The 72,089-nt window shown below is 40.0% G+C and overlaps 1 pseudogene; it reads left to right on the top strand.

Annotated features, from left to right (window-relative positions):
• The first annotated feature begins 46,929 nt into the window (after positions 1 to 46,929).
• On the top strand, positions 46,930 to 47,048 carry LOC145397716 (5S ribosomal RNA; annotated as a pseudogene).
• Positions 47,049 to 72,089: the final 25,041 nt, after the last annotated feature.

Below are 72,089 nucleotides of genomic sequence, written 5' to 3'. Positions count from 1 at the left end.
CACTCCAAGGTGTCCTGCCAAACTGGAATCATGAGCCACTCTAATGATATCCTGCCTACAAACACGAGGGATGACAACTTGATGTACAACCTCCCATTCACAGTCGGCTGATGCTGTTGGGGGTCTCCACTTTCTCATAAGTACTCCTGACTTTATATAATAACAAGTAGAAGCACCAGCTGAATCTTCCTCACTGCAAGCAGAGTTAGCTACACCTTTCAACTCAGGGTCAGCAACCTGCAACTCAACCAACTCTTGATGAGACAAATTATCAACACTACGGGGTACTGCCTCATCTGGTGAGTGGTCCAAATTAGCAAGAAAAGTGTCAGCTAGGATAACATCATCATCATCATTATCCTCTAAGTCACCAGTAACTGTAGACTTAGCCCTAGTGACAGCACATGCAGAGAACACATCAGGGATATCACAATCCTGGGTCGCAGTCACTGGTTCACTAGACAACTGAGGAGCTGGGCACACTTGACTTCCACCAATATCATTTCCAAGTAAGAAAGTTACACCTGACATTGGGAGTGTCTCAGCCAACCCAACCATAACGGAACCATTAACAAAACCAGACTCTAAATTCACTCTGCACTGAGGGACAGAGAAGTAATTATTCCCTACACCTTTTAAGATTACAGTTTCATCAGAGGAATTAACATTAGAGCCAAGAACACTGGTCAGCATAATGGATTGGCAAGCACCTGTATCACGATATATTTTAACTGATTTCCTGTCATTACTGTCCAGAGGACTGACAAAACCATCAGACAGGAAATTATCACATGAACTCTTGAGAGTGTCACCCACGTTACTGCTCAAAAGAGGAGCTTCATCATGAGAATTTAATTTACCCCTCAAAGCAGGTTCAGTTAATTCGGTTAAAGAATTCTGGGAACTCTCAAGGGTGGACACTAGACCAATTGACTGAATATTTAAAGACTCCTTTTTGTTCACATCACGCTGTCTCCTGAAACATTTCTCCGTAGTATGACCAAGCTTACTACAATAAGTACATTTACTTTTCTGAAATCTAGAGGTGAAGCTGGCATTTACTTCCTGAGAAACATCATCATTATTCTCTTTCCTGTTACCTGTACTCTGAGTAGAGGCAACGTACTTACTCTCAGCTTTCCTTTTTTCTTTAGAATATCTCATGTGAGTGAGAACATTTTCATCAGCTAAAACTGCAGCATCAGACAAATTATCTATTCTTTTCTCATCAAGATATAGGCTTACATCTTTATTAATACACCTTTTGAAGTCCTCCAGCAAAATCATCTGCTTAAATTTATCAAAATCAGAATTTACTTTCATAGAATTTAACCACTGCTCTAACAGATGTTCTTTGATTTTTGCATACTCAACATGAGAAATGCTTTGTTAAATCAGATTCATTAAAAGGAGAGACAAGTTTAATATTTTTAGCCACATCAAAATCATCAGAGCTAGATGATCCAGTTCCACTTTGTTTCATGTGATACTCATGGTCTGCCTGAATCCTAGCAATTTCAATTTGTGCCTGTGCCTCCTGAGAACGTGCCTGAGACTCAGCCTCCTTAGCACGAGCCTCCTGCAGGGCTAGCGTAACTTAGCTATTTCAATTTGCGTTTGCTCATCTGGAAGAGTTACATTAAACGAGCTTTTATTAATCATGTCAACAATTTGATCTTTAGACTGATGAGAGCGAACAGCAATTCCAAATTGTTGAGCAACAAGCTTAAGTTCATTCTTTGTTCTGTTTTCTACATCACACACTGTTTGCACATTTGACAAAAAATCTTTGGCTTCATCAAGAGTAGTAATAGTAGACATCATGAATAAATCACAGTCACAAAATATCAAGCAATATCCTTATGATAATATCCTGAATATCCTGATAAGAGGTCGCCAAATTTATGTTACGGAACAGAGAGAGATAATGAACACTTCAGGTGAGAATACTAAAATCACTACTGTCCCGCAAAGTTCCAGGTTCAAAACAAAAGAGTTAGGTAAAATTACAAGTTAAAGTTTAATGCTCATACTAACAACTAAACATTCAGGACTGATAAGGATAATGTAATGGCAAAACAGGTTACATATATGGTAAACTGCAATAGCCTCTATTAACATGAATTTAGCAAGAGCAAATTTATCTAAGTCAGCCTTGATAAATTAGAAATCCGGATAATGCTCAGTTAAAGCAAGATATATTATTACAGATACAAAATATTATTAATAATGGCTGACATTAAAAACTCTACACGAATGACAAAAAACCTTACCAGGCCTACGAATTAACGCCTTAGGCCATACAGTACAAGAAAAATGGTAACAACACTTATACTCAAATTATACAGCAGCTAGATGGCTGGAGACTTCCTGAGCACTCACAAACACAAGAATACACTATACAGGGGAGGACAGAGATGTGAACAAAATGAGGAGTAGATCTAAGTGGCAATTAATGCAGAGACTGAGCTCATTATATAGGGGCCGGCAGAACTTGATACAACTTGTAAGAAGGACGCGCAAATGAAGCCATAGGGGACAAAGAGTTGACAATCCTGCTCTGAACAACAGAAAGAACGACTTACTCTACTATAAGGGGGAGAAGGGGGGAGTGAGGTAGAACACGCGAGCCTGGTCACTATGGAAGCCACGAGGCGAATCGTGAACAAACATGCAGCATACTGTACGTTAGAATTATACAAAGGATGATGAAATCATAGGCTATGTAAATATACATATGTATATATATATATATATATATATATATATATATATATATATATATATATATATAAAATATATATATATATATATATATATATATATATATAATATATATATATATATATATATATATATATATATATATATATATATATATATTCTTTGGTTTGTGTAGTTTTCTCAACTAGGTGATTCATTTAATAAACCATTGTGCTTAGGTTTGGTTGATTATAAAAATGCTTTTGACTCAGTGGAGCACAGAGCAATTATAAATTCATTGCGAGAACAAGGAGTAAATGAGAACATTGTGAAACTGTTTGAAAAGAAATAAAGAGGGAACTGCAACAGTTAAAATGCATAAAGACTCGGGAAAAATTAAGATTGAGATGGGTGTGCATCAGGAAAATACAGTTTCACCAAAATTATTTATAGCATTCCTATGAAGCATTTTCGGGAAGCTAGACTAGGGAAACTAAGGGGTAAACAAAGATGGAGAAAACCTTAACAATTTATGATTTGCTGATGACACTGTCCTAATCTCAGAAACAGCAGACACTCTGCAAAAAATGTTAAATGGCCTGAACAGAGAAAGTCTCAAAGTTGGGCTACAGATGCACCAGAGTTAAATTAAAGCAATGTTTAATCCATGTTCACCATAGAGCGTCATCAGAATAAGCGAAGAAATTTTTAAAGAAGTCAAGGACTACAATTTACTGGGGCAAATACTAAAACTAACGAAAGACCAAGATAGCGAAATAAAAAGACTCATTACAATTGGATACAAAGCTTTCGGTAAACACAGAGACATCATGAACATTAGACTAGCAATATAGAGACGCGAAAACGATATGATGAATGTATGATTCTAGCTATGGCGTACGGTTTGGGACCTGGACACTGACAAAATCGACGGGAAATCAACTTATTCGTTCTCAAAGAGCAATGGAAAGGTCAATGTTGCGAATATTTTTAAGAAACAGGAAAAGATCAACTAGGGTGCGACAGTGGACTAAAGTCAAAGACATTATAGAAATTAACAAAACAACAGACATTGGTAGGGATAACCAATGAAGCAAGAGTCTGACTGATTAGCCTCCAAGAGACTGTAAGCTTAGCAGAAAGGGACAAGACAGGAGGTGGAGAGATGAGATAGGGAAGTTTGCAGGCAAAATGTGGCTGAGAATGGCTCAGTCAGGGAATTCGTGAAGTAGGCTGAGAGAGGTCTTTGTTCTGCAGTGGTATATATATATATATATATATATACTGTATATATATATATATATATATATATATATATATATATATATATATATATATATGCTAGGAAGAAGGAATCAAAGGCCACAAGCCCACAAACTGTTCCTTCGAAGAAAAAACAAAATACAAGAGAGAGTCAAATTCAAGATCCGATCATTTCGAGATGCCTGGACACACTGCGTTTGAAAGACTGGAGATCATAGCTAGCAGGAAATACAGACAGAGGGAGACAGTTCCAGAGCTGACCTGTTGCATAAATGAAGGACTGGGAGTAATGGTTAAATCTTGCATTAGAGACTTGGACAGAAAAGGGATGAGAGTTAGCTGCTAGACGGGCGTTATGCCCCCGTCATAGAGGTTGAGGGATGCAAGCAGGCAGTTCAGAGGAGCAGTGACCATTGAAGTAGCGATAGAAAAGAGAAAAAGATGCAACAGTGCGGCGATGAGACAGAGGTTGAAGGGAGCCAGTAAGAGGAGGAGAGTTAATGAGACGAAAAGCCTTTGACTCCACTCTATTGAGAAGAGCTGCATGTGGGGAGCATCCTCACGCATGAGAGTTGCACTCCACACAGGGGCTGATAAAACCCGTGTATAGAGTCAACAATTGTGCAGGGATAAAGAAAGAATGGAGTTGGCTTAGCACACTTGATCTCTTGGAAGCAGATTTTAAATGAGATGTAATATGATCTTTCCAAGATAAGTACCAAGTGAATGAAACCCCAAGCATGTTCAGGGATGATGCACGATTAAGATTGTCGGGTTGATAGGTGTAAGAACTGAGTCTTTAATGAATTAAAAACAAGGTTGTTTTTACCCCAGTCAGAGATACAAGCCAAGTCAGACATTAGCTGTGCCATAGCCTCATCCCTTGCTTACTGAAGTAACTGCTGAGATGGAGGTTGTGGGAACCGTATGGAAAGGTAAAAGGTGGAGTTATCAGCATACGGGTGGATAGGGTTAAATGCACAGCTTAGAAGGTCGTTGATGAATAAAAGGAAGAGAGTTGGTGATAGGACATAGCCCTGAGGAACATCACTGTTGATAGGTCTAGGAGGAGAACGATGGCTTTCTACAACAGCAGCTATAGAACGACCAGAGAGGAAGCTATAGATGAAGACACAGATAGAAGGATAGAAACTGTAAGAGGGCAGTTTGGAAATTAAAGATTTATGCCAGACTCGATCGAAAGCCTTTGAGATGTCAAGTACAATGGGAAAGCTTTCGCCAAACTCTCGAAAGGGGGATGAACAGGAGTCTGAAAGGTAGGCGAGAAGATCGCGAGTGGAGCGTCCCTGACGGAACCCACACTGACAAACAGAGAGAAGGTGGTGATAGGAAAGTTGCTTTAAGATTTTTCTTTTAAGAATTGACTCCAAAACTTTTCAAATACAGGATGTTAAAGCAATAAGACGATAGTTAGAGGGTTGGGAATGGTCACCCATCCTTGGGACTGGCTGAATAAGAGCAAACTTCTAGCAAAAAGGAAAGGTACAAGTTGATAGACAAAGGAAAAAGAGTTTACCTAGGCAGGGTGTAAGCAAAGAAGCACAGTTCTTGGGGACAACAGGAGGGACTCCATCAGGCCCATATGCCTTATTAGTATTGAGGCCTGTGATGGCAGAAAATATATCAGTTGAAGAAATTTTAATGTCAGCCATAAGAAAGTCAGAGGGGGGACGTGATGGAGGAACAGCACCGAAATCGTCTAAGGTGGAATTGGAGGAGAAAGTCTGAGCAAAGAGATTTGCTTTATCATAAAAAAAATAGCTACAGAACCATCAGAGTAGAAAAGAGGAGGGAAGCATGATGGGTAAAGTTATTTGAAAGGTTTTTGGCAGGGTGCCAGAAGGAGCAGGAAGAATTCGAGTTGGAGAGTTGAGAGCATTTAGTACGGATGAAAGTATTTTTAGCAGAGCGAAGAACAGACTTAGCATGATTCCGGGCAGAAACGTATAAAAGATGTGATTCAGGGGTGGGTTGGCTCTGGTACCTTTTACAGGCCCTCTCCTTGTTGCAGACAGCATTAGAACAAGCGTGATTAAACCAAGGCTTTCTTGCATTAGTCAAAGGATATGAGAAAGGAATGTATGCCTCCATGTCCGAGAGAATAACTTCCGTAATGTGTAAGGCACACTCAGATGGCTCCCGGCCATGGAATCAATAATAATTCCAGACAAAATCAAGGAAGTACTGCCTGGCCTTCCAATCTGCATCTCCAAAGTGCCACAGACAACGTTTCTTTGGAGGGTCCACAGGGTGCACCGGAGCGATAGGACAGGTTAAGGTAATAAGGTTGTGATTGGAGGAGCTCCTCAGAGAGTAAAGATTAACAGTGTAAGCAGAAGGACTAGTTGTAAGGAAGAGGACAAGTATGTTGGAGCTCTCTCCAAGGTGGTCAGGGATACTGTTAGGGTGCTGTACAAGCTGCTCTAGGTCATTAAGGATAGAAACGATCTAGGCTTGTTCACCAGGTGGATCAGTGAAAGTGTCATAAAAAACTTTGTAGTTCCTTTGTGGTTACTTGTAGTTGAGTTATATATATATTAGACTTGTGGGCGAGCGGTTATTATACTGGAGTAGCTTTGTAAGTAGGTAATCTTCTTTCCCATTTGGCATGTAGTGACAGGAGAGGTAAAGAATAGCATGGGACTATTTCTATTTGTCTTGGAAATATTAACAAGTCTCTCACACAGAGCGAAGTATAAAGTAAGAGTCCCACTAGCTATCTCCTGTCTCGCTCTCTCAGTCTCTCTCTCAAGTTGCTAAGCCCTTTCTCCTTCTGACCTGCCTGTTGTAAGGCTAGCTTCTTTCTGCCCTCTCTTTCCTAAATTCTGGTGAAACAGGAGACGTATCACGTGTGTTCTTTGTGGATGGAAAGTTTAAGAAGCCTGTGTGTGAGTATGTGTGTATGTGTGTGTATGGTCACTAGGGCTTTGTTCACTGGTGGATTGCTGACAACTAACTGCATCATCTTACTGGCCACTGTCATCAGCTTTCCTCAGTGTAATTTGCAAGCTCATTTCCCATTCCCAGGCTCGCATAGAGCTGTCTATCTATCTATTCATCTATCTATCTATTATGATTTGTAATTATAATATGGAGTCCTGATATCTGCTCGGTCACGCGAAAATGGCGTACCATCGACAGTTAATAGTCCTAACATATTAATACATATTATATACACATTATAATGAACTTATAAGCTAATAATTAAGTGAAATACATAATATTGTAAAAGTAACATAATTGTATGAATATTGTATACATATAATATTCATAGTAAATAGTGATTATTCAGTAATATTACATTTTAAAAAAGTTGTATACATATTTGAATAAATGCATTAAAGTAAACTAATTAACTGTAATACAGTATGTACTTGGGTTATTGTAGTGAAATGCATACATGCAAGAAAAAAAATAGTTTAAAATTAAGATTATGGTAAGAGTTATTAATATTTCATTTAAAGATAATGGTACTGGTCTGCCATACATGGGTCATTCTTCTTTGTATTTTTTTTTTTTTTTTAATACTATACACAAAATATATACACTTCATTCAGGGTGGTTAACTTTGATGTTAACTCTCCCCCCACTAAATAATGACTCCAAATTAGCAATTCTTGCATGCATTCTGTGCATTGTGAACAGCAGTACTGCAACTACAATGCAGACGATTATAAAGACAGTAGGTGCTGGGCTATACACATAATATGGGTTGAACATACTCAAACTCAAATCTTCCCAGGGCTTCATTGTTTCATTGATCAGCTGCATAGTTTCAAACTTAGGTGAAGTCAGCTTAATACTTGTGCTCATGTTTAAGTTCATATCAGGCAGTGGGTGGAAATGTTTGTGTGTATGATTGAGAATGGAGTAGTGATTGATGGTGGATAAAGTAGACATGGCTGGTGTAAATACCACACAGTAGTCTGGTGCTATGTATAATCCTGATGCTGATGTATGAGATGGTGGTATATCTGGACAGACTATGTAAACTGATGTGTTATGAGGGAAATAAAAAAAACTGTGAGTGTCCAATGCGTTGATGGTGTACAAGTTTATCTGGAGCAAAAGTGAAGTTGCAATGATGATGAATATTGTCATTTCTGATGATAGCCATTTCACAAGGGACTGTATCAGTAGGCTGAAACGTAAAAATGTACGCAGGACAAAGATGAACAGCATGTAAGGATGTGCGGCACTTTCGTTCAATCGTTGACTCACTTGCGAAAGTGACAGTGTCCCGTCTCTTGGAGACCATGATGAGTTCGGTGTCTGTGTTGATGTTGATGATGACCAAAGTGTTGTTATTTTTATAGGGGAAGGGGTGTATTTGGTATACTGTGAAAAGGTCTTCAGTGATGAATGGTACATGAACTACCACAGATGTTGGTGTTAGTGTTGCTTCTAAATACGGGTAATATTGCATAAATTCCCTACTGCGGAACAACGGCTTCAATTTATGTTTATGTATGCCTTGACTAACTATCTGACGTAGCTCATGAACTGGGAGTAAGTCAATTGTGATCTTGCCATCACCAGCATTCGAAATTCCTTGCATAAGTGCCCTGAAACGATCTCTAGTGTTCTCTAATTGTAGTAGAATCGTGTCAATATGTTCTGTGATGATGGAGAAGTGCTGGAAAAGGGTAACGTTTCCCTCCAATTCATTTATTTTATCTACACTCTCGAGAGCAATGTTTTCTGCTTGTTTCAGATTTTTCACAATTGTCTTCATTGCTGAGTTCTGTCCTGTGATGAATTTATCTTGGTATGTTAGTACCTGAGCTATCTTATTAAATTTGTTGTTTATTTCTTTAAGGTCATCCTCTGTAGCCAATCCAAAGATGTTCCCAAGAACTGCGCCGCCCAGGTCGAACAAACCGCGCTTTTGGCGAGTACGTGTGATGTTGTTCCTGTCGCTCAGTACCTCCGTTCCATAAGATGGGAGATCTTGGATCATGAAGAGCATAGTTGACTTCGCCTGTTCTAGTTTCCATTTCGCTAACTTTACCATTTCATTCACTTCCTTGGTGTTATGTGCTTGTGAAACATAATTTCCTATCATGAAGTCCAGAGTTCGCATCGGCGTCGCAAGTAGGTAAGTCATACAAGTAATCTAGACTTATTTCAGTACTCATGACGTCCTTAACGATTGTAGTCGTGGCCGTTGGAGCTATGAGGCATCCTTGTCGTACTATATGTTTGGGGTCTAAGTGCGCATATCCTCTTGCTATGTAGAGGATAATCCATAGTCCCTTCATCGTAACCTACCGAAAAAAAAATCGATTAATTTCCTATAATGCTGTGGTCGATGATAGTGATGATGTGCGTTACGGTTGATTGTTATTTCATTTATAGAAGGAGTTTAAATCGATATTTAATTCTCGTAAATGATGTACTGTAGATTTGATTGGAACAGTTGCACCTATGTTCGATTGTTTGGTATATGACCTTAATTTCTTTTTGTAATAATTGTTGTGTTCTTGCTTGGTTTCTTGAGGTACGTTTGCCTGTTCGGTTGTATCCGAGGCTGAATAATTATGTGATAATTCCCTTGAAACTCGTTTCAAATGGTCAATATGAACTTGTTTCTCCTCGCCACTTGAAAGTGACTTAATTAAAACTTTGTTTGCTTTTATGTTAATTACTCTGTATGGGCCCTCAAATTTTGGGGATAATTTATTGTCTCTCGTATGAATGACACCGTAAACAATGTCTCCTAAGCTGATAGGTGAATCTTTTGCCATCTTGTTAAATGCCTCCGTCATTTCTTCCTTGGACATCGTTAATTGTTTTTTGACTCTTTTGTGAATGTCCTGGAATTCACGTAAACGGAGTTTAGAGTAATCATCGTAATTGTATATAGGCATGCTGTCACCTTCTAGGAGCTCATATGGTAATTTTTTATCTGTGCCATATATAATGAAATGTGGTGTGTCACCGATGGATTTATTTATAGACCCATTAATTGAGGCTTCTACTCTGGGAATCCAATCATCCCAGCTTGCATAATTTTCACTGAGAATGTGTCGTAGCACATCTAATACCTTTTTATTTTGTCTCTCTACCAACCCATTCGATGCTGGGTGATAGGCCAAAACGTTAACCTTTTTGATGTTGTATTGTTTACATATTTCTTGTAAGATCTCAGAATTAAATTCTCCTCCATTATCACTTATTAATACCTTTGGGGTAGTAAAGCGACATATTACATTATCTGTTATTGCCTTTGCTACTGTCTCTGCTGTCTTATCTTTAATTGGAGCTAAAATGACATAACGGGAAAAATGATCCTTTGGTACGAATAAGTATAGGTTATTATTGTATGATAATGGCATCTTGAGTAAATCAACAGCGACAACATCCCATGGTTGATGTGGTAAGTAATTACCCATCGGTGCAGGTGTGATTGGGTATCCTTTGTGTTTCGCACATGATTCGCATCTGTCTATATGATTGTTTATATCTTTTCGTAATGAAGGCCAGTAATATAATAGCTGGGCTTGGTTGAATGTCTTATCCTTTCCAGGATGTCCTGCATGTGGGATGTCGTGTATCAATCGTAATACTTGGGGTATCATGTCATTAGGTACTACCAACTGGTTAGTATTTCTTTGGCGTTTTGGTTGTTTAGAGTTAATTTTGTATAATGTATTATTGACCATTGTGAATTGTTCAAGTGGGACATGCAGTTTGGGTAATTGTATGTCATCTCCACTTTCTAACTTGTATATTACTTTAGACCATATTGGGTCAAGTCTTTGTGCCTTTGCGATATCCTCGTGGTGTGGGATATTTCCTTTGAGATCTAACGCCGCGACCTGAATTGTGTTCGGGTTCCTAGATGATGCGTCAGCTACTGTGTTCATTTTACCTTGTATATAATGAATATGTACATTGTAGTTTTCAACTGTATATTTCCATCTTGCTCTCCTCCCAGAAAGGAGTTTTTCTTTAAACATACCCACCAGTGGTTTATGGTCGGTGGCTCAACCGGGAGAGAGGTGGCGTGCGGTCCTAACGGACCCAGGTTCAAATCCCGGCTGGGGCAGGGAACAGTTTAAGGATTTGAATTTCATTAAATCAGGCTTTACTGATCTACCAGAAGACCCGCCGACATGTCGTAAAAATACCCCCGCTAATACCAATACACCAGTCCTGTATGAGACAGCCCTAGCATGTATTCAATATGGACGGTGGGTGTTAGTGCCGAAGTGGTGACATGTAGAGGTGTATGGTATGTAGGAGGACTGCTGGGCCTTGATAGCAGGCTATGAAGCCTATGCCCAGAGTCGGACACATAAAAAAAAAAAAAACAAAAAAAACAAATCTCGAAACTTTTGTAATGCAAAAACCACTGCAAGTGCCTCTAAGTCTGTAGTGCAATAATTTTTCTCCGCACCTCTTGTTTGTCTGCTGGCAAATGCAATTGGTTGATTCTTTCCTCTTTTATCTTCCTGCATCAGTACAGCCCCTAATCCTTTAACTGATGCGTCTGTACAAATAAGAAATTATTTTGTGTAATCTGGATATGCTAAACAAGGTGCATTTGTTAGTTTAATTTTTAGATTGTTAAATGCCCTTTTTTGTTCTTCTTCCCATTGGAATACAGCATCTTTTTTGAGTAGTTGGAATAGAGGAAAGGCTATATGAGAGAACTGTGGTACGAATGATCTATAGTACTCAGCCAGACCTAAAAATTGTCTAACTTTGTCAGTCGTAGTGGATTCAGGAAAATCTCTCACTGCCTGTATTTTGTCATCAGGGGTGTGAATACCATCAGAACTTAATTTGTGGCCTAAGAAATTTATTTCCTTAAAGCAAAATTTGCATTTAGAAAGTTTAATTTTTAATCCAGCATCACCAAGCTTTTGTAAGAGTAAGTCTAATATCCTGAGATGATCCTTAATATTCTTCGTTGCGATTATAATATCCTCAAGATAAACAAATATTCCTTGTCCTAAAATTCCGGACAATACGTAATTCATAAGATGCTGGAATGTGCCTGGGGCTGTCCTCAGTCCCATTGGCATTCTTGTATATTGATAATGGCCTCTGTTTGTTGAAAAGGCAGTGTATTTACGTGACTCCTTAGATACCGGAATCTGATAGTAGCTGTTTAGGAGATCGATGGTCGAGAATATATTATTCTCAGGACCAATATTCTGTAGAACATCGCTTAGCAATGGCATGGGAAATCTGTCTGGGATTGTGTGATTATTTAGTTTACGGTAATCTACTACCGCACGCATTTCTCCATTTCGTTTGGGCACGAAGAATAAGGGGGCATTCCACGGGGAGACTGAAGGCCCAATGATTCCAAGTTTTAACATTTCATCGACATACTGATTTGCAAGTGTACGTTGGGAGTGTGGTATGCGGTAAGCTGGTACAAAAATTGGTGGTGTTTCAGAGTGCACATTAATCATGTGATTAATCAAGTTAGTACACCCTAATTGTTCTCCGGGCAATGCTACGGTGTCCCTGTGTGTTTCCAGCAGGGTTAACAAATCATTTTCTTCATCAAATTCACCTGAGTGAATTAAATTCTCTTTTATTCTTTCTCTATCCGTAGATTTTATCTCACTTGTTACTCCAGCTATAACTATTTCCTTCACAGGGGCGGGACATTTTTCAATATTCACTATGCAAGTTCCCTTTTTCAACTGAACTTCCCCATTCATGTGATTAATTATGAATATCTGAGTTTGCCCTTCGTCGTTCGTATGACATAATGCTTTTTCTACTGACAATCCCTTTACATTACATAATTCTTCTAAGACAAGAACAGTATTATTCCGTAATTTGCTCTTTATGGTAACCTTCATGTATGAATTAGGTGGTATAACTAAATCATTAGTGAGATGGGCTGGAAAAATTGATAAATCAGTACTGTTATCTGGGTCACTAATTCTGGAGGACGGGGTTGGTGGTGGGAGTGGATCTATACACTCATCTGTTTGTGTATGTTTGTTTAAGCCTTTAATATTACCAATTCTTTTTGGCTCTCTTCTACCAATCGGTGAGGGCTCTGAAGTTATTTCCTCTATGAATTCATTATCAAAGTCTATTCCATTCATTTGTGGGAGTATAGTTATGTTCTCAGCTCTCATGGATCTTAAGCCCATTAACATATGAGATTTAATTGCTAAGTTTTCAACGATATAGAAAAATGCAGAGAATGGTCTTGTAGTTTCTGTGAAACTGAGATTTAATCTTATCATACCCTTCACTGTAATCTCTTGTCCATCTACTGTGTATAAATCTAAATCAGCTTCATCCAGAAAAGTTACTTTCTTTTTATTTTTAAGAATTCTAATTAGTTCTTCATATGTTATTAAGTTCACTGGAGAGCCTGTATCTAAAAATAAGGAAACGTTTTGATCCTCACATACAGCTGGTATCAAGATACACTCATTTCCCAACATGCCTCCTATGTGAAGTTTAGCCTTGTTCTTCTTTACGTTTGTTCGTTTTTTGTCATGACTTGGTCTTCCCCCGATTTGAACATAGACACAATTTTTTCTACTGTTTTGCGATCACTGGTCCAGTGCCCTTGGTATCTATGATGCCTACAGTAAGGACCAAATCCTTGTGTCTTTTGTTTGTCCTCTTTTGCCTTCATAAAGCATTCATACCTTGTGTGTCCTGGTTTTGCACAATAATGACATAGAATGGACCTATCCCTTGACTGTGACCTACGAGGTGATTTCCCATAAGAAGTGTTGTTTATGGCGCGAGACCTGCTCGGGCTGCGCGAAAACTTATGAAACTGCCTGTTGGAAGGCGTCTGGGAACGAGACCTAGGCGTTTTTGTTTGTTTGGCCTGCCTGATTTCTGGTCGCGATCGATTTTGTTCTCTGTTTGGGGTCGGTGTAGATGTTTTCACAGTTGATACTGTCTCAGGTACCCTGATTCTACCAGAATGTGCATGTGTGTCGACCATACCTGCTTTACTGCACTGCATCTCTACCTCGTTCATTAAGTCTAGCAAGCACATTCCTGGGGTGTACGCGATCGTCTCGGCGATCTTAAGGGTCCTATCAGGTAATTTACACAAGGCAGCTACATAACCAATGATGTCCACGACGAGGTCTGGGGACATCTTTCCATCATCTGTTATCCAATTAGAATTTTCCAATGTAGCTAATAATGTTCTCTTGATTGTGGAGACATCAGCAGTTATTTCACTGAGCACATGGTTTGTAGTGTGCTCCCTTACAAGATCTACAATTTTATGTAATTCTGGAATTATACCTGGCAAGAAGTTCATACCTCCAGAAAATTTCTTCAAAAATTCAGTTTTAAATTCATCATATGTCCTAGCACGATGGAGCTTGTCGGAGCGAAGCAAGTTGCTCACTGGACATCTTTCCTGGCTTATGCAAGATGAAAAAATAGCAATTTTCTCTTGTTCATCTAGTATGTGGCGCTTGATGAACATTTGTTCGCACTGACTGACTAATGAAATGACATCAATGCGATCTTTGTCTGTGCCAGAGAATTTTGGGGCAGTTTTATCCTCGTGATACACAAACACGTGAGGTGTGGTTGTTAGATCAGCGGTATTTGTTTCTTGATTCATTTTTACTGTTTGCTCTGTTAATTCAACTTGGACGTGTTTATCGTTGTGTGAGGGAATGGTGGAATATGTACGACCGGACCGGTGAACCCTGTTAAGTATATTGGCATACGTGTGCAAGGCAGCAGCAAAGTCCACACTCTCTACGTCAGAGGGGGTTTCCCACTCATCATCTGAAACTGCCGTATTTGTTTCTTTATCTTTAGTGTGTGGTGAGGTTTGTACAAGGGGTGGGCTGCCTTGAGGCTCTCTTAATTGTGAGTCTGTTGTTGTGGCAATTTGTGTGTCATCTGGTGTGTTGCCTCGGGGCTCTCTTAATTGTGAGTCTGTTGTTGTGGCAAATTGTGTGTCATCTGGTATTAACGTGGGTGGTGGCGAAAATATTCCTGTCATTAAGATATGGTGTTATGAAATACGCCTCTTGTTTATGTATGTCCTAGCAAAATAGATGAGTAAATAAGTTGAATATAGCTAATTTTAGCACTGAGAAGAAATGAGTAAGTATAATTTTACCCACTTGATACAGATCATAGAGGTGTGTCGATACAAAAGTCGATCTCGGAAGAAAAATAGAGGTTTGATTGAAGATCTCTTGACAATTCTAGTGGTGTGTTGATGGACGATATTACTCAGGAAATTCCATGGCCTGGTGCTTTTGTGGTGGTTAACAGCTGTCCCAGGCAAACCTCAGCATAGAACGTCGAATTTCCAACTTAACTGTGAAAATAAATGAGTATGAGTAGGAGCTATGTGAATAATGAGTAATGAGTAGTGGGTGAGAAGTGCCTGGTGTCAGTCACACGTTGCTTGGCATGGCAGACTCGCGTTGTGATGTCATCTCAGCACATGGTGACGTCGGCTTCCCACACTGGTAGCTGTGGTGAGTGAATGAGTAGCGATGAGTAACTTGAGTGAAGACGAGTGAGTAAGATGAGTTGTGAATATGGACTTGGTGTTTGCTTCGTCGTCTTGACCTCTGCGTCAGCGATGGAGGTAGGCGGGAGAGAGTGGTGGGGGTTTGTGTGCTTGTTGCTTTGGTCTTTCCTCTTCTTTACTTGCTTTGTTTTATATTCTTCTTGCTGCTGCTTGAAGTTACGTGAAGATTATAGAGTTGTTTTGTAGACTTGTAGGCTATTTGCATTGTAGGCTGTATTTTGTAGAAATTCACTGTAGAACTGAAGCTAATCTTGTAGAGTCTTGCCTGCTTTTGTAGAAATTTGCTTTTGATTCGGAGACGATGTCCGTAGATTCGCTGCTACCAAATGTCATAAAAAACTTTGTAGTTCCTTTGTGGTTACTTGTAGTTGAGTTATATATATATTAGACTTGTGGGCGAGCGGTTATTATACTGGAGTAGCTTTGTAAGTAGGTAATCTTCTTTCCCATTTGGCATGTAGTGACAGGAGAGGTAAAGAATAGCATGGGACTATTTCTATTTGTCTTGGAAATATTAACAAGTCTCTCACACAGAGCAAAGTATAAAGTAAGAGTCCCGCTAGCTATCTCCTGTCTCGCTCTCTCAGTCTCTCTCTCAAGTTGCTAAGCCCTTTCTCCTTCTGACCTGCCTGTTGTAAGGCTAGCTTCTTTCTGCCTTCTCTTTCCTAAATTCTGGTGAAACAGGAGACGTATCACATGTGTTCCTTGTGGATGGAAAGTTTAAGAAGCCTGTGTGTGAGTATGTGTGTATGTGTGTGTATGGTCACTAGGGCTTTGTTCACTGGTGGATTGCTGACAACTAACTGCATCATCTTACTGGCCACTGTCGTCAGCTTTCCTCAGTGTAATTTGCAAGCTCATTTCCCATTCCCAGGCTCGCATAGAGCTGTCTATCTATCTATTCATCTATCTATCTATTATGATTTGTAATTATAATATGGAGTCCTGATAAAAGGAGAGGAGAGCCAAAGGTGTTGGTGGACATTGAAATCTCCTCGAATGGAGATTTCAGAGAAAAGAGAAATGGATAGAATGAGTTCCATCGTAGAAGTAAGATAGTCAAAGAATTTTTGATAGTAGAGTTAGGGGATAAGTATACAGCGCAGATATATTTAGCCAGAGAATGGCGGAAAAGCTGAAGCCAGAGTGTTGAGAATTCAGAAGAATCAAGTTCAGGGACACGAGAGCAAGATAAGTCGTTGCGTATATATACACAGCAGCCACCTCTGGCTTTGACATGAGTATAGAGAAAGTAGGAGGATACAGAAAAGGGTTTGCTGTCAGTTGTCTGAGACAGCTGAGTCTCAGTTAGGAAAAGCAGGTGAGGTTTAGAGGAGGAGAGGTGATGCTCAACAGAGCGAAAGTTAGAGGAAAGGCCACGAATGTTGCAGAAATGAAGAGGAAGTGAGTCAGACAATGGTTCCAGGCGGCTCGAGTCATCACCGGGAAAGGGGCAGAAGGTGGGGGCATTTATGCCCCCCCACCCTCGGGACTCCCAGGCTATCTGTCTTGAAGCCATGATATGTTTTTGAATTTTGGAAAGGGGAGTGTAGTGTGTACAGTACTGTGCATGTAGTTTGGTGTTGATAGAGAAACATGTATTGGAGAGCTTGCTGGCCTGCTCTCTGTGTTACTGAGACACTGAAAATGTTCAGCAAAGGAGGATGGTCAGGAGCTAGTCCCGAAGGCTGATGAAACGGGAGCTCCAGCTCTCCCTGTCATCAGCATTCTATCCAACTTGGGAGTACTGCCCTGCTCGACTGGTGCTACAGTCTACTTCCCCCCTCCCCCCTCTCTCTATCTCTCTCTCTCTCTACACATATATGTGTCGAGCGGTTAGGGAGTGGTTTGTCCGACGTCCCAGTATAGCTCTTGCCACACCCACCCAGATCCCCAGATCTCAACCACAGTGATCATCCTTGGCCAATCGTGCTGAAATACATGCTAGATTCGGGACGTCATCTGACCCGCGACGCTGTTATCATCTCAGGATTAGACGCGTGGGAGTGTTTAAGAAATCGTAAGGGATGCGACCTGATATCTGCATTGGTGGCATCCATGACTCGCAGTTTTAATGTCATAACAGAGGTAGGAGGTGGTTGCACAAGATATTATCTATAACAAAAGAGGTAACTAATTCTTGTCTTAGTTTCCCGTAGTTGGGTATTCACGTAAAACGCCGCAACACTGGAACACATTTTGAGCCCCATATCAAAAGCTTATCAATACAAGAAGATATATTATACCGTAACGTGATAACACTTTATAGAATGCGTGATAAAAGTTTGTTGGTTGATTTATATTATGCTGTAGTAAACGTACTTCACATGCAAATTTGATATTTGTAATTTCAAGATATATAATGCTGAGTAACTTCATGACTCCTTTTGCAATATATAGATTGCATATGGTGAATACCAGGAAAGATCACAATAATTCAACATATGACATCCACAGTAATACATGGCTACTAATCTTCGGCCCAAGCAGCCCTCCTTTGACAATAATTATCGTACATAGTCTCATATCGTCCCACAGTGTTTGCACAGATAGTTGTTGGAGCAAGTGAGGCAGTGCACCCCCAGACTCAACGCACTCAGGGTAAGTACAGGGACAGACTTTGGGCAATAAAAAGAACACTCTCCCTACTCTACAAACAATATATCAGATCATTGATGCCATGTACACTCACGATTACAAATCTCTGACCAGAGACGCGTGGCGGGCAGTGCTATGACCAAGTACGAGCCACGCATTCGAACACAGCCTCTGCACTACTGGGGGGGGGGGGCAAAGAACTGTAACCAGCTGATCTGAAGCGTTCTCCTCCTCATACCTTTGATATTACCATATTCTTATGGTTTCTCCTCCATAATATAATAACCTGTGTTTATTGACAGGAACCGAGATTTCTTCAGTCATTCTGCAATTTAGCAGTTTCAAAGAAGTAAAAAAAAACATGTGCCACTATATGTGGGTATTGGCATCATATATACCATAATAATTATTTATAAATTAACGGCATTACCTGGCACACATTTTGACCGCAGGGGACATGCAGATAAGACGTCGCGTAGGAATAGGGCAACCATTCCCACTGGTTGGCAACAGCATACATTTAAATTAATCGGTACAACGGCGATGCGTCCGTGCGGCCGCCATCTTGGAGCGGTCAAGCATGTAATAGTGGGGCTTGTTTTAGAGTGAATTTAGACTATGAAAATGAATGTTAATGGTGGAGGTGGTGATGGTGGTTATTGTGGTGGTAATGGTGGTTGTTGCACTGGTGGCGGTGGTGGTTGTTGTTGTGGTGGTGGTTGTGGTGGTGGTATTGTTACGGTTGTTGCTGTGGTGGTTATTGTGGTGGTTGTTGTTGTGATGGTGGTTGTTGTTGTGGTGGTGGTGTTGTGATTGTTTTGGTTGTTACTGTGATTGTTGCTGTGGTGGTTATTGTTGTGGTTGTTGTTGTGATGGTGGTTGTGGTGGTGGTTGTAGTGATGGTGGTTGTTGTGATGGTGGTGGTTGTTTTTGTGGTTGTTGTTGGGTGGTGGTTATTGTTGTGATGGTGGTGGTTGTGGTGATCGTGGTGGGTGTTGTTGTGAAGGCAGTGATTGTTGTTGTGGTGGTGATTATTGTTGTAGTGGTGGGTGTGGTTGTTGTTGCTGTTATGGTGGTGGTGGTGGTGATTGTTGTTGTAGTGGTGGGTGTGGTTGTTGTTGCTGTTATGGTGGTGGTGGTGGTGGTGGATGTGGTGCTGGTTGTTGTTGTTGTTGTTGTGTTGGTGGTGGGTTTGTGGTGGTTGTTGTGGTGGTGGCTGTTATGGTGGTGGCTGTTGTTGTGGTGGTAATGGTTGTGGTTCCTGGTTCATCTGAAACGTGAACTCGGTGGACAACAGGCTTAAATTTCCCTTCTGCAACCCACCATCCTCCTTTCGGAGGATAGGGAAGCAGCTGAGGGACGTTTGCATAACCAGACAATTGAGTCGCTCGTCCTATCGGTGTCACCATAGATACATTCCGACGCTTTCTACACCCAAAAGCAGCACAGTGCTGTTGCATATCTAGGTAAACAGTGGTAAGCTTTGACTATCGTCAGGAACACGACATCGTCTGCCTCGACCGTTCCAAGATGGCGGCCGCGCAGACGCATCTAAAGTAGTGTCATGCGGCATCTAGGCTTATTTATATCTATGGGCAACAGGGCCTGTTATCACTAGAGAAAAACATTGAGTTCCAAGCAGTAGTAATGGTAAATTTTTGTCAATGATATGAGTATTATGAAGCATTCTTACTTAGAATATGTCGTGTGAATGCCGGCTGCTGTGGCAATCGTGGATATTTCTCTGCTATAACCTACCAACAGCTCGGTTAAAGGCTCGCTTCAAGAAATACGTCAGTGAAATAAAAAACAGATTAATAAAAACACAGTATGAAATTCATATATCATCACGCACTCATTACGGACTAAAAATAACAGCTATAACCAAATTTGTCTATTTCTTACCATGTATATAGTACTTAACCCTAGAATGCTTACGTCGGGTTAATTTCCCTGTTCGGCGATTTATTTAATTGCTATTTTGTTATGATAAGAGCTTTGGAGCTGTCCTTCCCTATACCTTCAATCCACCCTACCACCTACCTACATAGGTAGTGGTGTGGTTTCATCTCGCATTTATCACCATGATATTTGGGTTTAAAGTGTTTTTTACCCGACAAAAGCATTTGTGTTACATTTTTTTTTATTTTTGTGTTTTCCTTTTTTTCCAGGTGTATAATTAGTTTCTGATTAAATCAAAGAGACTAAAGGGTGAAAACAATCTAAAAGAGTCTAAACTGATTTAAAAAAAAAAAAGGTGTTTCACAGGTATAATGTGGATTAAGTGTTTTTTAACCAACAAAAGCATTTGTGTTACATTTTTTTTTTTTTCCAGGTGTATAATTAGTGTATGATTATATCAAAGAGACTAAAGTGTACAGAGACTAAAATAGACTAAACTGAAAGAAAATGTCGAAAAAAAAAAAATTCTCCCGGCGAAAGCAGTACTGTGAGGATAATAACGTAAGCATTCTAGGGTTAAGAAAGTAACATACAGCAATATGTGAAACAAAAATGTTTCAGTGATGCTTAGAAAATGATTCACTGAAGCACTAAACCTTTCTGGAACAATGGTTGAGTGTGTCTGACAGTGTAGCCTACGCCTGTCCACGACTTAGGCTTACGCTTTGGTCAGAGATTAGTGATCATGAGTGTACACTCGGAAACCATAATCTCTAGCCCACCTGGGGCGGTCCCGTAGGTTAGTATAGCGACCGTTCTGGACGGCGGCCCACTCAAACTATCACAACACACGCACGAACACACAGTCCTTATGAACCATTCGAGGCTTCGCTCTGAGTGTGTCATATGTTTAATCATTTTGCTGTATATAATGCTAGGTAGTCATAGCATGGCTATATAGATATCATTATGTATAAGAAATGTATATGGCTTTGCATGCTGTGCATTATCTTCATTAAAGAGAGACACGAAAAAAAATTTACGTAGGTTGTAGTTACGAAAGTAAGAATGGAAATAAAGACTTCCAAACCACCCAGTGATTCCACACAATGCTTTCAGTGTGTGTGTGTGTGTGTGTGTGTGTGTGTGTGTGTGTGTGTGTAACATAAAGCTTCATCCGTAGTAGGCATGATGTTTCATAAAGGGGTGTCTTCATTCAGTGTCGGTGATAGCTCGCCCATCCGTCATTGTGAGCATCGTCCCATAGCACCATCAAAACCATGGTTCATCCATATTTCCCTTCCTTCGTGTAACTATTATCCATATGACTATGTGCTTGCTTTTCATTTCTTTATTTACCAAACTAATGTGGATCAATAACCCATTTTTTTCACACACAGATACACACAGAGCAACAAGATTGTTTTGTTGGCGTGACTATTGGTTACATGAAACCCTCAAAATATTTTTCACATTTATTATGCATAAACATTGTAAACATATGTGATTACTGTAGTAACAAATTTCGTCTTGACAGATTCCCAAGAGTTATGCACATTTATGCATAGACATTGTAAGCATATTTATGTGAAGTGACGTAAAATCACTTAGTAAAATTACCTTCACATAGTAAAATTACCTTGACATATTCCCGAGAGTTAGGAAAGAATGTGTATGTGGCCCCAACGAGGTTACATGAGGCCCTGCCTCCCCCGCCACCCTCCACTGGGCGGAGATTTAATTCCTGACTACAGGATCCCGAGGCAAGGCTGCTACCACTGAGACACCTCGTGCCAATACTTTAATACCCTGTCCAACCTCTATCTGCTGCTATAACTTCATGCAATCTGGCGGGCATGGAATCTACCAGATTGCTGCAGATGTTCGGCCTCCTCCTTATTCCCTCCCACACATTATGTGCATGTCTCACCACCTCCCTCGTTTTCTCCTCAACACCCCATTCAGCAACCACATGCGCCCAAAGATTTTCTATTGGATTACAATCGGCCCCTTTAGGGGGCCAGTCCAATAGAATAATTTATGGGTGCATGCACCTCAAACCAACGCTTGACTGCCAGACTTGTATGCATTGGACTGCGGTCTTGCACCATATAGATAGGCTACTGGTCTGAGATGGCATATGCTCGCACGAACCATGAATTATGAGAAAAAAGGAAAAAATCAAATAACGGATTGGATGAACAGGCATTCATACATACTCGGCGGATTGACAGAGCTGGGAGACTCCTGTGACATTATCACAGCCCGGTGGATGTGCGCGAGTTAACCTTATCTCGATTAATTCTGCTCTGGGATACAGTGCCAGACCGGTAAGGTGCCAGATTCGAGTTTACTTCACGAATGCCATGTCTGTGTATTTGACCAGGACTGTAAATAACTTTTACTAGCAACAGTGCCCCTTTCCCGTAGGGTTTCCGCTCATTACGTCCGTCACATGAGGATAAGATGGAGGGATGGGGTGGAGAGGTATATGAGAGAGGGGTGTGTGAGTTGGGAGCAGGGCAGTGAAATAGTGGGGGACAGGGCTACGTTGAGGCGATTTGTTTGTGGTCACCCCGTAAGGGATTGAGGCGTCTGGCAATAGATAGAAAGATAGATAGACATGTTCTCAGTACTTGGCATTATGTTTTATATTCTCATGTCTCAGGAACACCCCCTTACGTAATGATTGGTATTTATGAAACAGCCTGAATATTTAGGGAATCCGTTATGCTCATCGGTCACCGGTGCGATGATGCAGGATGGGCTGCTGGGAGGATGGTTAGCAGTCTTGTTGAACTACCAAGTAGACAAAAGAGACAACGCACAGTCAAAGAACACCCATGGACAAGAGACATTAGTAAAATATAGTAGGTCATTTTAACGCGTGCAAACCCATTATATACAAACCTATTTGTTCTAACGAGGCTGTTTGGTTATGCTATGCTAACTAGCCTGTTTCGGTGAAAGAATAATATTATACAATATATATATATATATATATATATATATATATATATATATATATATATATATATATATATATATATATATATATATATATATATATATATATATATATATATATATATATATATATATATATATATATATATATATATATATATATATATATACAGACCAGCTTATGTCTGATCTGTCTCGTATATGAACTAATTATATATTAACCTTCACTACTAAGGATGACGCCTGATGCTACCAACACACACACACACACACACACACACACACACACACACACACACATACACACACACACACGCAATACAAAAGTTCACTTCCTTGTCTCGCTTGCACACACACACACACACACACACACACACACACACACACACACACACACACACACACACACACACACACTGAAAGCATTGTGTGGAATCACTGGGTGGTTTGGAAGTCTTTATTTCCATTCTTACTTTCGTAACTACAACCTACGTAAATTTTTTTTCGTGTCTCTCTTTAATGAAGATAATGCACAGCATGCAAAGCCATATAAATTTCTTATACATAATGATATCTATATAGCCATGCTATGACTACCTAGCATTATATACAGCAAAATGATTAAACATATGACACACTCAGAGCGAAGCCTCGAATGGTTCATAAGGACTGTGTGTGTTCGTGCGTGTGTTGTGATAGTTTGAGTGGGCCGCCGTCCAGAACGGTCGCTATACTAACCTACGGGACCGGCCCAGGTGGGCTAGAGATTATGGTTTCCGAGTGTACATCATCGGCATGGGCCCTCATACTGTCTAACTGTCATCACAAAACCTCACAGAAGATACAAAATGTTTTATACCTTTTCACTGTCTGCATCTACATTACTCGCACAATATTCACTTTCAAACTAAAGTCCTCCCTGTTAGAGAATATCTCGATCTGAGAGTCGCACTATTCTTTGCAGCAGCCGGCACTAGCACACTCCAACTGTCATTATTATAATAGAGCCATACTGCACAACTGGACACAAAACAATCACCACACAAACGTTACCAGACCCACATTAACAGGTTCGAACCTCCAGACATTTCAACACTGACAACGAAAAAAACATTTACATACTCATTTTGCTACGCAGGGCTATACAACTACTCAGCCAAAACACTATACTAAGAGCCACCATCCTCCAACATCCCACCAAAAGTATCCTGAGATAGAGCTAATCGAGTTCACCTAGCTAGGCACGCATCACCCAACCCTCTTCAGTTACAAAGTTAGATTTGTGCAGAGTGGAATAACAGATGACATGAGCTTCGTTTGTCAAATAGGCTCACACAACATAATCCCCATTATGGAGCACTGCACAATACTCGCTTCACTACAATGCAGACGATATCAGTGGTGCAGGCAACTTATGGGACGATCCCATGGGGCAGTCGCTTACCTGCTGGTGGCGGGATTGCAGGGCCAGTCAGAATATAGCTGAGCAACAACAGCAATAACAATGACAACTGATATGACAGCTATTCCTAAGAGATCATCTGCCACTGTTCAACCTGAAATATATAAATCTCTGTCACTCTAGTTTCGTCCAAGGATTTTGGGCCTTTACAGACAAAGTGGTTCTCACGTTCTTTAAATTTGCTGCCACCAACCAGCTAGGTTTTAGTATGGGCTTAATTACTTATGATTCTCGTCTGGTTCTCAAACATGGTTTTTAAAAGTCATAGGATGGTAGAAGTGAGTTAACACCAAATTCTTTTGACTTTAGCTGTGCATTTGAGGTGAAGAAAAAGAAATAATTGTTTTTTAATCTGTGTTCCAGTGGCATTGGTGGTTCTGTGTTAAATATTGTTTTACATTATTAACAGACAGCAACGTGAGATGTCCCTTTGGTACAGTTAATTCGGGTGTATCACAGGATACTGCAACTGAGCCTCAGTTACTCGTTCTGTTTTAACAGTGATATCTGGTGTGAAGTTTTCTCTTAAAATAATACCAGTACTGATGATGTCCTTCTATGCTCCAATTTCTTCTCCTGTTGCGAGAATTTACGTAGCCAACAGGCTCAGCTTTGTTGGGTATATTTTAAAGTCGGTCACCCTTTGCATACTAAACGTCCTGCATATTTCCGGCCTGTTCATGTGACTATACTGTATATTCTTCAGACTCAATAATCAAACCTTTCACATTAGCTCTGAGTGGTTCTCACTCTCTCATAATAATATTAATTATAATAATAATAATAATCAGTCTTCACTGTATTTGTTGAATCCTCCAAAAGGCATGACTGAACTACAGTTAAATATTTATTTCATATAGTTATATGCCATTAATTAGGAAGGATTCGGGAACGACATAGGTAGGGTGACGGGCAGTTAATATCTCCCCACTCGCATCTAAAACCACACTGAGACAGAGAGTCGGACAGACAGACAGATGCAAGGCATTTGGTAGGATGACAGAGATCTACAAACTGTGAAACTGTTCGCATTTTTTTGTGTTCATTTACATGTCTTTTTTTTGCCATATTTTTTGTGACATGTCCGAATATACAATACATCTAAATATTAAAGTAAAACTATGTATGTGTATATCTGTCTGTGTGTTTGTTCGTTTCTTTCACGAAAACTATAATAGATATTGACTTAATTATTTTTGCATTAGGGCATGGTAAGTCCATGGAGTGTCAGAAAACTACCCCCATAATAAAGAAATTGGCGATAGCAAGCGACGTGACAGCGCAATATTTTCGGAAATTACGACGCACGAACATGTTTCTCTCTGTGTTTGTTCATTTCTTTCACGAGAACAGCAAGAGATATCGACCAAATTCTTTTTCAGTCATGTATGGTAAGTCCAGTGGGTATCAGAGAAATACCAAACAAAAAAAGTGGCGATCAGGCGCGACTCGACGGCGCGAAATTGTCGGAGTTTTCGACTCGCGAAAATTTGTGAAAATTATTTTTTTCAATAATTTGGTTATTGTGGGCTCAATAACCGTATGGAAACAATATAATGGTATTTTCAATCATTTTTGTTGGATATTTACAGAAGAAATATGTGAGGCATGTGATGTGGTGTGTGGGAGGAAGAGAAGACGGATGGGGGTGCAAGGAACAGCGTGGTGGACTGAAGAGGTGGGACAGGCTGTGACACAAGAAGAAAGCATACAATGAATGGATGAGAAATAGGGGCGTGGAAGAAGTTGAGAGGCGGAAGAGAGAGTTATATGTAGAAAGAAAGAGAGAGGTGAAAAGATTAGTAAGAGAGAGTAAGAAGAGAGTGGATGAGGAATTTGGAAGGAATTTGAGTGTAAAGTGGAGGGACTGTAAGAAAATGTTCTGGAAAGAGGTGAAGAGAGTAAGACAGGGTGGAAGTGAGGTTAGCAGGGGAGTGAACGATAAAAATGGTAGATTACTAGTGGAGAAGGGAGAAAAAGTGAGCAGATGGAGAGAACACTTTAAGGAATTGTTGAACATAGAGGATGGAAGTAATGCGAGTATAAGTGGCTGGGGAATGGCTGAGAGAAGGAGGGAGGTGAGAAGACAGGAAGAAATCAGTAGGATAGAAGTTGTGGAAGCAATGAAGAAAGTTAAATTGGGGAAAGCCCCAGGAATTGATGGAGTGTGTGGTGAAATGCTGATGCATGGGGGAGAGATAGTAGTAGAATGGATGTGGAAGATGTGCAGGTTGGCCTGGGAGGTAGGTAGAGTCGCGGAGGATTGGAAGTCAGGTAAAATTATTCCCTTGTACAAAGGAAAAGGGGAAAAAGAAGTGTATGGTAATCATAGGGGCATTTGTCTTCTTAGTACAATAGGAAAAGTGTATGGTAGGATACTTATTGACAGAGTTAGAGCAAGAACAGAGGAATTAGTTGGAGAAGAGCAGGGAGGCTTTAGGAAGGGAAGAGGTTGTGTTGATCAGATATTCATTCTTAGATCTTTAGTGGAAAAGTTTCTTGAGAAGGGAAAGAAGTTGTATGCGGCTTTCATGGATATGGAGAAAGCATATGACAGGGTGGATAGACAAGGATTGTGGAAAGTATTAAGAATATATGAAGTAGATGGAAAGTTGTTGAATGCTGTGAAGAGTATGTATGATGGTGCTAAGGTTGCAGTGCGTGTGGATGGTGAACTAAGTGAATTTTTCTCTTTGGAGGTTGGGTTGAAACAGGGATGTGTCATGTCTCCATGGTTGTTCAATCTGTTCATGGATGGGGTAATTAAAGAGGTACAAGGTAGGGCAGTGGATGTTGGAGTGGCCCTGGTGAGAGAGGATAGTGTTTGGAAACTCCCTGTACTGTTGTTTGCAGATGATACTGTGTTGTTGATTGAAGACGAAGGGGAGCTGCAAGGCTTGGTGGATGAGTTTGGGAGAGTGTGCAAGAAACGGAATCTAAAGGTGAATGTAGTGAAGAGTAAAGTGATGGTCTTTGAGAGAGGTGAAGTCAGTGAATGTGCAGCGAGGTTGGATGGTGAGGAATTGGAAAATGTGAGTACGTTTAAGTACTTGGGTAGTGTGATGAATAAGGATGGAGGTTTGGAGGGTGAAGTGCTTGAAAGGGTACAGTAGGGAAGAAAGGTTGCTGGTTCTTTGAAAGCAGTGATAAGAAACAGGGAAGTGAGCATGGAAGTGAAAAAGTTCTACATGACAGTATTGTGATACCAACTCTAACATATGGAAGTGAAGCTTGGACATTGTTGGAAGGACACAAGTCAAGAGTGAGAGCAGTGGAAATGAGTTATTTAAGAGGAGCCTGTGGAGTCACATGGAGAGACAGGCTGACGAATGAGGATGTAAAGGAGCGTTGTGGTGTGGATGTGGATGTGATATGAAGTGTTATGAGGAACACACTGAGGTGGTTTGGCCATGTGGAGGGGATGGAGGGTGAAAGACTGACGAAGAGAGTGTATGTGAGTGAGGTAGAGGGGGGAAGAGGGAGGGGGAGGCCGAGGATGAGATGGAGGGATGGGGTGGAGAGGTATATGAGAGAGGGGGTGTGAGTTGGGAGCAGGGCAGTGAAATGGCAGGGGACAGGACGACGTGGAGGCGATTTGTTTGTGGCCACCCCAAACGGGATTGAGGCGTCTGGCAATAGATAGATAGATAGATAATTTTTAGTCCCACCAATTTTTATGGGCAAGTACCTGTTCTTTATATATTTTATACGTCTGGAGGCTCAAAACACGTTGTTAACATGACAGATCTCGTATTACAGTGCGACAGTGCAGACATCAGTGGTGGTCAGGACAGGCTGATGGACAGAAACAAATGATACATTCCTTTTAAATCTGAGTGACTTAGGCACAAGGTCGTTTATAGGCTGGTCCCAGGGAGGATCCAGCAGTAATAATAATAATAATAAAATAAAAAAAATAATAATAAGACTGATAATAAAAATATTAAAGAATTTATCATTATTATTATTATTATTATTATTATTATTACTGTCATTATTATTATTATTATTATTATTATTATTATTATTGTTGTTGTTGTTGTTGTTGTTGTTGTTATTGTTGCTGTTGTTATTGCTGCTGTTGTTTTTGTTGTTAGTTTTTTTTTGTCATATTATTATTATTGTTGTTATTATTATTATTATTATTATTATTAAAGTTTTCTATTATTATTCAAAATGATAACTAATAATAATAATAATAATAATAATAATAATAATTATTATTATTATTATTATTATTATTATTATTATAACACTAAGAATATTAATAAATGGTTCCTTTTTATTTTACTAATTAGGTAAGGCAGCTACGTAAAGATTTTTTCGTTTTGCTGGAAAGGGATGGGAAGATGGTATGACGTGGATGGTCGAACTGACTAGTAACCAAGTGAAATTCATTCCTGCCGTGAATGTCATACTGCCATGATACACTAGTCCTTCAGTTATAGAAGAGGATCAATTGCATAAGCAAAAAACAAAGCAACTCTATTCAATCTACAAGTAGAGTTCTGGCATCTACACTACCACCATCTTCCTCGTTCCATTAGACAGCTCCCACTTCATTTCCTCCTCAACCTCTCGCCTAACCACTTTTCAGCACCACCATCCTGAGTTCTGGCTGATGGATCCCACTCCCCTCTCATCTCACGCCCTCTGGCATTCATCCATCTCACTGGGTTAAGTGCTCCATTACGGGTTTTCTGACTTTAATGCCTTCCACTCTTGGCTCCTCCTTCACTTATACCCTTTCAGCATCTCTCTCTCTCTCTCTCTCTCTCTCTCTCTCTCTCTCTCTCTCTCTCTCTCTCTCTCTCTCTCTCTCTCATATGCGAACATATTTAACATATTTTAAACCTGTGTATGTGTTAGTGTCCAAAAATGGAAAAATAATTTTGATGTAACTTCGTTGGATGGTTGAAACTGGGTCCCAGATGGGCAAGATTCAATCTGATGTCAATTGAAATTTAATGAAAAGGCGCTTTGAACCTTAATAACTGTCCACACTGATGTTACATTACGTGCTCGGGAAATAGATGGCTAGGCATTTTCGTGGAGAGAGAGAGAGAGAGAGAGAGAGACAGACAGACAGACAGACAGACAGACAGAGACAGAGACAGACAGACAGACAGAATGAATGAGGGTTGTACATCCACAGTCTGATGTCAATTACTTCACCGATGCTATGAACAGACGATTTCATTCATTAGGAAATTAGGTAGCCGTGGTGGTGGTGATGGTGGTAGCTGTATTAATGATCGTTGTGGTGGTAACTGTTTAGAAACGACACTCATCTGAGCACTTGCGCCAAACTGCAGTGCTGCTCTAACTGGGGCAAGTACAAGTATTGATCAATCATGGAATGAAATGAGAGTGGTGGCCTAATTTTACAGGACGCTTTTCCTGTCTTTTCCATCAAGGTTGGGTTATGTGCACCATCTCTGCCTATGGTCACCTTTCAGTCCGATGACACGCTCTTTTTCACTCAGTCCATAGTCAGACGATTTTATTCAGCATCCAAAGAGCTACCTCTGAAAAGCAGTAACGATTTGCTGCCGGCTATATCTACCCAGTCTATCTACCAACTGCAGCGCCTTAATCCCGTAAGGGGGTGGCCACAAACAAATGGCCTCCATGCTGCTCTGTGTCCCGTCATTTACCTGCCCCGCTCCCAGCTCACCTCTCTCCCTCTCTCTCTCTCTCTCTCTCTCTCTCTCTCTCTCTCTCTCTCTCTCATCCTTGGCCTCTCCCTCCCTCTTCCCCCCTTCACCTTACTCACGTACACCCTCCTGGTCGGTCTCTCACTCTCCATTCGCTCGGTATGGCCAAACCCCCTCAGCGTATTTCTCCTAACGCCTTTCTATCACATCCACATCCACACCACAACGCTCCTTTACTTCCTCATTTGTCAGTCTGTCTCTCCATGTGCCTCCACATCCTCCTTTCAAATAACTCATTTCCACTGTTCTCACTCGACTTGCGTCCCTCCAACAAGACCCAATCGTCTCTTCCATTAGTTAGAGTTGATATCACAATATTGTAATGCAGTGACTTATTTACTTCCATGCTCAATTCCCTGTTTCTTATCACTGCTCTCAAAGAACCAGCGATCTTTCTTCCCTGTTGTACCTTTTCAAGCAATTCACCTTCTAAACTTCCATTCTTACTCATCACATTACCCAAGTATTTAAACTCATTCACAATTTCCATTTCCTCCTCATCCAACCTCACTGTACATTCATTTACTTCATTTCTCTCGAAAACTATAACATTACTCTTCCCTAAATTCAACTTTAAATTCCGTTTCTTACACATTCTCCCAAACTTATTCGCCATGCCTTGCAGTTCCCTTTCGTCTTCACTTAACAACACAGTATCATTTGCAAACAACACTACAGGGAGTTTCCAAACACTGCCCTCTCTCATTAGGTCCGCTCTGACATCCACTGCCCTGCCTTGTATGTCTTTTATAACTCCATCCATATACAGATTAAACAACCATGGAGACATGACACATCCTTGTTTCAATCCAACATTCGTATAGAATAATTCACTTGGTTCACTGTCCACAAGCACTGCAGCCTTAGCACCTTCATACATACTCTTCATGGCATTCATCAACCTCCCATTTACCCCATTTATTCTTAATACTTTTTCATGGAAATATCATATTACCTCCTACAATACCTGCATCCAAGAAAATAGGTGTGCCAAGTTGATTTCCCGCCTTTTCTACTCCCTCACAGCTTTTGGCTTTATTCAGGGGTTTTAAATGCCCCTGTGTCAAGTACAACTTTCAGGTGTGTGTGTGTGGGGGGGGGGGCGTGTGAGGATGGCTCCCCATTCTAGTTGCTGCGCTTCTCAGTGGGGTTAGGTCAACGAGTTTTTTTACGTTAACTTTCCTCTTCTTATTAGTTTCCTTAAACATGTGTCTCTTAGTTGCACTCTTCTTCTTCTTCTGCAGCTTTGCACATGTTTATATGCGGTCGCTGTTTCTGACTAGTCGTCTCCATTCTCCTCTATTTCCAGATGCATCCTCTGCTATATTTTTCTCTCTCATATCTCGCTGTACACAGTCCGTCCACCGTCTCCTCGGCCGACCCTTTCTCCGTCCACCCTCTACTTCCAAGTCCATCACTCTTTTACCTACATAGTCTTCATTCCTTCTCATTATATGCCTGTACCATTGTAGTCGCCTTTCCTGCACCTTCTTTGAAATTTCTGCAACCTTAATCTTTCTCCTAATTCTCACATTCTGATCTTATCCACTCTCGTGACCCCGCTCATCCATCACAGCATCTACATCTCCACCACCTCCAGCTTTCTCTTCTGAGACTTGTTTATGGGCCAAGTTTCCAAACCATATATCATTGCAGGCCTTACTCTTGCACTAATTTTCTGTAACAAAACACTTCTAACATATCCCTCCAGTTTTTCCGTCTTGCCTGTATCCAATGGTTAATTTTTACATCCAGTCCGCCGTCAGCTGCTATATTTGAGCCCAAATACTTGAATGTCCCAACTGTTTTCAACTTTTCTCCAAGCAACCTTACATTTCGCTGTTCTTCTTCTCCATTCCATCTTTCTCCTACTAATTTTAAACCCTCTATTCTCCATTTTTTTTTTTCCCCTCCACTCCTCCAACTTCCATTCTACTCCCTCCCTGGTAGTATCTGTTAGCACAATATCATCAGCAAACATTACTCATGGAGCCTCTTCAGTGATGCCTCTCCTCAAAACATTCATTAACAAATCGAAGATATAGGGACTCAACGAGGATCCATGATGTAGCCCAACTTTTACTGGAAACTTCTCTTGTCACACCAACATTACTTCTGATCCGAGTTCTCGGCTGGTCATACATATATGTAACCAATCGCACATACTTTTTTGAAACGCCCTGCTCCCTCATACATCCCCATACTTCCTGCCCTGGCACAGTACCATACGCTTTTTCGAAGTCGACAAAAATCATAGGTAGCTTCTTCTGTTTCTCTCCAAATTTTTCCTCGATTTGATGCACTGCAAAGATTGGATGTGCTGTTCCTTTTCCTGGCATAAATCCGACCTGTTATTCACCAATCTCTGTTTCCTTCCTTAACCTTTTATTATGCTCTCTCGTATATTGTGTGTGACATCAGCTTTATACCCCAGTTGTTCCCACAATCCTGATAGTCACCCTTTTCCTTATCTATCACAGGCCTGCGGTATTTTCTCGTGATCATAAATTTTTTGCAGTAAATCTACTAGTACATCTACTTCATCTTCACCCAAGCTTTTCCATGCCTCTGCTGGTATTTCATCCGGTCCCGCTGCCTTCCCATTTTTTCAGTGCTACTTAGATTTCCTCCCTACTAATTTCAGGTGTTTCCCTTTCATTTGGCATCCAATCTCCAAAAACTCTCCTCTCGTTTTACTCAGTAACTTCTCGAAATACTCTGTCCACCTTCCTTTTAGGCCCTCCTCTGAGCTCAGTATCCTACCCTCACCATCCTTCATCTACTTTGTATGCGTAAGATCTTTTGTCACTTTGTCCCTTCTTTTTCCCAACGTAAGTATCTTCTGTCCTTCCGGTGTTTCCAATTCCTTGTAGTGCTGATCCACTGCTCTTGCCTTTCCCATTGTTACCGCTTTTTTTTTTTTTTTGGTTGTTTTATTTGCTGGTTTTAGTCTCTCTTTATCTTCTTCATTCCCAGTTCTATCAAATTTCCTCTTCCCATCTTTCTTCTCTTTTACCCTTTCCTGCACCTCGTCATTCCACTGCCATGTTTCCTTAACTTGTGGGGAGCTTTTTCCAGATGTTTTGAGCAGCAGTTCTTCGCCCCCCCCCCCCTGCTTAATTATCTTGTCGTTTTTCTCCCACCACTCATTTACATTCTCTTCTGGTGTTATTTTCTCTCATAACTCTGGTTCTAAATTCGCTCATTAACTCCTCTGTCAGTTTCCACCATTTAATTTTTGCAATAACCTGTTGTTTCCCCTTCCTCACGCCTATGACTTTGCAATCCACCGCTACCAGCCGATGTTGTGCCGTTGCACTCTCGCCGTTTATCACTTTACAATTTACATTTTTTTTTTTCAAGCGGTATTTCTACATAACAGAAAATCAATCTGTCTCTCTCTTAGTCCACTTTTGTAAGTGATAATTTGATTTGCAGGCTTAAAAAAAAAAAAAAAAAAAACGGTTTTAGAATAGCCATGTCTCCTGCCAGTGCGAAGTCAATTATGCTCTCCACTTCCGAAACCACCATGCATTCTAGAAAACACACCCCTCTCCCTACCCACATGGCCACGCAGATCTCTTCCGATGAAAACTCTTTCTCCCTCTGGAGCCCCTATCAGTACTACATCCAGATGCCTCTAGAACTTCTCCTTTTCTCCCTCACTACACCCGACCTGCGGTGCATAGGCACAAACGACATTTAGCACCAAACCACCATGTTCCATTTTCACACTCATTATCCGATCACTGTTCCCTTCCACACCCACCAGTCCCTCCTTCCAATTCTTATCCAAGATGATTACAGCACCGTTTCTTCCTTGCGCATTTGCTCCGTTGCAGATGAGCTTATACCCTGCGCTGATGCCGCATGCCCTGTTTCCTTTCCGGCTTGTTTCTTGCACACACAGTACTCCCACTTTTCTTCTGTCCATCATGTTAGCCATCTTGGTTCCACTATTGCATTTTCTCTTTTCTGTTGCTGTTTCAATTATCACTGCTCTTCTGAACTGTCTGCTTGAATCCTTCCTCCATTACAGCGAGCGAGTGGCACCCGTCTGGCAGCAAATTCTCCTCCCATTTTCTGTGTAATGTATGAGGTAACTGATACTCCCAGTCCTTCATGAATGCAACAGATCAGCTACGAAACTGCCTTCCTCTGCCTGTACGTGTATATCCTTTTGCCGGCTTTTTTACTCAATGTCTCCTGGTATCCTGATGTGAACGAATATTGTTTTTTTTTTTCTTGGAGGGAAAAATCTTGCTGGCTCCTAGCCTTTGGATGTTCTTCCTTAAAACACACACACACACACACACACACACACACACACACACACACACACACACACACACACACACACAGTCACCCATACTGACTCACTCGGAAACTCGCTCAGTTTATGCGGCACTTCATTTCTGCAGCACTCAGTCACATTCTTACATTTTGATTTGTACTCACTTTTGGTTACTCATATTTATTTACACATCCTATTCACTCCTGTATTCAGTTCCACTCATCGCCACGGTTACTTAACCAATGAGTATCATCATCACCAACATCATCCGGACCTCCTTTACCACCCTAGGGCAGGGTGAGTGTAGCAATATCCAGACAGCCAAATTTGCCCAATCCAATGGGCCCAATCCAATATTTTAGTTTAAAAATTTTTACTCCAGTCTATTTCGCTCATTTTCATTTCACTTTCAAACCCACTCACCCTCACCTAAATTCATTCACCCTCACTCTTACATCCTCCCCAACTCACTCTGTCACGCCTGACTTCTTTCTTCCCTCTCGCTCTCATTACCACTCATACCCATTGCCATACTCACTTTCAGCGGCACCCACTATCCAGATTCGCTCTCTCTCACTGATACACTCGCATTACTCATTCTCATTTCAATTCACTCTCATTCATTACCCACTTGTCACACACTCTAGAGCTCAGTTTCAGTCATGTTTACTTGTACTTACTCTCCCACTTGTATTTTCACTTTTCTCTCTTTTATTCGGTCTCATGTTACTTATATTTACTTCAACATCCTTTCGCCCACACACACTTAGGCTCACATTCTCATACTCAGCCACAAACCCACACTGCATGGAACTTTTTTTTTTTTTACCTATTGTTTCTCGGTCTCAGTGAAATTCTCGCTCGCTCTGTCATTCACTCACGGTCTCTCAAAACTCAGTCCTACACTCACACATTCCGATAAATTTCTATTACTAACTCACTTTCATATTAATGGCTTGGGGGCGACTGAGGAAGGGGAGGTCTCACCATCTAATATGATGCCACCTTATTTTGATTGCATCGTTGACAAATGTGTTACATAATTTATGCAGTTAATCAGGTCTGTTGTATTTGTAGCCTAGACTTAAAGGCATCCATGATTCATTCATATAATGATGATGATGATCATGAATTATCTCAAATGCCTTGCTCTCTCTTAGAAAGTCATAGACAAGGGATAGCCCTGACAGTATCGACTTCAAGCGACTTTGCCTCTATCATCCTTTTTAAAATTTCTCATGCTTCGCTGTCACTAATATACCTCTCCACTCCTCTCTTCGATACCATTCAGACTTACAAAGTCTACCTTCTCTAACAGTCTTACGCTCCAAGATTTTTATCTTCACCTTGTGTGTGTGTGTGTGTGTGTGTGTGTGTGTGTGTGTGTGTGTGTGTGTGTGTGTGTGTGTGTGTGTGTGTGTGTGTGTCCGTACCCTCTTATTTCATTTCTTTCAATCCATTCTTTAATTCTACATATGTATCATTTACACTCTAGATCCTGCTTTTGCCTAAAGCTGTTCGGAAAGATTATTTTTATAGTCTGCAATACTGAAAGTTTTGTATCACTTACTATCGAGGTTTCATTCCATATGAGAGACAGTGACGGACGAAAACACTTCAATATATGATAGCTTCCTTGATGGAAAAGGAAAAGCGAAAGTATGGCGATAATTCAATGATTTGGTAAAGCATGAGGAGATGAAACTACAGTATTCGAAGACATGCTAATCACGCACCAGAATTTGTTGTTGGCTGAGGTAGAAGCTACCTACAAACCAGATTTGAAGAATATTCGCAAAACTACTGAATTCAGTCGCCGGGTTCCACAAAAAGCCAATCAATATTAAATGAAACAAAAGCATTCGGGGGCCGAATGCTAACGGCCCACCAATCTGTGTTGCTGGATACGATACAATTACCTACAAACTAAATTTGATATAAAATCGCAAAACCCTACGAAATTTAGTCACTGCGGATCACAGAAAGTCAATCCATATAGAAAACTATATGGCGGCTGGCATTCGGTCATCTTTGATCAAATCCTCACTAAAAGTATGAGGCATCTACAAGTCCACATACTTGTTATTTCCTAAAGGTTTGGTGAAAATTCGTCCATAGCTTTTCGCGATATATTGGGACAACACACACACACACACACACACACACACACACACAAATTATACCGCCTCGCCTTGCTAAAGGGGAGTGATAAAAATATGTGGCGACTGGTATTCGGTCGTCACTGAATAAATCCCTTTAAAAAGTTATACACTTCTGCAAATCCACGTAGTTGCAATTTTCTGAAGGTCTGGTGATAATTTGTCCACAACTTTTCGATATATTTTAGCAACACACCCACAAACCCACTCATCTCTATATATATATATAGATATATATATATATATATATATATATATATATATATATATATATATACACACACACAACACACACACCCACACACACACACACACCCACACACACACCCACCCATGTATATATATATATATATATATATATATATATATATATATATATATATATATATATATATATATATATATATATATATATACACACACACAACACACACACACACACACACACACAAACGCCAACAAGAACTATATTAGTGATGTATCGGATATCCGCCTCCGCGGAGCCTCCGCAGTGAAAATAATGTCCGCATTACTATCCGCGTCCGCGTCTTCAGACAACAAAAGCTCCGCATCATTATCTGCCACCGCGTTTTCAGATAATAAAAGCTCCGCATTATAATCAGCCTCCGCGTCAAAGTATCGCAGAGGTTGCTGATCTCCACCCATCCATTATTTCTCCTCTCCCATTTTGTCATAATTCTTTGTCTCTCTCCTTTTCATCCACAACTCTCCTCTCCGTTCCTCTCACCTACCAGTCCCTCTTCCTCTTTCTGTTTTCTTCTCTATTAGCTCTGTTCCTCCATCCGTCTCTCATTATTCCTCTTCTCTCTCTCTCTCTCTCTCTCTCTCTCTCTCTCTCTCTCTCTCTCTCTCTCTCTCTCTCTTTCTGTTGCAATACTTACACGGTCTATGCTAATATATAGGCATATCTGGATTAAGTCAATACTATTTCATAGAATGACAAGAGTTTTGTTATTTCTTTAAAATCATTAATTTATCAAGAGATATACATTTTTCTCTCCTTTTATATCTCTCTATTTTTCGCTTTTACATCTTTCTTTCTCTCCTCTCTCTCTTTGTTTAACTGGAGCTTTGTGTCGCAGCTACGACACACACTGGTAAACATGCCTGCTGTACACTTAAATGTGGCTGAAACTCGTCACTTTCTACTACATAAATGTACTGTACTGTGTAAAAAAAAAAAAAAAAAAAAAAAAAAAAAAAAAAAAGTGTCCGCGTCCGCAACCGCGGACATGGAGGTAAAAATAATCCGCAGTTGGGTCCGCGTCCGCAAAAATTAATATTTTAACCTCCGCAGCTTTATCCGCAACCGCATTTTATGAGAAATAGATATCCAGCTCCGCCTCTGCGTCCGCGGAGCTCTAAAATTTGGTATTCGATACATTACTAAACTATATCGACTCGCCATACCAAAGGCGAGCAATAAACATCAGGTTGAACGAATGCGAATGTGTCTGTATTACTGGCCAATATCCATAGAATACAATGTCTACTCACGGGCCGGCCAGGAGCGAAAGACAAAGCGCTCGCTCATGGGTGATTACGTCACACTCTCCTTTCCTGCCTGCGGCCCTCGATCAACTGATCAGTTTTTCAACATTCATGTGGCGTGCCCATTTGAAATTGACATATTATCTCCCACCTTTAAACGATTGTTTCCATACACAAGGAGGATGTTCAGTTACTATTCAGTATTTGGATGCTTCTCGCCACACAAAATGACGAAACCTCGCATTCCTGAGTTTCCCGAAAAATGAAGAAATGAGGAGATGGATTCAGCCGTGTGGAAGGCAAGATCCTATTAATACTGATAATGCTGTGATATTCAGTTTACATTTTGAACAGATTGCCTTTCGGAGATACTTATAATACGAACTTCTGAATGTGCCAGTGCCAAAAGATCAAGTGAGAATCAAGAAAGGATGTGTTCCAACACTGTTATTATGATCAGCGAAATGTAAGTCATGAACGTACTGGTTAAATCATATTAGGGTGATAAGAGTATATATGCTACTAATTAGGAGTACGCAGAAAATCTGATTACTGTGGAATATCGTTGATGGGTAAGGTGGATATATAGTATCAGATAATTAGTCTGTAAGGCCGTCAGTCAAGCCTAGCATAAGACGGTTAGCAGTAACATGGTTAGCCTAATATAATTTAAGATGGTTATTGTGTTAGATGGTGCTAACGTAGCCTAAGAAGGTCGGTAACATGGTTTGCCTAGTATAGATCTTTTCCACGTGACATCACGAATCATGTGACATTTGTTTATGGCGCCACATTGGACGGCAAACTGTCGGATGTCTATAGAGAGATAATTGCAGAATCCACAATGGTATTCCACTGTTGTGCCTTCGGCTGTAAGACAAGGCAGAAAACTGGAAGCTGGGTACACTTCTATCTTTTTCTAGCCAATGAGGAAAGGCGACAGAAATGGATAGCTGCTGTAAGGAGGGAGAATTGGCAGCCAACGGCCTACTCCCGCCTCTGTAGCAAGCATTTCATATCAAGTGGGCCGATGATTTGTGGGTAGATACAGGCATATTTACCATTCTTAGCAGCAGTAGGTGTCATGGGATATCCTAATTATGTTAATGTCACAGAGCATAAGACCCACACGGCCATGTGTGTGCGTGGGAAGAGGGGGAGGGTCCATGTCACAGGCCTTGTTTTGTTATTGTTTCAGAGTTTAAACCAAACCAAATCGGACATAGTAATGATGATCAAGAATGTTTGATGGGTAAGTTAAGCCGATTAAATTACAGGTTAGGTCATACTTAAAGTTAGGTTAGGTTAGGTGAGGAGGTTAGGTAGCTTATTTTTTTATTTTTTCAATGTTTTTCAGTGTGATTCACTTGAAACTGATATTTGTGTCATGGTGGATGATTTTAATAATAGTGCAGTACAGAACACTGTTCAACACTTCAGTATAATACCGTTATGTACCACTGTGAGCCTGTGTGCTAAACAATATTTCAATTACAATTAAAACATAATTTCTAGTACTACTATATATTATTTTCTATTTTATTTAGGAATAAACGTTGCTCCACAGAAAGCAAAACTGTCAATACATGCACCAATTACATAGACATTTTTAACTTAGTACAAAAATACGTTAAGTACAAAGAAGAGGATAGATAATGTACTTATATCAACAGCCCCCTATATTTATCTTTTACCGGGTATGTAGCTACTAAGATTTTTTTTTTTTTTAAATATATAACGTAAAACCATTAAAACTATATTGTTGAAGTCTTTTAGTTTTATGTTGTGGTACTCATCAGTGTGAAATAAATGACCTTAATTTAAATTTGTGCCAATGTTATGTTTCAGTTGGAATGTAAAAGTTAACTTCAGGAATAATTTTGAGTTTTGGCATATATCATCAATTAAGCATTTTATGTGAAAAAACCTTAAACATATAGTATATAGGCGGCGTGAATGTATCTAGGCCTAAATTACTGAAATATCCAATATGTGAAAAATTTTCGGTAAATTTCCAGAATTACACCCAACTCACCTTGAAGCTTAAAATTTTCACATTTTAATGTTTTATAAAAGTCTGATTTATTTGAATATGATATTCATTTCTGTCGGAAATTACTTTTTTTTTTTTTAATTCTAAACCAAGCTAAAGCAACCAACCTAACTTAACCTAACCTAACTTAGGACCTAACTCGAAGATTAAGAAGAGAGGATAACTACAGCAGACCAATTGGCCCATGCTAAACAGCTCCCACAAGAGTGTGACTAATTTACCGTGCCTACAATAGTCCATGTAGGCCCATGCTAGGCAGCTTTCACAGGAGTGTGACTACAAGAATGACAAATTTTGTATGCAACGCATAACGCTGGGAATAGCGCCGCTACTATTTTAACAGTGATGGTGGTAACGCCATTACTTTATTTAGCCAGTAGCGGAACTGAGAGCGCCACTACTTTTTGGCTGTACTCACGCGTTACCGCGCTCCTCGCTACTCACGCGACGAATACAGGTCCGGAGTCGGTGAATACATACAGATATGCCGACGGTTTGGTTGTATTTATTAATGACGAAAAATAATACTTTCGTCAATTCTGTCAATTAATGATGTTTGTTCTACATTACATCAGTAATTTATTAATTATTATTTATTAGTAATGTGCAATAAATAGAAAGGAATTTTCTAGTTAATTAACGATCATTTAAATTAAGTAATTGGCAGCTTGGCGAGCAGCACGGGGGTGGGTGCGAGCCAGACCAGCCAGTCTCAGTTTATTCTGCCGTGGTCAGCAGACTGTGATTTTTCGAAATTTCGTTACACTTCAATTCCTATTATGGAACCTGACCCCTGTACTGACCAGAATATTGAACTTGCAACTTGCGCCTTTGCTTTGCACACACACACACACACACACACACACACACTCGCTGGTGCAGTGGTAACGCTCTCGCTTGCCAACTGGTGGACGGGAGTTCGCGCCTCGCTCAGATTGCGAAAAGTTTCACTGACGAAGTGGGTGGTTTCTGTCCCCCTGGAGCAAGGGGACGGGTGTGTGCGTGTGTGAAGGTCACAGCCTTGCCCTTAGATCGGACTATATGAGCTCTCAGCTCCCTTCCGGGAGGGTAAAAGCTGACGATCACGACCATCAAGTGATCCTGACCGACCCGGTGAATTACACACACACACACACACACACACCTCTAACTATCCCCGTCACCAACTCCCGCTCTCTCGCCCACTCTCTCTTTGAAACTAATTCTTACTCACTACGTTATTATTTCGTAACAGTATGTTACTTTCAGTTTAAAGTAATGGAAAAAAACATTGCTATTGTATCAATAGCCTTTAAAAGAAAGCCCCAGTTCATTTTTACTTTCGTTTTCGTACGTATCTTAAATAGATATCATTGAAAATATAATAAATCTATATAATATGCATCAATGGTAGGCCACATTTTTTGTCTTTTAATTACGTATGTTACTTTTAGTAGGTACACTAGATAACAATGTAAAAGAACTTTTGTTACATTATACAGTAAATAGCTTTTTCTTTTACCTTCGGCTCTAAGCTTCATTAAAGTAGCACAGACATGTATAAGATGTTTAAATATATATATATATATATATATATATATATATATATATATATATATATATATATATATATATATATATATATATATATAATATCATTTTCAATATAAGTATATACTGACATGACTGGTACACAACATAACCACTCAGACTGACTAATATCAAAACAGTTTACAGTATAGTGTACTGCTGTATCACAGATTTTTGTTAACCTTTCCTTTGTGTACCTTCTTATTTAAAGTAGCGGGCGCGGGAGCGCTACATTTTGATATTAAGTAGCGAAACCAGTAACGCCATTACTTTTTCGAGCTAATAAGGGGAATGGGAGCGCCGCTACTTTTTATTAGTAGCGTTCCCAGCACTGGCAACCCATACCTGTCTTACGCTTATCTAGCCTATGCTTGAAACTTTCTAAATAGGGGGCAGCAACTACGGTACTTCATTGGGAAACCTATTCCATTCATCAACTACTCGATTCCCAGTCAGTGTATACAATCCCTTCACCCATGGCCCCACGTCAATAATTTACTGATTACCAAAATGACTTACAAGTACTATATGTCATTTCCAGCTGTCTATGTTGCACATTTACAGTATGGCATGTCTGTTTACCTTGAAGGATGCCCCGGTGAACTTTGATGGAGTATTTACCAAACACTGATACAGATCGCCGTATCTGGGATCTGGTTTCGGTCCCCAGTCCTTGAAACTGGCGAATTTCTCCCTAGATATGGTGTAAGGATCTGGCCTCAAACAATTCATCATGTTCCTGTACAGTTCTTGGTGGCGTTGATTCAGATTTCTGCATATACTGTATATGTCAGTTTAATCTCTGACAGCCCTATCTGGACAGCCATTACTGGGAGGAGTTTGCCATCCAATATGGAGGCGTAAACAAACCACGTGATTTCTGTGACGTCACTAGAAAAGGTCTATAGATTGTTATTGTGTAAGATGGTTAGGCTAGCACTGCGTAAGAAAGTTAACATATGGTTGCCCTAGTACAGCATAAGAAGGTTATCATTTGGTTACCCTAGTATTGCATAAGACGGTTAGTGAGTAAGATGGTTAGCCTACCGCAGCATAAGACGGTTAAGATAGTGAATTACTTTAAGATGGTTTATGTGTAAGACTGTTAGCCTAGCACAGCATAAGACGGTTTATAAGATAGTGAATTAGTTTAATAAGGTTAGCACGTAAGACGGTTGGCCTAAATAAGTGAAATAGTTTAGAATGGTTAGTGTGTAAGATAGCTGGCGTACAAAGAAATTTCCATGTGCTAGCAACATACACATTCTCTCTCTCTCTCTCTCTCTCTCTCTCTCTCTCTCTCTCTCTCTCTCTCTCTCTCTGATTAGACGTATTTTTAGTACAGGTCAGCATCTGTCCAGTTTTTTTTTTTTTTCTCTCTCTCTCTCTCTGATTAGACATACTTTTACTACAGGTCAACATGTGTCCAGTTCAAGGGCGGTTCGAGCAACAAGAAGAAGACACAAGCAACTGGTGGAAGAAAAAAATGGAGAGACACAAGAGGAAGCAGGGGAGGAACACACTCTGCGGGGGCAGGGACAAGCCGATAAAACAGAGAAACTACAGCTCCCGTTAGAACATAATTGGGAAAAAGAAAAAGATATTGAAAATACAAAGAGAGAGGTTGAAGACGCAGGATGGAAGAACGAAAAAGCTAAGTTGGTTGACGAAAAGAGAAACTGGGAGAAAGAGAGGACTGCAATGCTTCATAAACTGGATGATGCACATGCTTCTGCCACAGCTGTTGTAAGGGATAATCTAGGCCAACATTTTTCAGCTTCTCAGGTGGAGTTTCTTTTGACTGGAAAGCCCATTTATCAGTGGAGTGAAGATGACATTAGTCGAGCAGTAAGTCTACGTAATTTAAGTCCCAATGCCAATAAGTACTTGAGAGAAGAATGCAAATTTCCATTGCCATCTCCCTCTACTTTAAATCGCCGGGTTAGAAAGGTCAATGTCGAGCCTGGAACTTTATACTGATCACTAAATATTCTGCAGTATCAGGCAAAGTCAGTGCGAGAATGTGATCGTGTGTACATCATCCTATTTGATTAATGTAACGTTGGAAAGGAATGGACTTACGATAAGGAAACTGATACTGTATATGAACCGAAAAGCAAAGTCCAGTGTACGATGGTCAGAGGTCTGTAAAATTCATGGAAAGGGCTCATCCATTACGATTTTGAATGACAGGACAAAGCAAATTTTGTTTGATTTAATTGTGAAGCTAGAGGCTATTGGCTTTCCCGTAGTGGGTATGGTGATTGATCTAGGTCCTACAAACGTAAGGCTATGGAATTCATTAGGTGTAAGCATGGATAGATTATCAGTTACAAACCCAGCAGCTCAAAATAGGGAGATTAATATTTTTTGCCAATGCGCTGCATCTCATAAAGCTTATCAGAAATAGCTTCCTCAGTTCTGGTATTTTCTTAGGTGAAGGAAATTTTGTTCATAGTAGACAAGTCCGAGAATTCTTAATGAGAAGTATTAGTGACTTAAGAACTGCACACACACGGAACTTTCCAAAAAACATATCAATGTGTGTGGAGTTCAGCGGATTAATGTGAAATTAGCTACACAACTCTTTTCCGAAATATCAAAGTCTCTTGAATTCTTTGGTAAAAAAAAAGGTCCACTACAGGACAAATATTGGGAAAGTACAATTAAGTTCATTTACCTGGTTGATAATTGGTTTGATATATTCAGTTCCCGTGTTCCATGGGATGTAAATTCTAGAAATGCTTATGGGTTAGATTTAGTAAGGCAAAAGAAAACACTGAAGTACATGATTAACACAGCAAAACCAGTGAGAGTATGTGGGAGTAATGGTTTTAACCAGTTTCAGAAAGGACTGATCATATCAAAGACTTTGCCTAAGTTACTGGAAATTGTGAAGGGTTAGTACAATATCTCCTACATATTAACATACAGATTGAATCAAGACAGGCTGGAGCACTTCTTTGCTTGCCTCAGACAAATGGCTGCATGTTATCAGCATTCATCTCCTGTTGCTGTTAAGCCTGGGGTTAGGTCATATCTTCTCAGAAAAAAAAATCACGTGGGGTCAAAATACAACGTGGAGAAAACAAAATGATAATGTGAACATGTCAGCAGGATCATTTTCCAGCTTCAGTAATGAGCATGCTCCATTGCCTGAGAATGGCGAAGAAAATCTCCAGCGTGAACTGGCTCTGTCTGCAATGGTGTTCTGCTTGTCAGACGAAAACGATGGACCTGAGGCAGATGGTATGGACAAGGGAAATATTTCAGACAACCTTCATTTAGAAGTTAAAAGGGTTAAAAGTTATTGAGGAAGAGGGCCTACCGTATTTTGGTGGATTCTTAGCTCATAATTATCCTCAATATGACTACCTCGGTTCAAAGGCATCAAACAAAGAAGACACATGGATTGGTGCGATTAGCAGGGAAAATGAAAAATAGATGAAACCTATCTTTGAATTTCTAGAAAAATTAAAAACATTGGAAAAGTTATTTATCATGAAGCCAAAGCCCTGCAACCTGGAAAAGCCACTGTCCAGAATGTAGCCAGTCAAATGCTGAATTTGTTTCTCTGCCTAATGAAGTAGTAAATTAGTTCCTTCGCTGTCGTATGTTTTTTTTTTTTTTTGGGGGGGATGAAGTACTAAATAATCATTTATCCACAAAAACTGTAAACAAAATGAGTAAACTGCTAAGGTAATAGATAAATAGATGTATTGATGTATACCTGTACTGACTGATTGATTGATTGAGAGAGAAAGAGAGAGAGAGAGAGAGAGAGAGAGAGATTCTTATTCAATGAACTTCAAGTATGACGTGAGACAATTTTCTGATCCATATGCTTAAATAGAGTTTCAAAGCTTATAATGACATGAGCAGGCTGTTACTAAAACCAGTAAAGTGTTTGGCCAGAGATTAGTTTATTATATACTTGCACCATTTCAGGCATAATATGCACGCACATGCTAAGATATGGTAGGAAAGAAAGACAAATTTTAGTGTGCAAAAATGTAATGTATGAGCTCGGACGCGGGGAGACGAGGATGTGACGTCATCATCCGGGTGCGGCCGCGTTTTCTTTTGCTCCCGGTCGGCCCATGAGTAGACTTTGTAATCTGTGGATATTGTTAATGGCATGAGGTGGGTTTGGTCGGCGAGGGAGGAAAGATGGGTTGCAGCGTGTTTATAGTGGCGAAACTTCCGTTCCATTCATTACTCTTAATATGAACAGAATAGTTCATACATGTATCACAAGCTCGAAGTGCAATCCAGCCGTTTGATAATACAATCCAAAGTTTTAATATCTTATCAGATATTATGCTTAAAAAAAAAAAAAAAAAAATCCGTGCCTTCCGCCATCCTTCCTTCTATACCTGTGCAGAATAGTAGCATCTTTTCATCAAATATTATGCGTTAATCATGAAAAAAAAATATATATATATCTTCAGCCACCCTTCCTCCTCGTAAACCTAAACTCTCCCGAACCCTACACCACACCACACATCAGCTCCAGTCATCCTCCAGCATCCCTCTTTACTTCTGCTACGAATCAGCTGAATCCATGAATTGACTTACCTCAGCTCAGACCTCGTGCAAGTCGAGCGGCGGTAACGCTGTGTTAAAGCTGGAAACTTGGCCAACTGTGTGTACACTGCAAAGCTGTTTTCTGTATTTGTCCTCTTATACGCCATCACGTATCCTACAAAAAAGCTGTTGGTGTCGGTCGCATGTTGCGGTTGATACAGCTTGTGGGCTATTGCAAGAAAGTTCTGTGCAAGTGTTATGTGTCAGAGCATGCAGGCCTATTGCAATAAAGCTTTCTATGTGTTATGTGTTAGATTATTTCTTGGTAGCAGGCCTTTTGTATGTGTCCTGTTTTTTGTCACAGCATGTACTGCAACGAAGGTTTTGGTTTCTTTCTCGTGTTATGTCCAGTTGTGTGTCCTATGCATGGGGTGTAGCAAAGCTTTTGTTGTCTGTTCTGATGTGTTTTAATGTGTACTGGAAATTGTAGTGCATTAATGCTGTAATTCAATATTTTTGCAAAAACTTGTATTTCTGTATGCTTTTGTCCAAGTCTGTACATGTATATGACCTGGAAATGCAATATGTATTATATATTGCAAATTAGTTGCTTGCCACTAGTTTTCGTTTAGTGCATGAAACCATGATTTTTATTGATGTACCTATATTAGGCCATACCACGTTGAATACACCGCTTCCCGTCCGATCAGCGAAGTTAAGCAACGTTGTGTCTGGTTAATACTTGGATGGGTGACCGCTTGGGAACACCAGATGCTGTTGACATAACGTTCTCCCTACGTGTCAAGTGGGGTTGGTGGAGGATTAGTGCCACTCCCTGTAAAACAATTAACTCTGGGCCCTGGGCCACCCCGTTTGGGATACATGGCGTCTGGCAATGAATGAAAAAACCTATATTCGTTCTGGGTTTGGAAACTTAGGAATGCAGTTTTACTTACGAAGGAATGAGAGAGAGAGAGAGAGACTACTGTATCTTATAATGAAATTACTGTGATATTTATAACAAGGAAACTGTTAAGACCTTGAAAAACTTTCTTATCCTTTAGCAATGGTTAACCATATATTTCTTTACAATGAATTATTATAATGTATTATACAATAAAACTTTTTATATCTTAGAGTGTGCCTTGATGGAAGACATTTTCTTTATATATACATACTTCACTTCCTTTGTGGATAAGAGTAAACTTAACAAATATAAATATTACTTCTGCCATTTGAGAATTTTATTTAATGTTCCACAATAAGACAGTATTTGACATGCTGGGTAATCTACCACCTCCACTAGGAGGTGCTCAGTAACACAAATGCTGCGTTTTTACATCGGAGGGATGCAAAGAACGGCATAATTTCACCTAGAAAGATTTTGTATTTGCTCTAATTCTGGCGGGGTTCAGTGCTATCTATCTATCTATCTATTGCCAGACGCCATAATCTCGTAGGGGGTGGCCATTTGACTCGGAGTTATTTGTTTTACAGGGAGGGGCACTAACCCTCCACCAACCTACTTGACATGTAGGGAGCACGTATGGTTTGGTTGTATGGTTACCACCCAGCGTTGTAAATGGTTTCTTGGCTTACAGGAAACCATGTGGTTCAGTGCTACAATGAGTTAATATGAATGGTTGAGTTCGACTGATTATCACCCAGCAAAGATGCTTCACCCCTTTGCACTTTGGCTTATGACTAAGTGTAGTAAATTGGGAGGTCGATTTGACTTGTAACCAAGGAGATCTACTCCTGTCTCATAAGAATGGCCCATTAAAACTCATGCAATCACTAATCCGTATTCAGGTTGTGTGACAGGCCATTTCCATGAGGTAACAACTGGCTATACACAGTTCACTGTTTTTCAAAAAAAAAAAAAAAAAAAAAATCCCTGCCATATATATTTTTTTTTTAACTGCTATATGGTTCAATTATAATATGACCAAATTATATCTTCAACATGTGTCATGTGACTTCTCTGGTCAGCCAAAGAAAAATTCGTGGGGTTCAAGAGGGAGGCTGTTGAAAATATAGGACGTGGTAGTTCTTCATTTCCACCATATATCACAATAGTGGTTTTCATGGAATGGTCACTCTGAGGGATCTACAGATTTCTACATATTTTTTTATCGTACAGGTTCAGGTTTTGTAAATTTTTTGGTGGCAACTTTGTTTTACTTATAGCTGAACTTTTCTCATATCTCTAGCTTCTTTGGTGAGTACAATACCATAATGAAATTGCGATACAGGCAGAGGGCTGAGAAGAGCAATGAAGAGAGTAACACCAATGAGAGAGAGAGAGAGAGAGAGAGAGAGAGAGAGAGAGAGAGAGAGAGCTGTATGCAGTGCTTTCCCCTCAACTTCCCCTTCCCTCCACACACATGAGCGGTATGTTCAACACAGCGGCGATTAAGGTCCTTATATAAAGGCGGCAAATGAGTACAAACTAAGAGTTGGGTACACCTGTTTGCTAGCTTCTTGTGCTTTGTCTCTGTTGTCCTTACAATCGCTGAACATGACACTGCCCACTGCATTATGTAATCTACTGCTTGTCCTCTCTGTTGAAGTTTGCATATAGCATACTTGAGTGTTATTGATACTGTGTTGTTGAGTGAAGACGAAGGGAAGCTGCAAGGCTTGGTGGATGAGCTTGGGAGAATGTGTAAGAAACGGAATCTAAAGGTGAATGTAAGGAAGAGTAAAGTGATGGTCTTTGAGAGAGGTGAAGTCAGTGAATGTACAGCGAGGTTGGATGGTGAGGAAATGGAAAATGTGAGTACGTTTAAGTACTTGGGTAGTGTGATGAGTAAGGATGGAGGTTTTGAGGGTGAAGTGCTTGAAAGGGTACAACAAGGAAGGAAGAAAGGTTGCTGGTTCCTTGAAAGCAGTGATAAGAAACAGGGAAGTGGGCATGGAAGTGAAAAAGTTACTACATGACAGTATTGTGATACCAACTCTAACGTATGGAAGTGAAGCTTGGACGTTGTTGGAAGGACACAAGGCAAGAGCGAGAGCAGTGGAAATGAGTTATTTAAGAGGAGCCTGTGGAGTTACATGGAGAGACAGGCTGACAAATGAGGATATAAAGGAGCGTTGTGGTGTGGATGTGGATGTGATATGAAGTGTTATGAGGAATACACTGAGGTGGTTTGGCCATGTGGAGAGGATTGAGGGTGGAAGACTGACGACGAGAGTGTATGTGAGTAAGGTGGAGAGGGGGAGAGGGAGGGGGAGGCCGAGGATGAGATGGAGGGATGGGGTGGAGAGGTATATGAGAGAGGGGGGTGTGAGTTGGGAGCAGGGCAGTGAAATGGCGGGGGACAGGGCGACGTGGAGGCGATTTGTTTGTGGCCACTTCGAGCGGGATTGAGGTGTCTGGCAATAGATAGATAGATAGAGTGTTGTCTTTAATGCATTTACAGGTGATGTGAGATAGTGTTTGTGCAAGGTGACGAGTTGCGGGTACGGAGGGTCAAGAATAGGCTAATGTAGTTAGAACACTTAGAAGAATATTAGCCAGACTAGTATCCTAACACTAAATAACAAATTTTACTGAGATATCGAGGTTAGTTAAAACATGGTTTCAGAACAACCATCAGTGATAAAATCACGTGTGTAGTTTATGAGAAAAGAAAAATTTTCACAAAGACTATAAGATTTGTTACTTCTACAGCAAGGCTAGGTGAAACTTTATGTATTCATGCAGTTTTTTTTTAAGTAAGCACTGCGGAGCAAAAACATATTTCACCAATTTTACAGTAATATGAAATGTACCTTATTTTTTCATGTATAATGATCACCAGTACAAATACAGAAAGTTATCTTAATGCTTATAGAGCAATGAACTGCTTAGACGAGGATAACGCTTCATCGACCTTCTATATGCCTGCGATTGCCTTTCTCAAGTCTGTGAAATATTATGTAACGCCTTTTGGTTGCTTCCCAGGTACCAGCAACGAGAAACAATTTTGACATGTCGCAAGTGTCGTCCTATGCAGCATCCAGCGATGGCTGGCGATCAGCTTCAATGACAAAACAAGGAGCAATCATGTTTCTAGACTCTAGCGCCATTTAATAACCACCAAACATTGTCAACACATTTACAATACACCACTCAAATTGGTCTGTATACATGCAGTTTAACAAATATCACTTCACTGTTTCACAGCGTTTCAGTTTTACTGCCGCACAGTGTTTTACCGCTCTCACCTATTCCACAGCTCTGAATCAATGTCTGAATTATTTCTTCTCCGTATTTGCCCAAACTACATTGAACTGGTTTTCGGCTTGAGACTGAATGACTAACAGCCTAGCCTTTCCACGGTATTCCCGCCAGGACTCTAGAACAATCTAGACCCTCCAAGAAAATGATGCTGAGTTATAGATGTTTCACTGCCTTCATTTAAGTATAAGTTTTCTAGACTGGTCAACAGTATTCTAGTTAATTCTGGGGAACCTGTGGTGAATGAGATAGGGAATCCACCGCGCAACAGAAAGAATATGAGTTCGATTCACGGGTAGCTCAAGCTCTTGAATTCAGTGTTTCCCTGCTGTCCCTGTTCACCCACCAGTACATCTTGGAATCTGGATATGACATAGACTGTTGAAAACTGTATTTCAGGGAGGAATAGGAATTAGTATAATCTGACAGTGTTGGCTCACTGATCCTCGTATCATCAATATGCACTAACCTAAGATGGTGGTGCATGTATTAGCACAGGCTAGCAACTAGGACCCAAGATCGATTTCGCACGAATAAGACTTTTGGACAAATATTGTTTCATCTCTGTCCATGCTCCCTCGGAGGTACTGAAAACAAAGCATCCAGACCACCTCAATCAACTCTGAGGTGAGAAGTGCATCCCTTCTGGACGGAGGACTACGAGTATATTGACTATCATGGGTCAACCGATAGTGTGACAGCCATCAACACGCTTTTGGAATTCATTCGTACCTATTAAAACTTTGTCTGGCTTTAGCTTGAATAGATTACTAGAAACGTTCTAACCATTAGTGGATTAGTGTGATGATATCAATAATCTCGGGCTTCTATTACTTCCTCAGCTTCATTCGTTTTAAGTTACCCACAAGGCATATGGGCCTGATGGAGTCCCTCCTGTTGTCCTCAAGAACAGTGCTTCAGTGCTCATACCCTGCCTAGGTAAACTCCCTCGCCTTTGTCTATCAACTTGTACCTTTCCTGTTTGCTGGAAGTTTGCTCTCATTCAGCCAGTCCCAAAGAAGGGTGACCATTCCCAACGCTCTAACTATCGTCCAATTGCTTTAACATCCTGTGTCTTAAAAGATTTCGAGTCAATTCTTAACAGAAAAATTTTAAAGATTTTTCCTATCACAACCTTCTTTCTGATCGTCAGTATGGGTTCCGTCAGGGGCACTCCACTGGTGATCTTCTCACCTACCTTTCAGACTTCTGGTCATCCTCCTTTCGGATTTTTGGAGAGAGCTTTGCCATTGCACTTGATATCTCAAAGGCTTTCGATCGAGTCTGGCATAAATCTTTTAATTTCCAAACTACCCTCTTACAGTTTCTATCCTTCTATCTGTGCCTTCATCTATAGCTTCCTTTCTGGTTGTTCTATAGTCGTTGTTGTAGACGGCCATCGTTCTTCCCCTAGATCTATCAACAGTGGTGTTACTCAGGGTTCTGTCCTATCACCAACTCTCTTCCTTTTATTCATCAATGACCTTCTAAGCTGTACATCTAACCCTATCCACTTGTACGCTGATGATTCCACCCTTCACCTTTCCAATTGGTTTCCGCAACATCCATCTCAGCAGTTACTTCAACAAACAAGGGATGAGGCTATGGCACACCTAATGTCTGACTTGTCTCGTATCTCTGACTGGGGTAAAAATAATCTTGTTGTTTTTAATGCATCAAAAACTCAGTTTTTACACCTATCAACCCGACACAGTCTTCCACAGGAGTACTCACTAATGTTCAATAATATTCGGCTTAATCCTGCATTTTCCTTGAACATGCTTGGGGCTTCATTCACTCGGGACTTACCTTGGAAGGATCACGTTGCATCTCTTCTAAAATCTGCTTTCAAGAGATTAGGTGTGCTAAGCCGACTCCGTGCCTTCTTTACCCCTGCACAGTTGTTGACTTTATACACGGGTTTTATTCGCCCCTGTTTAGAGTACAACTCTCATGTGTGGGAGGCTCCCCACATACAGCTCTTCTCAATAGGGTGGAGTCAAAGGCTATTCGTCTCATCAACTCTCCTCTTACTGGCTCCCTTCAACCTCTGTCTCTTCGCCGGACTGTTGCATCTTTATCTCTTTTCTATCGTTACTTCCATGGTCACTGCTCTGATTTGTCTGCTTGCATCCCTACACCACTACGAGGGGTGCATAGGGCCCGTCTAGCAACAAACACTCATCCCTTTTCCGTCCAACTCTCGAATGCAAGAGTTACTCCCAGTCCTTCATTTATGTAACAGTTCAACTCTGGAACTGTCTCCCTCTGTCTGTGTTTACTACATCCTATGATCTCCAGTCTTTCAAACGCAGGGTGTCCAGGCATCTCAAAATGAACGTATCTTGAATTTGGCTCTCTTTTGTATTGTTTTTGTTTTTTTCTTGGAAGGAACGGTTTGCAGGCTCCAGGCCTTTGGTTCCTTCTTTCTTGCATAAAAAAAAACAAGAAAGTGCAACAGAAGACACCATTAGAAAATGAACTAAGTAGAAATGAACTACTACGTATATACACTATGTATACGTCCTCCTATTATTTGCCTTTGTTACAATTATACTTCACGACTTTCATTAAAATGTTAAAGTACGTTTTTGCCTTCCTGCTTTATCATGCCTGGAGGTACAAAATGACCGCATCCCTTACCGGGAGATACATTCACTTCATGACCCAGACTGTGAAAGGACAGTGAACCTGGAGACGGTAAATGAAAATAAATTACAGAATGGTAATGCTATGATAAAAGACAAGCAACAACATATTTCACTGGCATGATGATGCATTATACGTATGGAAGAGTATGACTGGTTTTTCAATTGCCGCAGGCTAGTTTCTTTCTTTCTCTTTATGCAGTAACCTGAGGGAAAATTGATTTTCTACTGTGATGCATATGTGATTAAATAATGTAGGAAAATTATCTGTGCGTTTGACGAAAGCTTCTGATATCTTCACTTATTGCTGAACAGCTGATATTATGATTGTTGACATTCATGTGAATTCTAAAAAAATAAATAAATAAAAATTGTTTTTATTGCCTATTCCAAACACTTATAAAAGCGCTGACTTAAAATATGCCGGTATGCAGTTGTATAAACTGAATGTCCCGGGACTTTGCCGCACCAACTTCAGGTGATTCCTGGGCTAAGTTTGAGTAACAATTGCTCTATCAGCATGGGTTCAGTTCTCAACTGTTACGGAGTTTGTTACTGATGACCTTATAGGCCAAAATTGTGTCCCTCATGATTAACCCATAAGGTCATCAGTAAATGTACCTCCATAATGATTGAGAATAACACTCTCGATACCTGTGGCGAAGCCGAAAAGCCTGTAAGTGGTACATCTGGAGGAGCTTTTTTTTTTTTCTTTTTTTTTTCTCCTCCAAGGAAAGTTCGAATATCTGCCCTTGGAAAACTCTGAGAAATTTCTTATGAAAAAACAAAGTTACTCAGCTTGAAATTTTGAGCTGATTTAACATGTCAGCTGTTGCGTCATCTAACGCAACAGCTGATAATAAAGCGATTTTAAGTTTTGGCTATAAGGAGGCATTTAGTGACTCTCTTATACTCATACAATACAAAGCTGCTCAGCTTCAAATTTCAGTTGATCTGACATGCCATGTGTTGCAACAGGTGATGTATAAATTGACAGCAAGTCTTCTTGCTCATGTAGTATTATGAATTCAAAATCTGCCACAGAATTATCTGGTTGAAATAGTGGATAAAGTTCCGGGACTCCTTGTACACACACACACACACACACACACACACACACACACACACACACACACATATATATATACTGTACATCTATCTATCTATATAGATAGATAGATAGACAGATAGATAAATAGATAGATAGATAGAGAGATAGATAGATAGATTGGTTGATTGACAGATAGATATAAAACCGGTCGAGTGATATATATATATAATCGGTCAAGAGTGAGAGCCAGGCTTTATATAAATTGGCCAGACCCTCTTTGCAATGCATAAAGTTTTGTGTAAAGCATAAAAATAAGATTCTTTATTCTGATTATACATTATCTAAAGTGTAACAAAAGGATCATATAAAATACGTAAAGGGACGTAGACAAAGCATTAAATCATTCCTAAAGATGACGTCTCATTCACTTTAATCAGACTACACCTGATGTCACTGGAGGACGAAAATATTTTCAAAAGCGGTGAAGTCCAGGCTGTATATAACTCTTCCAAGTTGAAATATCTCTGCTAGCCGTCAAGAGTTTGAAGTTAGCAAGAATGATAAAAGTGTTTACAGGGTAAGATAAGGTAAAGTAAGAGTAGGTTAGATTAGGTCGAATGATGCCTAGCAAGGAGAGACGCTGTACAAGTATTATGACGTCTTCGCTCATACGGCAATTAACCCTTCCAGCTCGAGGACGTCATTACATTTGTTGAAAGATTTTATTTTTTTTAGGACACTGGAATATTTGGGGGCCCCCAAAGTAAAAACAGACTGTCGCATAACTACCTAAAAAAAAAAAAAAGGCACCTTTGACATTCCCACCCACCCGAGAATATTGTAAGAGACAAGAATGAATTAATTATGAGCGAAAATCTATTACTCTGCAAAATTTCGTGTGACAACGTAAAAACTATGACGTTCTCCCCCGCAGGGATAGTTCAACAGGGGGGGGGGAGTTGATTGGTCATCGTGGGTCCTACCATGCCTAAAGCATGGCAGAAGTGAACGTTTACCACTGTGCAAATTTTTGTGTTCCTAAGTTAAAAGCCATGGCCGTACATAAAGGGGGAGGGTCGCCCCTGCTTCCCCGTGAGGGGAGAGCTTTGGGGAATCATCCTGCCTAAAACGTTGCAGCAGTAAAAGTCTACTGTTGTGCTAAGTTTCATGTTCTTGTGTAAAAATAATTCATGACATTGTCCCACCTGGTGGCTCCCCCCCCCCCCGCCTGTGTGGGTTAGTCATCGGCGTATCACCCTACCTTAAACGTGGCCGGGTAAACACCTACCAATATACAAATATGATGGTGCATGATGGCCATGCCGGGACTCCCGAGGGACATATCTTTCCCCTGAGGGGCGACCCCTGGTGGTTCCGCCTTTTCCTAAATGTGGCCATGGTGAACATTTATCATCATGCGAAATTTCACGTTCTTCTGCTAAAACTTTGGCCATGCAAACTTTGTTCGAGACTACTTGGGGCCGTTCCCAGTGTGGAGGCTTATTTCCTGGAACTAACGATGCTCAACCATAGTGCAAAAAGTCTGATTCCATGATTTAAAAAAAAAAAAAAAAAAAGGCTGTGACTAACGACTTTAAATGAGACACCCATGGAACACCTCCCCCGTGGGGAGCGGCCGTTGGGGTTCTCACCCTGCCTGAAATCTAGCCTGATGGCAGATCTACCACAGTGCAACATTACGAATTCCTAACACTCCTTCCTTAAGGCTTGAACCTCATTCTTCAAAAAATACTATAACTCAGTGAGTGACTGAGTGAATTACACAGTCAGGGCTAATTACCATATGTGGCCGCCCATGTTGGTGGGACATAAAGCTGAGGGCGAATCCACCAGACGACAAAAAAAAAAAAAAAAAAAAAAAGTAGCAACATCTGCCCTATTTGGCTTCGAACGCGTTATGGTACAGGACAAATTTAATTCAGATATGCCTTGTAGTCCCCAGTGATTCTTTTCATATACGCCAAAAGAGTATTGTATGTACACATAAAAGATGCACACTCTGGAAATTATTATCCAACTCCGTGATAAATTCCCTGTCTAATTGTTACTTATTTGCTGCCATGCGACTTCATTCACTTTTGGACACAAAAAAATCTCATATTGAATGGCTTGATGATGGGTTTACCTTATATAATTTCTCCAGTTAAAATTCTCTCAACCTAACAACCTTAATAAAGTGTCGACAGTAAAAAAATAAAATATTAGAAATATTTCATCCTCGAGAATAAGTTACATTATATATATATATATATATATATATATATATATATATATATATATATATATATATATATATATATATATATATATACACACACACACACACACACACAAAACCCATTTCTTTTTTCTTTTTTTTTTTATGCGAGGAAGAAGGAACCAAAGGTCATGAGCCCGCAGTAACAGTTCCCTCCAAGAGAAAAACAAAATACAATAGAGAGCCAAATTCAAGATCCGATCATTTTGAGATGCCTGGACACACTGCGTTTGAAAGACTGGAGATCATAGGCAGCATCAAATACAGATAGAGGGAGACAGTTCCAGAGATGACCTGTTGCATAAATGAAAGACTGGGAGTAACGGTTAACTCTTGCATTACAGAGTTGGACAGAAAAGGGATGAGAGTTTGCTGCCAGACGGGTGCTACGCGCCCGTCGTAGAGGTGGAGGAATGCAAGCAGACAGTTCAGAGGAGCAGTGACCATTAAAGTAGCGATAGAAAAGAGATAAAGATGCAACAGTGCGGCGAAGAGACAGAGGTTGAAGGGAGTCAGTAAGAGGAGGAGAGTTAATGAGACGAAAAGCCTTTCACTCCACCCTATTGAGAAGAGGTGTATGTGGGGAGCCTCCCCACACATGAGAGTTGTACTCCACACAGGGGCGGATAAAACCCCTGTATAGAGTCAACAATTGTGCAGGGGTAAAGAAAGAGCGGAGTCGGCTTAGCACACCCAATCTCTTGGAAGCAGATTTTACAAGAGATGTAATATGATCTTTCCAAGATAAGTCCCAAGTAAATGAAACCCCAAGCATGTTCAAGGATGATGCAGGATTAAGCTGAATATTATTAAACATTAATGGGTATACCTGTGGAAGATTTTGTCGGGTTGATAGGTGTAAGAACTGAGTCTTAGATGCATTAAAGACAACCATATTATTTTTACCCCAGTCAGAGATACGAGCCAAGTCAGACATTAGGTGTGCCATAGCCTCATCCCTTGTTTCTTGAAGTAACTGTTGAGATGGGCGTTGCGGGAACCGAATGGAAAGGTGAAGGGCGGAGTCATCAGCGTATGAGTGGATAGGGTTAGATGTACAGCTTAGAAGATCATTGATGAATAAAAGGAAGAGAGTTGGTGATAGGACACAGCCCTGAGGAACACCACTGTTGATAGATCTAGGAGAAGAACGATGGCCGTCTACAACAGCGGCTATAGAACGACCAGAAAGGAAGCTAGCGATGAAGGCACAGATAGAAGGATAGAAACCATAGGAGGGCAGTTTCGAAATTAAAGATTTATGCCAGACTCGATCGAAAGCCTTTGAGATGTCAAGTGCAATGGCAAAGCTTTCGCCAAAGTCCCGAAAGGAGGATGACCAGGAGTCTGAAAGGTAGGTGAGAAGATCGCCAGTGGAGCGTCCCTGACGGAACCCATACTGACGATCGGAAAGAAGGTTGTGATAGGAAAGATGCCTTAAAATTTTTCTATTAAGAATTGACTCGAAAACTTTTGAAATACAGGACGTTAAAGCAATTGGACGATAGTTGGAGGGTTGGAAGTGGTCACCCTTCTTTGGGACTGGCTGAATGAGAGCAAACTTCCAGCAAGAAGGAAAGGTACAAGTTGACAGACAAAGGCGAAAGAGTTCGACTAGGCAGGGTGTAAGCACAGAAGCACAGTTCTTGAGAACAACAGGAGGGACCCCATCAGGCCCATATGCCTTGTTAGTACTGAGGCCAGTGATGGCAGAAAATACATCAACTGAAGAAATTTTAATGTCAGCCATGAGGAAGTCAGAGGGGGGAAGTGATGGAGGAACAGCACCGGAATCGTCTAAGGTGGAATTGGAGGAGAAAGTCTGTGTGAAGAGGTCTGCTTTATCAGTAGAAGAAATAGCTACAGAACCATCCGAGTAGAAAAGAGGAGGGAAGGATGATGAGGTAAAGTTGTTAGAAAGATTTTTGGCAAGGTGCCAGAAGGAGTGGGAAGAATTCGAGTTGGAGAGTTGAGAGCATTTAGTATGGATGAAATTATTTTTAGTAGAGCGAAGAACAGACTTAGCACGATTCCGGGCAGAAACGTAAAGATGATGTGATTCAGGGGTGGGTTGGCTCCGGTACCTTTTGTAGGCCTTCTCCTTGTTGCGGACAGCATTAGAACAAGCGTGATTAAACCAAGGCTTTCTTGCGTTAGTCAAAGGATATGAGAAAGGAATGTATGCTTCCATGCCCGAGAGAATAACCTCCGTAATGCGCAAGGCACACTCAGATGGCTCACGGCCATGGAAGCAATAATCATTCCAGGGAAAATCAAAGAAGTACAGCTTGAGGGCCTCCCAGTCCGCGGCTCCAAAATGCCACAGACGACGTTTCCCTGGAGGGTCCACAGGCCGTACCAGAGTGATAGGACAGGTTAAGGTAATAAGGTTGTGATCGGAGGAGCCCAACGGAGAGAAAAGATTAACAGAGTAAGCAGAAGGATTAGTTGTGAGGAAGAGGTCAAGTATGTTGGAGCTCTCTCCAAGGCGGTCAGGGATACGGGTAGGGTGCTGTACAAGCTGCTCTAGGTCATTAAGGATAGAAAAGATGTAGGCTTGTTCACCAGGTGGATCCGTGAAAGGAGAGGAGAGCCAAAGGTGGTGGCGAACATTGAAATCTCCAAGAATGGAGATTTCAAAGAAAGGAGAAATGGACAGAATGTGTTCCATCGTAGAAGTAAGATAGTCGAAGAATTTTTGATAGTCAGTAGAATTAGGCGATAAGTAACCAGCACAGATATATTTAGTCAGAGAATGATGTGGTGAATAATGCAACAGTGGCAGCCTCAAGTACCAGCCGTCCAACAGTATGTTTATTCACGAGGTATACTTCGTCATTATGGTCCGATACTCATCCAACCCACGTACACATGCTTAACTCACCAGGCCGGGAAGAATTGACATACCAAAAATCCTTACACCGACAAGAGTGAGTTTTGGACCACACCTTCCTTCGTATGACTTGGAATAATCTTCATCAACCGGCATCGTGCTGATGGGCCCAAACAACTGAAGAACTGGAAGGCCTTTCAGTACACAAACTGTCACATATTATCCATCGTAACAACGAGGTTAATTTTTTGGCACACATCTTCATAAACATGGCCATATTATATAAATATTGTCCTCAGTCGACCTGATGAACCGGATATGATATGGAACGACACAGATTTAATGAATGTTTAAATTGATATACTTACGTCTAAACATGGCTGAAATGAACTGCAAAGCTAGCAATGATCCACGGTGATCAAACTGGTGTGACCGGACATAAATCTGACTAGTCTAGGCCCGATGGGATGCAAAGGCCTTGAACGGACCTGACTGGACCTGAATGGTGCTGAACAGACCTGAAATGACCAGATGACTCAGTTACAATGGCTGGCAAACATAGATTTAAATTGACTCATCTGGTACGAAGAGGCCGTCTTTGGTCCTGCTTGGACTTGAATAGGCCTGGTTTAATGTCAATTAGATTAATGAGATGTAAGGGTTATAAATAAAAACTGATTGATAGAAATAAGCCTGGCTGGCCCAGTATTGCCCTAAAATTATCTGACGAACTAAATTGGATTGATGAGCTCGGGTGGGCCAGATTGGTTCTGAAAGGCCCTTAATGGTCTTAAATTATCGTGCATTGATCTGATTGGACGATACTGAATGGGAAGGATCCGTATGAAATAATATTGGTCCTGGAATGACGTGAAAAGAACCGAATTGATCTTACTGAACATGATATGTCAGAAATGAACAACTGATATGACTGGTTCTTACTGTCACTGATAGGCTGAAAATAGTGAAAATGGCCGGCCCAACGAATGGACTACTTTCACCCTGTTCAGCCGTTTCGATTATTATTTGTCTTTCTGACGGTTATATAGGCAGGTAATTATGCCGACTATTCGCTTTCGACACATGACTGTGCTAAATTACCGTTCTGTTGCCGTATGGTATTTTTACAAAAGAAGATCGTCTTTTATTGTGAATTTGCTACTGTGGGATAAAATATGTGTAGGCATTAATATGTAATATGTAACTATGTAAGTATGTATATATAGGCATCGGTATATGTAATATAGACGTATATGTCCAGATCTGGAAAGGTGTGCCATTTTCGAGACAGGAATGTCGGACCATCCGATGTATCACAAAACCATGTTAGCCAGACAATACAAATATTTCATAAATGCGCACTATAACCAACATGAGCCAGTTATCTGACGTCATGGAAAACTTCCTATGGAAAGATACCAGACATGGACACATCTATGCACTGGTCGGTATACAGGGTGTATCGCGACGTATGACAAAAACTTACACCAATGATCTATCATGTAATTTTGAGTATATTTTGTTCTATAAACATATGCTCTCTGCGACCCCAGTTCAGTACCCAGCATTCGGCTGTTTTGTGTAAAAGCTTCGTTCCTTGCATGTGCCATTGGGTGAGAGCTTCGCAGGGCGACGGGAGACGAGTATTATTAGCTTATACTGTATTGTACATGAATATCCCATATCCTATCGGTACACACGAGTTGTAAGAAGAAACTTTACGTAGTCTATTGATTCTTTAACATCAAGTCATGCATTCATGCAATTCTTTTGCACGAATCGACTGTAATTAAGGATTAAATTCAAATTTTATGGCTTGCGAGGGAGAGGGGAGGGAGGGAGGAGAGGCTGGTGTGTTGTTGCCAGTTATGTAATATTCGGTTTGTAGGATGTTGCTACCAGCATTATCATGACACCCACAGCTCATTCAGTGAAAGAACATTACTGTTCTGAGTGACTAGCATCACTTTAAGGCAGAAGTAATATTATTATTCATTACAATTTTTCCGCTGCAAGTAAACGTGGCACCATTTTTTTTTTTTTATATGATGTTGACGTGAGATCAGTGATACAGGATTGCCAATGTGACGGCTATGCAGCTAGACCTATTTTTTGCTTCTACTTGCGGCACTAACATCTGGCAATATGATATCTAGCTACATTCTGGATATTTTTGCCATTTTGAGATGATATTCTAGAGATTTTATCGTATTTTCTAGCGATGTTTTGCAGTGTTTATTATCTAGCGACATTCTAGCAAGTTTTCAGGACTAAATTAGCGAGATTGATGATAATGACTTGGCAACCCTGCGTCCACTGTCATTTGAACGGGAACATTTGCAGGGGAGGCACACGCTTCAAATATTGTTCTCCGCGTTCTGTTGTTCACCGGGTTCAGCTTCACATGTTCATGAAACAGCATGCCACGTACGTACAGCAATGAAGAATATGCAGATATCGTGTATTTTTTTTTTACGGATTCTGAGATGATAATGCCAGTGCTGCAGAGAGGAATACATGTGAAGATACCCAATGGCGCCATGTTTACTTGCAGCAGAATAGTTGTGATAAATAAAGTTCTTCCTGACTTAAAGTGAGGCTAATCTCTCATTAGAATAACGTTTTTTCACTGAATGAGCAGTGGGTGTTATGATAATGCTGGTAGCATCATCCTACAAACCGAATATTACATAACTGGCACAACACACCAGCCTCTCCTCCCTCCCTCCCTCCCAACCAAGCCATAATATTTGAATTTAATCCTTAATTACAGTCGATTCGTGCAAAAGAATTGCATGAATGCATGACGATGTTAAAGAATCAATAGACTACGTAAAGTTTCTTCTTACAACTCGTGTGTACTGATAGGATATGGGATATTCATGTACAATACAGTATAAGCTAATAATACTCGTCTCCCGTCGCCCTGCGAAGCTCTCACCCAATGGCACATGCAAGGAACGAAGCTTTTACACAAAACAGCCGAATGCTGGGTACTGATCTGGGGTCGCAGAGAGCATATGTTTATAGAACAAAATATACTCAAAATTACATGATAGGTCATTGGTGTAAGTTTTTGTCATACGTCGCGTTACACCCTGTATAATTCCAGGGAAAGCAGCTGTAAGGGCAGAGAGCCCTAGAGAACGATCGTAGATAGAAGAAGGAGAGGGTGGATAGGAGGTTTGCCGTCACGTTACGTTACTCTCTTTAATCACATCTCGATATAACTGTGTACAATAGAACTCCATAACCCAAGAAGTGACTATAAAGCATCTCACTTAAGATAAAAGAATACACAGAGAGGGAAAGTGAAATTGAGAGACCTACCTATTAACTCTACTTGACGCCTCACCATTTTCCTGATAGCAGCCCACGTTACATTCCAGTGATGATAGAGGGGCAGCCATTACTCTACGATACACCTACAATACCTCTCTCCATCTAATTAAGCCAGTTGGCTACGTCTTCGACATTTGGCGGCAGCGGTAAAAGACGACACTTACAGCACGATAACAATGATAACAACGATAAACAACACAGCTGACCTTTGCCCCTAACCACTCATAACCACCCCAATCACAACTCCACGACTTAAGACAAACTAGAAGCAACTCTATGATTTAAGTTCTATAATCAAACAAGAAACTACAATTCTACGATGTACAAGTTAACCACAAGCAAATGAGAAAGAATAAAGTGAGGAGGAAAACAAGCAAGAATAAATGCAGTGTCTTGACGAAGGGGAAAGAGAGACTCGTAGCAATGTCATCATTTACTAAGAACATCATTACACGTCAATCAACCACCCACCACCACACTCACCACCACTCTTCACCACCACCACTCTTCACCACCACCACTCTTCACCACAACCACGAAGAAGGGCAGTGATGACCAAGCAATGCCGACGTTTTGAGCTGGATTGACAATCCTGATCATCAACATCTCCCTTCAACCACACTTCACACCACCACTGTATCTTCTCTACTCCTTTAGCGACTTGAATATATGTTCTGTCCAAGGTTGCATATATTAACACTTCATCACTTACACATATACCTAGCCTACGCATATATGACTGTCTGTATCATAGTAGCAATAAAACATTTTTCTCAATAGTATAGTAATATGAAGTTACTGGACTTACACATACTGTATTCATCATTCACTTAAACATTACCAACTTCACAGAGAAAGAATTACACAATCTAAGCTGACATACGTATTTTATAGTATTAATTATTCAAGAGAAATGTGCTATGCTATTTAATGAATAGAAAACATTTTGTTTTAAAGTCCACCAAATTTACTGAGAGAAGAAACAGCATTAGTAGTGCCCAACAACCAAACACACATATCAGAAAACAATCATCAATTTTCAACCAAACATAGAGACACGAGAACAAGCAATCAAACACAAGAACAAACAAAAACAAAAAAAAGACACTAGACAGAGAAGATAAAGAACAAAAAACATATGAAATTTACACTGATGTAAATAACGATGATAATTGGTCATTTTTTTCAGATGCAAACAGTGAAATTTATAAAATTTTCCGAACACTTATTATAACCAAGATCAGTAGTCGCCAACATTTTGTAGGCTTCGGGCCACATTTACCAGTGTTAATATAGTGGAGGGTGCCAGAATATATATATATATATATATATATATATATATATATATATATACACAGTATATATATCTCTCTCTCTCTCTTTCTCTCTCTCTCTCTCTCTCTCTCTCTCTCTCTCTATATATATATATATATATATATATATATATGCAGAGACTTCACTTCACCGTGAAGATATGTATGCAAACTAAACACAGGAGAAATGAAAGGAGGGACAGTGAGTACTTTCGTATATTACATCTTCAAAGTGAGACAGAAACGTAAAGGGCAGAGGTCTTTTATGTACACCCGCAGCAGGTAGTGGCACACAGAATAATCGATGAACTGAATTTTTACCTGCGGCTTAACTTAGGGTCACCTGCAGCAGGGAGTGGAACACAACAAAGGATGACATGAATCTAAAAATGCACGTGACAAAGGAGGAGGGAGTAGGAGGGGAGGAACGGGGAGTGGGAGGGAGGGGGAAGGGGGGGAGGGAGGAGGGGATAAATACTGCTGCTTAACTTAAGACCTAGATGATTAATGCTTGGTGTGTCCCACACAGGTGTGACTACACCACCAGGAGATGACAGGGAACAATCACGTTTTAGTCTGGGGATTACTGCTTTAAAATGAATTCAGTTAACAATTTATCACACTTAAAATGACCATAGCTCATGTTTACATTCTTTTCATATGTGCCAGAAATTAGACAAGATTCTATTACATTTCTTTCATTTAAGCTTTTTGATCTTGCTAGAATCTTGGAGCCTGTCCAGTCAATATGGTGACCACTGGATGCTTTGTGCTGAAATAAACCACTACTCTGTTGGGCTGTTCTTACACTGTATTTATGCTGTGAGATTCTAGTTTCCAAATCTTTTCCAGATTGTTCTATGTAAAATTTGTTACAGCTTTTACACGGGATTTTGTAAACAACGCCTGAATTACTGAAAGGGCTGTTCTTGATGAGGGTTTTTTTGATGGTGTTCTCATATTTAAATACTACTTGTACATTGAGTTTCCTCAGTATGTGAACAACATCAAGAAAATTTTCATGGAAGGGGAGGACAAGGGTTCTTTGAATGTTCTGGCGATTTGGCTTATTAGTTTTCCTTTCAAGGAATCGTTTCTTGGCTGTATTGTGGCACTGAGTTAGTATGCTTTGTGGATATTTTAGTTTCTTTCCAATACTCTGAATCATTTTTAGTTCATCTAAAAATTCTGGGTCTGAAATTCTCTATGCTCTTAGGTACATGGATATGAACACAGATCTTTTTACATTAATGTAATGATTTGAATAGTAATGAACATATGACATAATATTTGTAGGTTTTCTTTATACCTTAGTGTTCAAAACATTTTGGTCCCTGATAACTTTTACATCCAAAAATGGCAATTCATTATCCATTTCCATCTCATGAGTAAATTTAATCGATAGAACTAACGAATTTAACTGCAGGAGAAATTCATCAATGGGAAGACTGTTAGCCTAGAAGCACAGGATATCAGTGAACTAAAAAGGGATCCAACTGAAAAACAAAGTAGAAAATTCCATAAAGAAATCAAGACTTTGCTAAGAGGAAGGGATGACTTGATCAAACAGTTCTCTGTGCAAAATCCATCTGCACCGTATATGTATGGCTTGATTAAAACTCACAAACCAAACAACCCCATCAGGCCAATTGTAAGCTCTGTAGGCTCTACGCCATACAAGCTCTCCAAGTTGCTTGTAACACTGTTGTCCCCTGCTGTAGGCACTATCTCTGATTCATTTGTACAAAACAATGAGGATTTGGTAAGAAAGTTAAAATCTCTAAATGTCATGTACTCCTACAAATTAGTCAGCTTTGATGTTAAATCATTATTCACAAATGTCCCTGTTGATGATGTTTTAACTTTCCTGCCAAGTATTCTGGGTAGTAACACTGATGGTATTCCCTCTGAAAACATTATCAAGCTAATTAAATTGTGCATTTGAACTCTTCTTTTACCTTTGAAGGTAAATTTTACACACAAAAATTTGGTATGGCCATGGGTAATCCCCTCTCCCCAGTTCTGGCAAATATTTACATGGAGTACTTTGAGAAACATTTACTGACCTCCATAAAGGAGCAAAACATAGTTTGGCTTCGATACGTTGATGATATCCTGTGCTTCTGGCCTAACAGTCTTCCCATTGATGAATTTCTCCTGCAATTAAATTCGCTAGTTCCATCGATTAAATTTACTCATGAGATGGAAATGGATAATGAATTGCCATTTTTGGATGTAAAAGTTATCAGGGACCAAAATGTTTTGAACACTAAGGTATAAAGAAAACCTACAAATATTATGTCATATGTTCATTACTATTCAAATCAATACATTAATGTAAAAAGATCTGTGTTCATATCCATGTACCTAAGAGCATAGAGAATTTCAGACCCAGAATTTTTAGATGAACTAAAAATGATTCAGAGTATTGGAAAGAAACTAAAATATCCACAAAGCATACTAACTCAGTGCCACAATACAGCCAAGAAACGATTCCTTGAAAGGAAAACTAATAAGCCAGATCGCCAGAACATTCAAAGAACCCTTGTCCTCCCCTTCCATGAAAATTTTCTTGATGTTCACATAATGAGGAAACTCAATGTACAAATAGTATTTAAATATGAGAACACCATCAAAAAAATCCACATCAAGAACAGCCCTTTCAGTAATTCAGGCGTTGTTTACAAAATCCCGTGTAAAAGCTGTAACAAATTTTACATAGAACAATCTGGAAAAGATTTGGAAACTAGAATCTCACAGCATAAATACAGTGTAAGAACAGCCCAACAGAGTAGTGGTTTATTTCAGCACAAAGCATCCAGTGATCACCATATTGACTGGACAGGCTCCAAGATTCTAGCAAGATCAAAAAGCTTAGATGAAAGAAATGTAATAGAATCTTGTCTAATTTCTGGCACATATGAAAAGAATGTAAACATGAGCTATGGTCATTTTAAGTGTGTTAAATTATTAACTGAATTCATTTTAAAGCAGTATTCCCCAGACTAACACGTGATTGTTCCCTGTCATCTCCTGGTGGTGTAGTCACACCTGTGTGGGACACACCAAGCATTAATCCTCTAGGTCTTAAGTTAAGCAGCAGTATTTATCCCCTCCTCCCTCCCCCCTCTCCCCTTCCCCCTCCCCCCAACTCCCCTTTCCTCCCCTCATACTCCCTCCTCCTTTGTCATGTGCATTTTTAGATTCAGGTCATCCTTTGTTGTGTTCCATTCCCTGCTGCATGTGACCCTAAGTTAAGCCGCAGGTAAAAATTCAGGTCATCCATTGTTCTGTGTGCCACTACTTGCTGCGGGTGTGCATAAAAGACCTCTACCCTTTACGTTTCTGTCTCACTCTGTCTGAAGATGTAATATACGAAAGTACTCACTGTCCCTCCTTTCATTTCTCCTGTGGTTAGTTTGCATATATATATATATATATATATATATATATATATATATAACTCTGAGAAACGATGACAGATATATCATAAGTTTCTAAGGGACCCAGCAGGCTCCATAATAAGGCTTCCATGGCGCCATGGCGCCCGCGGCCATCAAGTTGGGGACCACTGACCTAGATCATAGAGTGCTAAGGTCAGGAAAAACATTTAAAATCTCTATAAATAATATTTGCAAGGAAAACACAGTAAAGATGACTTACACAGATACTGCAAGCACCAGTGCAATACCTTCTCCACCAAATTCCAGTATGACTCCAGTGCCTATGTATGTTTTTCAGGAGGATAAAAATCTTACAAAATTTTCTGGTACAGAAAAAGACAGAATCGATATCCATTCAGAGAGAGATGACTTTCAGTAATATTTCATTAGAAGAAATATTAGAGATAAGAAGGAAATATAGCTGTTTCTTCAGCTCGAATACTTCAGGAATGTTGCCCAGCTGGCAATTTACTCAAGTCAGACAAGCGGTTGAGAGCTCTAATATTTGAGGAATTTAAGACAGAATTTCTCAGGAAGTTCTCCGGAGACAGGAATTTTCATGGTGGTATAGCCCCAGAATTACATATATTGTGGACTTATTAAGGCAAACACACTCCAGCTCAGATCTAGGGGAAATAACAGCAGATGTTTCCACTATTAAGAGAACCCTGTTAGCTGGCCTAGACAACTCAGATTGGGTCGCACGTACTGGTAATGTGTCACCAGTGCATGTCGTTGACACCACTGGATACACAGTAGATCTATGTAAATTGCCAGAAAGAGTTATCAAAATCGTGAAAACAATACCATATAATCCAGGCATGTTCATACTTAATTTCATTTATGAGCTGGAATTAAACTGTAGCAAAGCCGGTGTGACTGACATATGACAGGCCAATAAGACAAGGATGGAAGTAACAGAGATTGTTGCCGGGATAAATAAATCAAGTCCAGGAAAGGACCAAAGACAATCTCGACCAGAGTACATACAAACAAACAGTAAAGTAAGCTCAGTTACTCGTTCCCGCACAGTGGGCGACAGGCTGGCACAAAAGTCAGGCCGTAGTCCAAGTAGATGTCGGCCAACAGATCAATCAATCAATCATTTCCTGTTGCACCCTCGGGGATGCATAGGGCCTCGATGAACTCACACCACCACATCCTATCCTGTGCTAACTCCTCAAGATCTCCCCAACACTCATCTCCAGCTTCCCGTCTCATTGTCCTCACCCACGTCTCTTTTGGCCTTCCTCTACCTCTCCTACCAAGTGCCACCCACCCTGGTGTACCTCGTACTATTCCCTGTCTCCTATACACATGTCCTAGCCACTTCCATCGTGAGAATCTAACATATTCATCGATCGGCTGCACTCCCGTTATTTCTCTAATTCTACTATTTGGTATCCTTTCCCACCACTTAACTCCTAATATTCTTCTAAGTGCTTTATTTTCAAACACCAAGAATTTATTTTCCATAGTCACTGTGCTGTACCAAGACTCGTGTCCATAAATTAAGATACTCCTAACCATTACCTTATAAAGTTTGATTTTTGTATGCACAGAGAAATTGTTATTATTCCAAATATTTTTAAGCATTCCCATTGCCTGATTAGCCTTCTTTAACCTTTCCTCGAATTCAAAGTTCAAAGAACCATCCTTGGCTAAATAAGTACCTAAATATTTAAACCTATCAACTTGCTTTACAACCATACCTCCAATTACACATTCCTGCGCATTTTCCATATTCATATTGATTATTTCAGTTTTTCCACAATTAATAACCAAACCCACCTTGCGACCTTCACTTACCAAACAGTCCAACACTCTCTGCATCTCTTCTGGCCCATCACAAATCAAAACTATATCATCTGCATAATCTAAATCCAAAAGTTTCCTGTTCTCTCCCCAAAGTATACCTGCACCGGTTTCTGTTCCAACGCGTTTCATAATGTAATCAATGACCAATATAAATAGTAAAGGCGATAGAACACCACCTTGAATTACTCCGGACTTGACTTCAAACGAATCACTCAGACAACCATCAACCATCACTTTACAAAATGTGTCCTCATGCATGTTCATAATGACCCTCACAAACTCCTCTGGTATTCCATAATGTCTCATGATCTTCCCCATAGTCTCTCTCGAAACACTATCAAAAGCCTTTTCAAAATCAACAAAACAAAGACTTAACGGTACTCTCATTTCATTAACTTGCTGCATCAAATGCCTAACTATAAAGATCTGATCATTGCAACCACGTCCCTTTCTAAAACCAGCCTGTTCATCCCTCAGAATACCCTCAACGGCCAACAGAAAGAGAGAAAAATAACAAATCACCTCGTAGGTCAAACTCGAGAGATACACTGAATTATTATTATTGTGCAAAACCTGGTCACACAAAATCTGAGTGTTACATTAAGAATAAAGGAGACAGGGAAAAGGCAAAAGGGTTTCAACCCTTCTGCAGGAAACGCAAATCTGTTGGTCGCTGGACCTTAGACTGTAAAACAGTAGAAAAATCTGTATCTATCTTTAAGCCGAGGGAAGGTCGTACCAGGAAAAAAAATAAAAATAAAAATAAAAATAAAAAAATAAAAATAAACAAATCGTAAACATTGGAAGTATTTTTTAAAATGAAAGCATTTTGGTTTCTGCTGTTGTGAAGATGAAAAGATTTCATTATTTCTGGATTCAGGCTCACCAGTGAATTCAATAATGCAAGATGAGTTAGAAAGAATTTTTAGGAATGGAAGAAAAGTGACTTTTTGAAGAGTCTGACTTAGATTCATACATTGTGGATGGTAAAGAAATACCAGTTATTGGTATGATCGAGTTAGACATCAAATTCACAGAGATCACAAAATGATTCACTACTACCTTCTATGTAATAAAGAAACTATCAATAAGGGGAAATATTTTGATTGGCTTAAATAAATTGACAGTACAAAATATAATGTTAATGCCTCATTTCAATGGCATTAGCTTTGATAATGAGGACACAGAGGAAATTTCATCTCTGCTACATGCAACAGTAATAGGATAACTAAAGTCACAAGAGCAATTAAACACAAAACAAAAAAAGTAGAGTCTGACTTACAATCTCCCATAGGTAATCTTGATTTTGTTACTATATTAGGTAACGTGGGGTCTGACGGACCCCACGGAAAAAAAAAAAAAAAAAAAAAAACCGTTTGAGATATTTCAAAATGCTTCAATACACAAATAATTCAACCCCTTATCTTTAAAACAGGGCCAGAAAAAATAAAGTTTAATTGAAAAAATATATATTTTTTAAAGTTTATACAAAGATGATTAAAATTTAGGTATACAAATTTTAAAATTAAATCTTGCAAAATTGAAAAGTAATATCATGCTCTCTCTCCCACTCACCCACACCTCAATCTTGACTCGCTAACTCACCCAGCAAGCATTATTTATAAATTTACCATCAAAATTATTCATGAAAGTTATGATAAAGAATAAACTGAGAACTTGTAATGTCATTTTATTAGAAGTGACTATTAGAAAAAAATGGTCTTTTGATAGAAAGCGCCCTATATCGGGTAAATGATAAGGGTGAGACTATGTCAGATTAGCTAACACTATATGAATGGAGACGTGAATATTAACAAAGGAACATGTACATGCAACTTAGAGATTCGCCCAGCACCTATACGCGAAGTGACAGTAGCTGGAGATTCGCACAAAGTAAACTCGTCAGACAGAGAATGCATAAAAGGGCATTTGATCTCCTCAGATAATTCTAATGTAGAAAATAATCTACTAAACACTGACAGACAGTCGCATTACCTGTTGAGAAATTAGGTTGTAATAACCTGAATAAGCATAACATTAACGTCCACCAGGGCAGTGGCGCACACAACCAATATACATACAAACATATGGAGTTGCACATTCACAAAGTGCACTAGCAAAATGATACGTGGATGAAATGTTAAGTTTGGATTTTACAGAACCATTGGTGTCACCATGGAACCCACCATTATTTTTTGTGCCTAAACAAAACGGTGAAATAAGTGCGGTCGCTGATTATCGCAAGTTAAACCAACACACAATCCCAGACTGGTTTCCTATGCCATTGTTAAGCTACGTCTTGCAAAATACTGGGCCAGAAAATCATGTATTTTCTATAATTAATTTGCATAGTGGATACTGCCAAATAGAGATAATGGAGAATCATGCAAATACACAGCATTCTCCTCAAACAGTTTTGATTTTCAGTACCGAAAGATGCCAGTGGGACTTCATACAAGCCCAGGCACATTATCAATGGTTAATGAATAGAGTGTCATCAGGCACGTTAGCAGATAGTATTTTTATTTATCTGGACGACATCATAATTGTAAAACAAACAAAAATTAGACCAGCTCCAAACAAATTAGCCAATGCTGGTTTTAAAATAAGCTGTCAAAAAGTAAATTTTGCTTTAAAGAAATTAAATTCCTATGTCACAGGCTGGATGCAGAACGTATCCACATCTCAGACAATAAAACAAGAAGCAGGGCCAAGGCACAGCAAACCCGACCCCGGCAGTCATTTTAGTGCTGACATATAAACACAATAGGATATCTAGTCAAAGATGTCTTATATCAATTTTGGAGTAAATCGGGTGAAAATTGATAAATTTATGTCCATTTGAAAGTTAAGGCCCGATCTAGCTGACA

The sequence above is a fragment of the Coenobita brevimanus genome, chromosome 42 (assembly GCF_032717465.1).
Source record: "Coenobita brevimanus isolate Jiangsu-jjx chromosome 42, ASM3271746v2, whole genome shotgun sequence".
Classification (NCBI taxonomy): Eukaryota; Metazoa; Arthropoda; class Malacostraca; order Decapoda; family Coenobitidae; genus Coenobita; species Coenobita brevimanus.
This window is presented reverse-complemented; position numbering and strand designations above follow the sequence as displayed.